A 72,089-nucleotide genomic window follows, 5' to 3' on the forward strand; every position below is an offset into this window, starting at 1 on the left:
AGCACCAACTCTCCATTCCACTGTTGACAATGCATATGAAATTGGTCTCTGCCCTGAGGAATTTATTTCAGAGCAATTCAAGCTGGTTAAATCAGTGTCAGGCTCTCAACTTTGAACAGACAGCTGTGGAGAGTAGATAAGCTTTGAAGATGCACCAGGAACGGTGTTTATAGAGGGAACAAAATTGGGAAAGACCGCAGGTAATCAAGAGAGGGATGGATTATACACACTTGCAAAGGGAAAGGTGGGGAGGAAAAAAACCAACACTTGAGGTACAGGGAGCTCAGGCCTGTTCAACTTTACCCTCTGAATTTTCAGATGTCATAGGGATTTAGATACCAGCTGGATTTCTTATCTGGCAGGTATGCCTCTTGAAGTTTATCTGGCTTTCCATCACATATGTGCTGTGTGCTGTGGTACTAAGTAGTTTCAGTGAGTTTCCCTTAGCCCTCGTGAACATGCTGTGGATAAGAATGATACCCACATGATTTTCCAACTCCGGTCATACTGGATCACAGGTTGAAAGAATAACACACAAAAGGTTGGAAGTCAAGGGTTCCCAAGGCACCTTTACCTTTGAAATAAACTTTTACAGCTAAACTCATTCTTACCTGGTAATCATAAGTTACACATGAAAGTTACTTTGTGTTATAACAAATGAGATGTCCAGGAAAGTGTGATACCTTCCAGATAGGCCTTGCAGGTAGACACATGCCCAGTGATTTGATGGAAGGTCCAGGCAGGTACAAAATCCCTCTTGCTGCTGCGGACTGTCCTGTGCTGCAGTAGCTGATCTTATCAGTCTCTTTGGCAGTCTCTATAGTAAGCAGTTATTCAAATCTCCCCATGGCTACTGCCCGACTGTCCCTCACACACTGAGTTCAGGTTAGTGATGATCATTTGTAGATGTCAAAGACCCCAATGAGTTAATGGCATTGGGGAGATCCTGGTTGATCCCATAGACAGTGTGACTCAGCTGAAAGCTTTTGAGAAGAAACAGCCTGCTTTCTTCGGAAGAAGGCACTTGACCCTGTGGCAGATAATCTTCTCCTGTGTGTTCCTGGATCCTTGAAGCCTGCAGGGTAGGAACTTAAACCTGCAACTCCTCAGTGGTGTGAATTGTGCCTTGCAGGATTTCCCTCTGAATACTTCTACTATTTATGCTTCTCCAACTGATCCTTGATGGACCCATTGTTCTGCCTCTGTTCACATGTGACACTAAGGGTTCTCCCCTAGCTTTAGCTCCCCTTTGCTAGACTTTTCCTTCTACTGCCACAGCCAAGGAATATGTGTGGACCTGAGCTTAGACACTTGGCAACTCTAGCTTTTTTCCTGTAGGGAGTAAGGTATGAAGCCATGGGAACATACAAGCATACAGAAAACTCAAAAACTGTGAAGTCTGTTTCATTCCAGTAGACCTGTTTTAAAGGACCCTGGAATATTTCCTTCTGTCATTGTTTCTGATCTACTTCTATCTCAGCTATTGTGTTATTTCAATCAATTCTTTTTTTCTATTGCTTTACCACAAGAAAATAAAAAATGACTGCCACATCAATTTTGTTGCTTGCAACAACAAAGCCATAACTGTATAGTTGCTGAGGGCCTGAAATGAAAATTAGACCCCATTCAAAACCCATCTTTCAGAGTATGTCCAAACAGAATACCCTGGAAAGGCCTATGTTCCTATGTACTCACTCACTAGCATCAAGACCCATGGTAAGAGTCTGTAAGAATGTCATGATTTTCTGACTGGAACAGTGTATTGCATCATGGACCATCTAATTCTTACTGGCGAATACACTGACCAAGGCATATATGGAAATTCAAATGAATGAGGAAGGCAAGGTGAAACTGAGATGCAATTGCTGATAAACATAAAGTACCACAACAAGAAACAGAACATGGAATGTGTTCAAGGTGGATCCTAGTGGAGCATAAGAATAGGGATGCAGGAAGTCTGTGGAATAGGGAGAAGAGGCCAGCAGAAGGCTAGGTGGTTTTCTTAGACTGCTGTGGTGAATAGCCATACTCACCCCATAGAGTGAAGGATTAGGTTCCCCAGAGACGTTCATATTCAATTCCCCTCTGGTAAGATATATTGCCTTACATAGTGTGACGGAATACATTTCAGAAGGAGGAGAGTGCTAATCAGATGCAACTGAGATTACACAGGTGGACTCAAAGGAGCTAAATGGATCTTCCTACGAGGAAGAGAGGGTCCCAAAAGTTAACAGCACCCAAGGGATAAAATTTGAAGAGACTCTAATAGCCATTGCTGCTTTTAAAATGGGAGGAGATGATAAGCTCAGAAATGCATGTGGCCTCAGGAAAATAAGTTTCCCATGAAATTTACCAAATGAAGAAGGCCACTGGGATTGCACCTAAGTTCTCATGTATAGGAATTATAACAGAAGTTTAATTTATATTGTGTTGAGCTGATAAAGCATGTGGACAGCTCATGGTAGCTACAAAAATGATTAATTCCTTCAACTTAGGAATACAGAGGAACCAATAAAGGAGCTTGTTTGTTAGACCAGGAGTTGGATGAAAAGAAGGTGACATTTGGCAATCTTTCTCAAAATACATGCACATAAAACATGTAGCCTCATGCCACCTTTACCTCAGTGTATATGTAAACTTTTATACCTATAAAGAAAAACAATACCTTTTGGCAGTTATTTTCTCTCAATATTGTTCCCTTACTCTCAAATAACTACCATTCTGCCTCTCATTTTTATAGATTTAACTGTTAGACATCTCATGCAAGTTGCTTCCTTCACTCTAGATAATGTCTCCAAAGTCTATTCATGCTGAAGCATGTATTATTGTTCCATTCTTTTTTATTGCCAATAACATCTTTATGCTGTAGATATAACACATTTTATTTCTCCGTTTTTTTAATGTATGTTTTCATTATGCCAGTAGTGAACTTATCATAGCTTCATTTTCCACCTTGATGCATTGTCATTTGACCATTTTTAAAGATTCTGCAACAGTTTACATTCTGGCCAGCAGTACATAAAAATAGAGGTTTCCATTCTTGCCACATAGTTGCAGACATTTATTATTCGTGTTTTCACATCTGCTCTAGTGAGTATGAAGTGACATCTCATTATTGTTTTGATTTCCATTTAACTGATGGATAATGACATTGGCTATTTTTTTTCTGTGCCTGATAGGCATTTATCTTCTTTGGAGACATACTCATTCACATTCTTGATCCTTTATAATGTGTTTGATTTTTATTGATTATTTGATGATTATATTATGCTGAAAGTTTTTATGGCTTCTTGGTAAATTCTAATTGGATATTGAATTCTCATGCATTACCCTGAATACCTTTCATTTTTGGCTGCTATAGCAGGTGGTAGAGACTGTGAGCCTGAAGCTGCAGCTTCTTATTTTCACGGTTCCAGAGGTGGGAAGTGCAGGATCAAGGTGCTAGGAGATGCTTTTCTGGAGGGTATGTATCCTGTTTCTGGGATGAAGAGAGATGTCCTCCTGCTGTGGACTCACATATATCTGCATCCTGTCACTTCCCATCAGGGTATCAAACCTGGTTAAACTAACTACTTTCCCAAAGCCCCATCTCTATCACTTTGGATTAAGGATCCAAACAGCATTTCCTTTCTTTATATTTTTTTAATCTTTGTGTCATTATTTTTATGTTTTGAAATTAAGACAATTGTCTTAAGGCATACCAATTTGCTAGCCCTCTTCCATCAGATGTGAAATTATGTTCAAGTGCATCCATGTTACAGACTATTAAAGTCTTTTTTAAACATCTCTACCATTCCAACTTGCCATTTTATATTTTATTTCATGATTTTTAGAGGTTACTTCTTTTTACTTTCTTTTTCTTTTGAGCATAGATTCTCCTCTCACATAATACATTATGACTGTGACCCACCACTCCCTCAACTCCTCCAAGCACCCTGTACCTCATCTCTCCCCTTTTATACTCCTTAGTCTTACTTCAGAAAACATCAGGCCTCCAAGAAACAACAACCAAACATGACCAAACAAAATACAGTAAGTCAACATAAACACCCTCACATGGAGGCTGGATACGGTAACCCAACAGGAGGAAAGAGTCCCAAGATCAGGTAAACAGGTCAAATACATACTCACTCCCACACATAGGAATTCCACAAAAACACCAAGCTAACAGCCACAACATGTACTGAGATGACCTGGTACAAATCTCTGCAGCCCCTGTGCTTGCCACATTAGTCTCTGTGAGCCCATTTGCACTCTGTTTAGGTTGATTCAGTAAGCCACATTCTCCTGGTGTCCTCCATGCCCCCTGACTCTTACATTCTTTGCTACTCATCTTTTATGGGGTTCCATGATTTCTGATGGGGAGGAACCTGATGGAGACATCCAATTTCGATTAATTATCTGAATAGTGTCTGGCCATGGATCTCTGTTCCTGCTGACATGTGCTACCAGAGGAAGCCCCTCTGATGAAGACTGGACAATGCACTGATTTATGAGTATAGCAGAATATCATTTAGGAATCCTCTCCATTTCCTTATCTGTCTGTCTGTCTGTCTGTCTGTCTGTCTAGTCATGTTTGATTCTACCCTAGGTCTCTGGACTCCTAGCAAGCAATGTTGGACATGGGCTCCCTCGTTGAGTGGGCCTTAAGTAAAATCAGGCATTTGTTGGCCACTACCACAAGTTTTACATTACCATTGCCCAAGCATATCTTGCAGATAGGACAGATTGTAGGTCCAAAGATTTGTGGCTGGGTTGGTGTCTATATTTCTTTTTAGGTAACCTTCCATACTGCAGATATCAGAATGTAGGCACCAGCTTGACCTCACCACATTGAATGAGCTATGTGGATATTGTGCTTCACAATGGGCCCTATTGTCAGATATTGGAAAGCAACCCTCTGTCCTAGCATTAACCTGGGTTGATCAGGGATCCTCTATTGGACCCTCTTGGCCAGCAACTCAACTGAATGCAACCTAATCCCACCAATGGGAGTCTTGCCTGGCTACAAGAGATGGCCACTTCAGACTCTGTGCTCCCCATTGCTAATAGGACCACCCTCATAGATTCCAGGAAGTGTCCACTCCGACTAGGTTTCCACATGCACCGCTTGTTGTTCTTTTGCTGCAGTTAATGCCTATAAAACACAAACACGAGACTCAGAGCACATGTGGAGTTTATTGAGAGCGGGGAAAGAAGAGGGGGTAGCTGGTGGCCAATCAAAAGCAGGAGAGAGAGAAAGAAAGAGCAAGGGGTCAGAGAGAGAGAGAGAGAGAGAGAGAGAGAGAGAGAGAGAGAGAGAGAGAGAGAGAGAGGCGCTCGGCGCACTTGCTTTAAAAGGGGGCCTTGAGCATGCATAACTGAGTCCTCTGGCAGCCAGGTAAAGCTTGATGTAGTGATGACATGGCCATGAACATCCTGCCCATTGTCGGGCGAGGTCAGCTGGCTGCTAGTTCCTAACACTGCCCCTCAGATCCAGCCATCTCCCCTAGCACTGTCTCTGCTACCTCTACCTGATTCCTTTGGCCCCCATTCCTATCTGTCCCTCTCCCTCAGCTCACCTGCAAAATCTAGTCTATTTTCCTTTTCCTTGGAGATTTATGTGTTTCCCCCTAGAGCATTCCTCTTTACTTAACCTTTCTGGCTTTACAAATTATAGCTTTATTATCATGTACTTAACAGTTAATGTCCATTTATGTTTGCTTACATACCATATTTGTCTTTCTGTGTCTCAATTACCCAACTCAGAATTATTTGTCTAGTTCTATTTATTTGCCTGCAAATTTCAGGATGTTATATATTTTTTGAACCACTGAGTATATTCCAATGTGTAAATGCACTACATATTCTTTATCCAGTCTTCAGATGAGGAACAACAAGGTTGTTTCCAGTTTCTGGCTATTATGAACAGAGCTGCAATGAACATAATTGAGTAAGTGTTCTTGTGATAGGATGAAGTGTCCATTGGGGGTATGCCCAATGTAGAATAGCTGGGTCTTAAGGTAGATTGATTCTGAAGTTTCTGAGGAGCTGCTATATTGATTTCCAGTAGTGGCTGTATAAGTTTATAATCCTGCAACAAATGGAGGCATTTTTCCCCTGCTCCACATTCTCAACATCATGAGCTGCCACTTGTGCTATTGATATTAGCCATTCTGACAGGTATACCATTTCTTAAATTTTTAAATATATTTTGGATACTAGTCCTCTATTGGATGTGGAGTTGATAAAAAAAATCTGTTCCTATTCTGTAGGCTGGTACTTTAATCGATGGTATACTTTGCCCTACTGAAGCTTTTCAGTTTCATGAGGTCCCATTTATCGTTGATCTTAGTGCTTGCCCTATCTGTGTTCTGTTCAGAAAGTCTTTTCCTGTGCCAGTACATTCAAGGCTATTTCCTACTTTCTCTTTTATCAATCTGATTCAGTGCATCTGGTTTTTATTTGGGTCTTTGATCCCCTTGGACTTGAGTTTTGTGCAGGGGAATAAGTATAGCTCTATTTGTATTGTTCTACATAGGGACATTTGTTTGACCAGCACAATTTGTTGAAGATACTATCTTTCCTTTTCCAGAGTGCATTTCTGGTGTCCAGAGGTACAAGCATAGCATTTTCAACTGCTCTCAAGCTCTTTGACTTCAATAAGTGTACCTATGTTACGAGCAGGTTTTCCCACAGCCTGGTCCCAGAGCCGCACCAGCACAAATAACACACAGAGATGTTGTATTGGATATAATGTTGTTGGCCTGTTACAAATATTACTTATTGGCTAGCTCTGTCTTAAATATTAACCCACTTCTACTAATCTAAGTATTTCCATGTGGTCTTATCTTATTGGAGAGAGGGCTTGGAGTTTTTTTCTCAGTCCTACATTTTGAATCTCCTTCCTACTTCCTCTCTCCTCCTTGTCTCCTACAAACACTTACTTTTATTTTAGATAGAAGAGAGGAGATGATGGGAGATGTCATTCTGAAAATATGTTTCTCCTATTGGTTAATGAATAAAGCCCTGTTGGCCAATAGAAAAGCAAGATAGGTGGGACTAGGAGAGAAGGAGGATTCAGGGAAGGTAGGAGAGGAGAGTCAACATGTAAGACCAAGAGAACAGAGGTCCAGATCCTCTCTCCCATAAGATGAGACCATGTGGAAATACTTAGATTAATAGAAATGGGTTAATATTTAAGACAGAGCTAGCCAATAAGAAACTAGTAACTGGCTAACAACATATATCTAATACAGCGCCTCTGTGTGTTATTTGGGGCTGGTGTGGCTCTGGGATCATGCTGGCAGGAAAACATGCTTGCAACATACCTACTGAAACTCAAACAATTTTGAATTTTTTTTTGTTGTTGTTGAGAATTTCAAAAGTCTTTTGATCAAATCCAGCCCCCCATAATCTTCCCTGTAATTCCTCCCTTGTCCCCCCCCTCCCTACTAATTTTCTCCTCCTACTTCATGTGCTCATTAAAAAAATTTTTTTTTTAACTGATTGAGTCCATTTAGTGCTGCCTGTATGTGCGCATAGAGGTACAGCCACTTGGTTGTTCTATACAACCTGATGGTGAGGCCCTATTGCTGAAGACAGCATTTATTTATGTTATTTAACAAGAAGTCAAGCTGGTGCTCAGCTGGAAGCTTCACCTACTGCCTAGCATCCATGTTGCTGGAGGAGAAAGGTCATCAGTGATGTCATCCAGCTACAAACCCTGTGACCTACAATAGCAACCTGCCTGCATAATATACTGCTGGTAACATGACAAAAATGTGATAGGGACTGGTTTTAAGCCCATTTCATGAGCAGGAAACTGATAAAGTGGCCAAGAACCTGAGACTAGATAGATCATGAGCCTAAGGGAAAAATGATTATTCTACTAATGTGATATAAATAAAATTACTCCTAATGACATACTGCTGTATCATAGCAAGGGCCTTGGAAATAGACTGTGATGCTTGCAGGTTGTGGTGGTGGTAATTTCCGTTGAGCCAGTGATTCAACAAGAGAGAATATATTCCTTGCACTGATGGGCTTACTTGGTGGCATAAGGTGGCATAAAGGGCATTTAATGTTAGTTGTCCCTCTTCATATACCTTCATATACCTTTTTACCCTGTCCTCTAATCTTCCTCTCTATTTAATTGTCCTATGGTGGTTTCCCCTTCATCTCACCATAGGCCTATATTTTATTTCCCCTTCCTTGAGAGATCCTTTCTTGATCCTGGCCCTTTACTTTGGATTGTAGTACACAAACAATGAAAGCTTAAAATCTGTCATATACTTAGAAAACACTTAATATCTGCCTTTTGAAGTCCCAATTACAAGGGAACAATATTCCACTATGAAAATGAACCACATTTTCCTTATCCACCCTCTAGTATGTGGGTATTGGGCTATTTCCAATTTCTCTCTATTATGCATAGAGCTGCAATGAATATGGATTAGCAAGCATCTCTTTGGAAAGACATAGCGTATTTCATTCTGGCAAAGCACCAGCCTACAAAATGTGAAGAGGTCTTTACCAATTATACTTCCAACATAGGGTTATTATCTAGAATATATGAAGAACTAAAAAACCTGAACATCAAGAAAAAATAAATTTAAAATTGTATGCACACCTAAGCAGAGAGTTCTCAAAAGGTGGAAAACAAATGCCCATTACTAGGCATCAGGGAAATACAAACCAAAATGACTTTGAGATTTTATCTCACAGTAAGAAAGATCAGCAAAACTTCCAGAGAGCAGTGGGCCACCTGAAGATACTCAAGGGTGGATCTTGTTTTTTTTTTTTTTTTTTTTTTTTTTAACCAATCAGAATGCTTACTCTTATTGACCTAATTAAGCAACATCAATGTCGTGATTCATTTTATTAGATTTACTCTTGCTGATTTCCTTTTCTCCTTCGAACGTCTTATACATTATGTGATTCTCTGATTTTTTTATGTACATCCTTCTTTTGGGATCAGATGTGCTTCCATTTCACCATGAGGTTACTATATCCTTCATTTGAATTTACTGTTCAATGGCATTTCATTTCCCTTTAATAAATCTCTAATTATACTTTGTGAATGATTTTCACTGTGGTTGTACTTCATAAGACACAGGCTAACTATTACTTTTTATTTAAGATTAATGTAGATGTGGTTCTATATAAATATAGAAACTTGGCTTTCATAAAGCTCCGTCATCTTCACTCTTGCTGTTCTACTAAAATGTGATGATATATTTCTTTAAGAATTATTTTGTTCTTTTCACTTTCTGGTCCTACATACAAACACATCTTGATTTATATTGATGACATCTATTATTTATTTGGGACTATTCTGTTAGTCTTATCCTGATTTCTTTGTATTCTTCAGACCCTGTGCACCTTCAAGTACAGTGATTTTTCCCCCCCACAATTAATGGGAACAAAAAAATCAACCTCTTCCTATCATATTTCTTTTGAAATTAAGTATTCCTTTCAAAAGTAAAATATGATTAAATAATTTTTCCCTTCTCTTTCTTCTCTCAAATCTTCCCTTACCATATGCCATTTACTTCCTCTCAAAGTCATGGCCTCTTTTTTTAACTTATTTTTATTACATACATTCATAAATATATAAATACAATCTTCTGAGTTCAAGTAGTGTTGCTTGTATGTGCATGGCATCAGGAGTGACCATTTGGTATTGAATAAACAGTTGAGGAGCTCATTCCTATAGAAGACTAATTCTCAGTGTTTCTGATTTGCTTATAGTTCTTTGCTAGGCCTGGGCCTCATGAGCTTCCCTCTTACCTTCGATTATCTATTGATGTTTTTTTCATACTCAGGCAGCTATATTGTTGTGGTGGCATTGGTGTGGAATACTTTTCCTATTGTTTCTCAGAGATACAAACTCACAACACATACACTGCTCCTCTGGCTTTTACAATCTTTCTGCCCCTCTTCTGCAGTGTTCCATGAACAGAATATATTGGAGTTGGGTTTAGTTGCATCTGTTGAAGCCCAATCAGTTGGCTTCTGTGTTTTGGCTAATTTTACTTTCTGTAATGGTCTCTGTCTACTGAGGTAAGAAGTTTCTTGGATTAAAGGTGAGAGCTCCACTTCTCTGGGCTATAAGGATAGGTATTTAGAACACAGTGAGGACTTATACTAGTAGAGTGGTGTTAGTTAGTAGGTTCTCCTTTATGATTTGACTGCACTAGCCCTGGATAGTTGGCTAGGTTTCCAGTGCGAGGCATCATTTCCCTCTAATTGATTGGGCCTTAAGTCCAAATTGATATCTGTTGGTTGCAGCCAAGTTGCAAGTACCAGTGTTGCATCTTTAGAATTATCTTTCAGGTCTAGTCATTGTTGTGGTTTATAGACATCACAGGGTAGGATTATTGACTGCTTCCCACCCTTGGAAGGTTGTAAATCACATGTTTGTTACTGTAAATGCTATTCAAGGGGGAGGATTACAAGCCAGATCCAGTTTGAATCTCTTTTGTCCTACATCCAAGGTATGTGTTATCTTAAGCAAAAGGGATTTACCTTTAACCTCTGGAAGGAACCAAGGGCAACAGCAATGTCCTATATTGTTTTTAGAGCCTCTTACACTTCCCTGATCAACAACTCCAAAGGAGATTTTCTTTCTTTCTTTCTTTTTTCTTTTTTTTTTGTTAGTTGATGACTGATGACTCTCAGAGGAAGCATAATGTTGACCCCAGTGGCATCACTTCATTTAAAATGTAAGTAATTTTAGAAAAAAAAATAACGTTATTCCTTAAGGCTTCTTCAAACATCTATGTTGCTAGTTATCCTTCAGTGTGGTTCTTTACAATACATTTTATATTTACAGTTTGTTTATTTAATGAGATGCAGTGAGATGTTTTCACTTAAGCACTGTTTACTTATTTATATATCCTTAATATGCCTTTTTAAAAGTCACCATCAGACTTCTTCAAAAGCAGTTTTCTTGCCTGATTCTTCCTTGTGTTATAGTTTTCTGTTTCTATGTAAATTTCTCAGTGTTTTGGTTGGAAAGTAGACAATTTACATAATACATCGCCTGGGTTCTAGACACTAATCCCCTGCCTTGTTTTTGATAGTCTGTCACTTGTTTAGTTATTTGGTTGAACTAATTCATTTTCTTCTTGGGTCCTACCTGCAGTAGAGGTCTAGGGAAGGGCCTCTAAGAGAACTGGAGGGAAGGCATGCAACAGATGGGCATGACTTAAATGCCACAGACTGTTACCATTTTTTATTTTCATGATTGACTGCGCTCCATTTGATTTATTCCTCAAAGTAGTTGGCAGAGAGTCAAGCTGAAGTTTTACAAATATTACTTGTTTGTTTTAAGATAAAATCTTTTTATTACTCAGATTGCTTCAAACTCATTCACTGTGACATAGTTTCTTTAAGTGTTGTTTGTGATATAATTGAACGTGAAAGTCACATAAAATTTGACAGTGGTAAAAGGCTTCTGAATACACAATGGACAAAAATTAAAATTCCACCTCTAATGAATCTAAGGTGTTTCTGGAAGTAGCCTGTGTTACATCACATAACTTCAGTATAGCTTTTGTCATGAACATACAGCGAGCACACTTTGCCCTGGACATGCCGTGAAGCCACACAATGGAAGTGAATTTTGCCAGAAAATCCTCAGCTTAGATTTGATATTAGTATTTATGCTATGAACTACAGTGTTTATGCTGCTATGAACTACAGTGTTTGTGCTGTACATACAGAGTTTTACTTCTCACAGAGAGGCAAAATGGTCTAATTATGCCACACAAAGGCCTTTAATATTTTCCTGCCATCCTTCTTCATTGTGTATCTAATTAGTATATTTTATGATTGCATTGTGTTAGAATGTTTGATTTTATTTATTATTTATTCATCTGTGTGTGTGTTGTGAGTGTATATACACATTTGTATGCAGTTCTGTATGTTCCTGTAGTTACAAGTAGAGACAAGAGGAGGAGATTAAATGTTCTATCATTCCCACACTTTTTTAAAGATAAGGTCACTCATTGCTAACTAAAAGCCCTTATTTCAGTGAAGCTGGCAGGCCAGCAAGCTTTGGAATTCACCTGTAGTACTGTGTTTTCAGGCTCAGCTGGACATGCCTGTCTTTTATGTGAGCACAAGTAATTTGAATTCTGATTCTCTTGATTTCACAGCAAGGGCTCTTATTTACTGAGCCACCTTCCCACCCAGAACTTTTGATACTGAAATTGCTGTTTGATTACTAACCTGAATCTTATTAAAATTAGCAAAGACTTTTGGTTTGAGATTAGGACAGAAATTACAACAAAATTTCTGAAATGTCCCTGAACATATTTCTGCCATTCTTTTACTATGTGTTTATGTGAGAAGTAATGTTCTCAGTCAGTATTGATGATTGTAAAATATTAACCAACTCTGAAAAATGTCAAAAATATGCTCTGTGCCTGCTCCACATTGTCAAATGTTCAGCTAATATGTAGTTCTTCATGTACAAATAGCTACACCCATTTCATTGGTGTGAAAATTTGCTTTCATCATTACTAGATGATAAAATCATATGATGATAAGACTTGTTCCAAATACTTTGTTCATTATTTATTATCAGTAAATGTTTTATTTGTATACCTATTCTTTCTCTCTCTCTCTCTCTCTCTCTCTCTCTCTCTCTCTCTCTCTGTCTCACACACACACACACACACTTAGTATTATGTAAAATTTCCTGGAGGAAAAGAGATTGTGGTGAATATATTTTTAAGATGCCCTGCACTGTACAGTGAGTTAGCCTTCAGTTCAGGCTCTCGGGCCTATGCTTAGTGAGCAGTGGGATTACAGACATATGTTACTACATTTGGCTTCAGTAAAATTGTTTGCCTGGGAGCCTCCATAAACTTCCTCATTCTGCTCTCCTGAAAATCCCTACTCTCTGCTTTAATATTTTTTTTATCCCATAATTAATTTGGAAACATCCCATTTCCTTTCAGTAAATAAGTAAAAATTATTTCTATGCTCCATCTCAACATCAGCTTTAATAACCAAGGATTTCTGAAATCTGCCAAACATGGGGTTGGGAATCATTCACAATGAGCTAATTTATCTTCAGCAAGAGTGCACATCTGTGAAGCAGCGGTGAGGAAGCTGCCTTACAGATGAGGCCCTGGCTTCAAGGGTGATGGATTGTGGCGTCTGTTTGGATATCTTTGGACAAGTCTGACTGCAGAGCTCGAGATACAGAAGGTCAGGTCTCCCAGAGGTATCTGTGGGCACTTAGTAGAATTGCTTTTCATCTAGTAGAAAAAAGATGATAAATGAGCTAACAAATTGAACCTTCAGATTTAAAGTAAAAAGCTTAAATGTCAACTGAAGAAAGAGATAAAGATCAGAACAGTATTGTGGTAAATAGTATATGTTAGTATTGTGGGAGAAGAAAGAACAAAGCTTGAGTACTCTGAAGGAGAGGAAGGAAAAGAATCAGAGTGATAAAAGAATGATTTTAACCATTATTTTGTCAATGTATGTGAAAGACAGAAGAAAGGAATGGGGAGAAGAATGGAGAAAGAAAGACAGAGAGAAAGAAGAGAAGGGGGATGGAGGAAGAGAGGGAGAGAGGAAGAAAGAGAGAGAGACAGAGACAGAGACAGAGAGAGAGAGGAGGCACTCAGGCTAGGCTGCTGGGAGAATGGGAGAACTTCTGGTTCATTTCTCATCTGTATCTTTGTTCACAGTGACCATACTGTTACACACATAAATAAATGCACACACAGACACAGACACAGACACACACACACACACACACACACACACACACACATACACTCACACACACACATGTCTTCTATTTACACAATAGTGTAAGATGATTGATTTTGTTAGAATTCAACTATGAAGTCACAGGGTATGTCTATTATTTTAATGAAAAAAAATCAATGGAAAAATCTGATGAAGGATTAAGAGAAGTGGATGAACAAAGAGGTACATGCCACTTAATTATGCCCTGGGAACCTCTACACGATGAGGGTTTCTCTGTGCAGGTTCTCAGTGTCTAGAGGGAATCACTACCTAGCTGGTCCTGGTGTCTGGAGGGCTTACAACAGAAGTAAACAGAAGGAGCTTGGGCAACTGTCTCATCCTTTCCAGTTACAGACACAGAAATCAAAGGAGGCATGTCCTGTGGAAATCTTTGTTGCATCATCACAACTGGATTCTTGGAAAAGATAGAGAAGTCGAATTTGAGAGACTTAAACTACATACTTTACATGCTAATCTTGTAAAGTGTGTGGGATTACATGCTAATCCTTTGAAGGATTTTCTCCAAGTGCAATGGCAAATGTCTTCTCTTTATGTCTTCAAAGAGTTTTCCAATTATGATTATATGATTTATTCTCTAACACTGGACTTGTATTAATGAGTATGTGTAGATTATTTATGTGTTTGTGTATTTAAACTAATGGGTGTTGTTATGGAAGACCACATAAAACAAACACTTTAAAGAACATGGTAATTTCTAGATTAAGCTCAGATGTCCCAGATAATGTATTCTATGAATAAAGACATCATTTAGGAGCCTCTCTGTGTAGCTGTCCTAAAAGAGACCTAGAGCTGTCAGACTTCCTGTTTCACACCGAGTTGCACATTGCAAGACACATGGCACCATGTCCTCTTATCCTCTTATACAGGTCCATGCACAGCCCTGTTTCACTCTATACTACTCCTCTTTAACATGTCTCACTGTAGTGTGTAGATGGTGCCCTCCTACCACATGTTGTTCATGTCCTAACACAAAACTGGGGGATGTTGTGTTTTTGTAGAAAGGCTTTTTTTAAATGCCATTGTGAGTTTGAGGATGGCATCATCCTAGTAGGCCTGTGCTTATGTAAGATGAGCACAGAGGAGATACATGTGGATGATGAAGATAAAGTTCTATAGATGGAGGCACAAACCAGAGCTGCTCATCCTCAGGCAGAAGAAGTGAGGAGGTGAGAAACCACATCCCCCATTCAGATTCCACAGGAAAAATGGTCTTATAGGTGCAGTGAGAGTTGAGAGAACAAATATTTGTGAATGTAAAGCCCCAGTGTGTGGCACGCCAAGGAAATATGTTTAAGTTCTTCTCATGTCCCAGTCTTAGTGCATTTAGTGTCTGGCTTTCTTGGAAAGCTATGCTTACCATTATGCTACCAAACCATCCCTAAGGATATCTTACTACCCCAGTGCTAATGTGATTGCTGTGGCTATGGTGTCTGCAACAAATGACCAGCATGCCAGTAATGAAGAGATTTTTAGTTTCACATAGTATGTCATATCTGTCCATATCTGTCCACATATCCACAACTACATCTACAACACATTTTCAGAGGAATGTAATATACAAAATGGTACAAAAGCCAAGCAACTGACTAAACAACCACACAAATAAATCTTGATTCTGTCAGACCACTGTTGTAGGACAGTGCCTCCACACAAAAATGACACTCCCAGGTTGGTGATAACCAGAATGTGCCTGTGTGGTTAACATGGTGGAATGGCTCCTCCTTGACTGAAGAGGACAACATCTTCACACTGGTATTGTTTGAGATGTCAGAAATGGGCTCAGTAGTTGACAGTAGAAATTTGGCTACATCAAGTTTGAGACATTAAAAGTAGTTTTTAAACTTTTTCTTTTTAATATAATGCTGTTGGCCAGGTACTAGTTTCTTATCGGCTAGCTCTGTCTTAAGTATTAACCCATTTCTGCTAATCTATATATTTCCACATGGTCTCCTTTTACCTTCGGAGAGCCGGCTGGCATCCAGCTCTCTCCAGACTCTCCAGCTTTTTTTTTTTTTTTTTTTTTTTTTAACAAAAAGAACTTTTATAAGATACATAGACACCTAAAATAAACCCCCAAACCAAATAGTTAACAGGTAAAAAGCAATGCAAACAAAAAATTTCTCAAACCAAAGACTGTGATGTTTGGTCAAATTGTAAATGAGTAGCTAAACAGAATGTGCACCATTAAATAATACTATAAATATATGTGTATAAATTTTTATTTACATATGCTAATGTACAAAATTTATTTAATGAAATATTACTTTGGTGTCTTGCTTTTAATTCAGTTTATTTGTTTGAAGGGTAAACTCATTCTACATGTTTGTCTTAAATATACAAATAAAAAAATTTCAGGAGCGGCAAATACAACTTAATAGCAGAATATATGCTTAGCATGTGTGAGACTTTAATTCAGTCCCTAGCAGACTGACAAATAAAATCTTTCAATGGTTTATTTCTAGTTTATGATGTTGATATCTGATATGCAATTGAGTGTGGATTATAAATTTTGTTCTCAGAAGTAGTACTTTTTCATTTTTATATTCATAAAAGTTATACATAAAAGATTTGCTCATCATACCTGTTAGTCACATAGTGACACATATTATTAAAGTTGATATAACTATTGAAATCTGTAGCTGTTATTTAAGATTTTCAAGTGAAGTTGTTATTTTAACAATTGGAGTCTTACAACACATTCTATATATTTTATATTAATGTGATAATAAAATTCTTTATATAAAAAATTAAATAAATTTTTATTTAATAATCACTTTTGAGTGGCATGAACACCGGATGACTAACAAAACCCAGAACTTACAGAAGCTGAAAATACAATTAATATTTTCTTCTTTGACAGAAAACAATCTCAATAGTAACACCTACTGAGCCTAATAGTCATTTCCAAGAGAAAGGGTATGCATATGTGTGTGTACGTATATGTTGTGTGTGTGTTGCATGTGTGGATGTGGTATAGGTGTGAACATGTTATAGGTGAAGATGGGTGTTACGGGTGTTATAGGTGTGGATATGGGTTGTGTGTGTGGTATGGGTGTGTGTTGTGAATGTAAAGATGTGGGAATTTGTTGTGTGTATGTTTTATAAATGTGGATGTGTGTTGTGGATATAGGTATGGGTGTGTTAATGTGGGTATGTATTGTGGGTATGTCTTGTTGTGATGTGTCTGTTGTGGATAAAGGAGTAGGAATGTAGTATAGATCTGTGCTTTCATGAGTATGGTAGTGTGTTGTGGGAGTGGGATTGTGTTTTAGGTATGGTTATGTTTTGTGTGTTTCTGAATAGGAGTATGTTGTGTGCTTAAGTGTGGGTGTGTGCTATGGGTATAGGTGTGTGTGTGTGGTAGGTGACATGCAATAAGTGTTTTTAATTTAAATAAAAATTAATACAAATCACTAGTCATGTTGTCAGAAAAGAAAAACAACCTTGTTTCTCATGAGTGCTTCTAATAATGGAAGAGTAAATCTTTAGTTTTGAAAAGATCTGGTTGTTTCTGTGCAATCCCACAAGGAGAAAAAGAATACAGCACTCCTTAATAATCCTGAGCTAACAGTAACCTGTTTAGACCTGGTCCTGTCCTAAGTACTTTAGGAACATAGTTTCATGTTCCTCTGAGAGATGAAAGCCCAGTAAAGTGCACCAGATCCAACACTCCATGGAGGAGGTCAGGCAACAGTCTGTTCCCCTGGATCTAAGTGAAGATAGATGGAATTAAAATGAATTTAGAAACTGCTGAGTAGGAGACGCAATCTGTAGTAGGAGAGAATACTGTATATCTTGGGATACAGCTTATGTAAGAACAATATTATGATCGTGCTTGTGTAAATAGAATCAAAGAAAGACATAGCAAATGTTAAGCTTTGCTATATTTGAGTACAGCCCCAGTATGAGCTACTTTTCATTGTGGTTAACCTCTTATAACAAATCTGCACAGTTTTGTGCCTCCTTATTTACTGATTGCTTATTCTGCAAGATATGTGCTATTTTTGATGATTACAGTTTGGATATTGGTTTTCTATACAATTAAGGATAAGGGAAAGACATTAAGAAAAGGGAAAAGCAATTTCAACCAGCATCTAAGTCCTGTCCATGATTATTTTGCTTTTCTCCACAAGCATGTCGATTTCCCAGGAGATTGGCCTTCTCATGACCAAAGCAAAAGCTCCCCATTTATTCTCAAACATCACAGCAGCCAAGTATAAATGCTGGCTCCCCATCATGCTACAGCCGGTCTTACAAAAGCCTGGCACCTTAATGCTTTGCTCCTTTCTGTTTTCCACTTTTACAAATGTATGCATTTCTATGTAATTATTTTTTATTAGCCCACAAAGAATTACCCTTCATTACAGCATTTCAGTCTGTTTATCTCTACGATGTGCTTCCCCCACCCCTTCATCTCCCTGGTGCCCTCCTCCCCACCCTCAGTACCTTCCTTTCTGTTGTCAGGTTGCATAATTTGTCCCTTCTTTTCCTTGTAACACCTCTTGAATTTCCCTCTCCTGATCTCCTAAGTTGTTTCATAGTCTGTGCCCACCCTCAAAAACCCACATTTAAGTGACACTCCATTAAACGTTAGCACTGCATGCGAGAGGGAAGATGGTGGTTTTGTCTCTCTGGCACTGGGTCACCTCGCTTAATTCAATCCTTTTCAGTTCCATCCAGTTTCCTGTAATTTTCATATTTTTGTTTTTCATAAGTGCTGAGTAAGATGCTATTGTGTTTTATACACAGTCTTCATTTCCTTGCTCTTGTGAATAAAGTGGAGGGAAGGAGATGAGCTTGACAGTGCTCAGCCTCACACTGAAACAGCTGGAAAAGCCTTTGCTCTGCTCTGTGAACTGCGGGGATGCATGTTCTGTGAGGGGACAGGTGTGTGTACAAAGCGACAAAAGATGCTCTGTGAACAGAGACTCTTCTCTGGGAAACCGATTCACCTTTCAGAAGTGTATAGATCTGTGGATGGTAACTTTTCCAGAAAAGCTCACTGTGTCCTGGAACCTTGAATTTCACCACGTGGATCTCAAGACAAAATGATTACAGATTATCCAGTTTAGTGCTAATACCAGTAACATGCATTTTTACAAAGGACACACATAGGGAAGAAGGCACATCGAGAAGACTGTTGGAATATGTAAACCTATATAGGACTGATGCTGTCAAAATCCAAGAAACATCTGGAGCCCCCAGAAACTGGAAGTGGTAGAGAAATACTCCTTTTCAGGCTCCTCAGAGCCTTTGGAGGGAGTATGAACGAACTTACTAATATCTAACACGGTTAAATAAGGATCAGGATAAACAAATAGGCCGAATAGATGTTTATTCAGGGAGAAATAACTTACAACCTAGACAGATGAACACCAGGAAATTCAACCCGATCCTCCTGTCCGAGTCAAGCCAGAAAAAGAGCGCCTTTCCTGGCCCTCTCAGACCTCCTTCCTCAGGTCACTCCACCCATGGCTCCACCCCCCAATGGACGTGGTCAGTGCCACAGAACTATCTCACTACAAATACCTACCAATACCTAAGGTATCTAGAAACTCTAGACTTTTGGTTTCTAGACTACGAGGGGATTTGGTTTTTGTTGCAAACCATCAACTTTTGAGTACTCCCAGAATAAAAGGCTGAATATCAAAAAAAAAAAAAAAAAAAATCAGACATCTGCAGTGAATGACCAGGGAGCCAGTGGAGTTGGATTTAGAGACCACATAAGAACTGTCATGGGAGGGCCTCATCTAGAGAGAGGGAACATGTAAACTCAAGTGGGGGGGTATGGAGAGAGAGAGAGAGAGAAATAAATATATATATATATATTTGAGTAGGCAAACCCTAGGGATCCTACATTATTTGCCTCCCTTAGGATTTGGATTACAGGTGCATGCATCCCTGCCTGTATTTTTTAATAGATGCTGTGGATTCTAACTCATATCAGATTTTCTGTTCATTCTGAAGCCTATGACGATTTGTGTTTTTCTGAAATTATGTTCTTTTCATCCGAGCACCCTCATTTTGGTACAGGGTTACTTTTATAATGCATGCTTATAAATCTCTATGACCCTTATACTTTATGATGATTATACCCTATGATCTTTCTAAAATTTGAAATTTGTGTCATCGTTCTTTTCTTGTTTTGCTTTCTTAAAGCATTAATGATTTTGCTTTTCAGACAACCATGTTTGGTTTTGTTGCATATTTCATTCTCCATGAGAAAATCCCTGCACCAATTTGAAAGCAAAATAACAGAAAGGACATAATCCTACTTTGTTAAAAACCTGAATCACAGGAAAATTATAAGTAAACATATTTTTAAAACATATTTCTAAATTTAATAGGCTGCTTGTCACACATATCATGGGAAACTTCACCCTTGCAGAACAGAAAGTGTATTTAAAATGTTTGCAATTTAGCTGCTTAATGCAGTAATATTTACTTTATATATTTTCTCAGGGAAGGTTGAAATGTATTCCATTGTTGTCTATTTACTGTGCTATCTCTAGTCATTCAGTTAATATCTGGCTGTCAAGAAATCTGAATGTCATGAGACTTTCATCATCTCTATTTACTAGCCTGCTCTGCAAAACACACATCATTATTTTCCCCAAGGATTATCTTATCAAGATTCATGCTGACTGCATGGTAAGCAGTAGAAGTCATTATTTTACAACACGAAAACACCAGATACACAGAGATCTCCATCTCCCTTTCTGTAGTCATCTACCTCTCTGTTTCTATCTCTATTTTTATTAATGTTACTTCGTTTTCTAGGCGAGGAATAAGAATTAGACTATTCAAGATCTAGCCATCAACTGGATGAGGAAAAGTGAGGAGCAAAGACAGACAAGGAATGCTTTCAGGTTTCTCCCTTGTTCCTGTTATGTGGTGTCACACACACAAATATATGCTGCTCAGAAAGGGGGAAGACAACAAATTTAATTCTTATCTAAGTGAGGCTAGCAGGAGAGGCCCAAACTGTTTCTGTCCATGGAGGATCAAGAATGACTCTTCCCATTTCCAAAGTCCATTAAGGGATGAACAGATGCTGAGAGGTGTGCTTTGTACTCACTTTGGGTGGAGAAGAGGACGAGAGAGACAGGGCCCATCAGAGCTGTCTCCTGTATTCTTGAACTGCTACTGGCACTGTGACTAGTCATAAGTGAACTTAGTATAAATAAAAATTTAATTACTGTTCCCTCTTTAACTTTCAAGTATTTATAAACATAATTAAAACTATAAAAGTATCATATAACAGCAAAATATACTGACTATAATTCATAACCTTCTGCCTTAAAATAGAATTAGAAAATCAGTATAATTTTGTGAAAGTGGTTTGAGGAATAGTCACCAAACTCCTACTGACTTGACTGTATCAGTTTTACCCCATTAATCCTAAGCATGACCGTGCAAGTTTAAAAAAAAAAAAAACAAACAAAACAAAAGAAAACAAACAAACAAACAAACAAAGCACAGCCTTGGGAACATTAAGAGTAACAATCTTAAATACCAAATGGTTAGTTTATCACTGCCTGGTACTCTCATACGCCTGTATGTCAGACCCTACTTTTTTATTTAGTTTTAACTCAACTTTCTAGTAAGTAATTTGATATATATGATTCATGTTTGACAAATGATAAACATACTCATTCTCACATTTGCTATCTAGACTTTCTTCCCAGGAAGAAACATGCAAAGCAATGGTGAAATTTTTGGTGCCTGGTATCTACCTACTGTGATGGCTAGTCTTGATTTTCACTTGGCTGAGTCTGCAGTCAACTGAAATGAAAACTGAGGGACACTTCTGTGAGGAATTTTCTTGACCATATTACTAGAGGTGGAAAGACCCACCCAAATGTTGTCAGGACTATCAGTATACATTTATGTTTGGGTGCTTAACATATATGGAACAGCCCAGATAAAAGGACACGGTATAGGGAATCTTTGCTTTTTCCTGCTTGCTTTCAGTTCTCCTGACAAAACTACCTATTCAGTTACTATGGATTTCTTTCTGCAAAATGAGAGCCAGATTCTTTGGACACCTAACAGATACAGGAGACAAGCAGCCTCCCACTGTCCTCCAACAGTCCTCTAAACTTTCATCAGCAGGTGGGGACTGCTGAGATAGCCAACCTCATGAGCTGAGCACCTCCTGGTATTCTTAGCCTCTGCTGTTGTTGTACCACCTAGACCATGTCTTGTAAGCCAAGCTAATATATGTATTCACCCTGCCAGTTCCGTTCCTTTGGAGAACCCTGACAAACACACCCACTAGTTTATAAATGAGACATAATCAGCTAGAATGTGGGTAAATACTGATACAACCAGGAATATAATTCATTGTGGATTTTACCTCTAAATGAGAGATTCTGTTGTGTTCTGTACTAGATATCAATGTATCTAAAATGTATCACTCAGCAAAAACTTATTGAACAGTTCAAAAATTAGAAGGATAAAGCACGACAAAGAAAATACCGCGTGCTTTTGTTAGAATGTATGAAGAGGTTGCTATGTTTGCAGAGGGTGGGTTCACTGCCCTGGACCTGTGGTGTGGCTGGAAGGATGAGTCATCTCACTGGACCAGTGGTGTGTTGGGGAAAGATGACAGAATTCTATTTTGGAAGTTGGTAAGGAGAGAAGTATGTGGAATACTAACAAAGGTTCAAAAGATGGAAGTGTAAGAAGCAGATTTATGCATCAATTTGTGATTTTATTTTATTTGCCTGAGAGAGATAAGTCTTTGAAAATTTTATTTATGTATATATGTTTGTGTCTTGGTGAGTGTGTGCATGCATGTGTGCGTGCATGCGTGTGTGTGTGTGTGTGTACATGCATATGAGTGCCCAGAGGAAGGTGTGAGATCCCTTGGAAGTAGAATAAACAATTATGTGCTGCCAAATATGGGTGTTTGGAACCAAATTTGGATCCTTTGCACAAGCATCAAATCCTCTTCACTGCTGAGCCATCTTTCCAGCTCCAAATGGAAATTTTCATGAAGGGATCCAAGAATTCCTACTTCCAAATGCTTCAGAATGTTCTTCAAAGCAATCTTCCTCCTGGGGTTCTATATAATATGTATATCTTATGCCATTGACACTTAAAAAAAGTTAAAAGAGCAGAGGTGCTGTGCCTCTGTGAATTCTCAGTGGTGTATAGAAGTTGATCTGGGAAAAAGCAGACTTGCAGTACACAGGAGCTGACTGCAGGATCAGCACCCTGGAAGCAGTTCAATATGAAACCTAATCATTTCAGTGACTGGTTTGAAATCCAGCCTGTTCATGCCTGTGACACTGAGTAATGCTGAAGGTCATGCTAACTGAATGCACAAGCAGTATTGGCAGCTGAGCCGTATAGAGTTTGCACAAAACACGAGAAAATCCACATATTTTTTTGTAGGTAGGGTGGAAGCCCAGATGGTTGACTTCTGGTGGAAACTGCACACGGATTCTTATTTGCACCAGAGTAGCCTTAAAGTGGCTGAGTAGTAACAGTACAACATACAGCTAACTAGGTATATGAAAACTACTTCACATTCATTGTGATGTCAGAGAGTAGATTAGCAGTATGAGAATTTTACAGCTAAAGAAGTCTGTACCCAATACTTATTTAGACCTCTTCTTTATTTCTGGCAAGAAATCCATAGCCTAGACTATTTTCTTCTTTTTTAAAGTTACAAGCTGGTTCTGGTCCACTTCAGGAATGTCATTTGACGTCAGGCAATTCCTCCACACTGGTCAATTTGATGGTGTAGAGCCATTTCTAGGCAGGATATCCACAAATGCAAAGATCAGTAGTGCTTTGTTAAAACAATACAGAGGAAATGAGAGTCTCGATGATCTGCATCATCAATATTTGTTTATAAAAATATTTGTTTTCAACACTCCACAGTGCAAAGAGAAAGAGACCTTCTTTTCAGTAGGTGGTTCTGAGGGGAGAAAGAAGAAATTTTCTTCAGGAGTGTAGCCCATGTTTCAGTAGATAGTACCCATGCACATACAATTAGCATTAATTGGACCTGGTCATATAAATACAAATATGGCCCCTTGATGACTATGGCATTGTCAGGTCAGTCTATATGTTGCTTATCTCTTGACTTATTTAAAACAAAACTAACAACAACAACAAGAAAATTTCTGAATTCTATAGGCCATTTTATTTTGTCTTTCTATTATTTCTCACCTCATCTGACTTTGTCTTTCTACCAGACATCTTCTAATTTTGTGCCTCTCTAATCAGGTGTGGGCCTTTAAAGGAAGTGCCTTTAAAGGAACCTGTCTTGCCTCTTCTGACAATTGAGGACACCAATAGAAGCCAAGAAACAGGCCCCAACCACATGCTACATATGGCAGCACCTCTAGAAACTGAGGGATACTAATCTTTGTTGTTGATAAATTATCAAGTTGTGGCACATTGTTATATTATTTAGAGTGGGTTGAATATAATTTTAAATACTTATGTGAAAAATAAATATTAAAAACATATGAAGGTGGGAGGGGGTTATGTAGTGTGTTCAGCAGGAGTTGAAAGACATTGTAAACACAGGGCATTACAAGGGATAAGCTTGAAAAATGCTTCTGTTTTGCTGAGTAGATTTACTAGTTTGACTTACACTGTATTGCTAATAAGTGAACTCTAACATTTTCTCAACAACATTAGTATATTTTTCCTTTTATTAAAAACCCCCCTTTTCTTTATAATGTGTTCTGACTATGGTTTTCCCTGCTTGTACTTCTACCTGTTCTCCTTCAACTCTGCTCCTATCTGCATCTACCTACTTTCTGTCTCATTAGAAAACAAGCAGGGTTCTTGTAAAACAAAAACTGATACATCAGAATAGGAGAAAACAACCAGAAAAAAATTTCAAGAAAAGGCACAAGAAAATGATTTAGAAAAAAAAAACCCACTCATTCAAAATGAGGAATTCTGTAAAAACACTAAATTGTATGCTATAATATATGCCCCAAACAAATTCTATTTCCACTTCTACAGTACTCTCTGCATCCTGAGGGGAGAGATTTGATGTAGACATCCTGTTTAAGGCTGAGTGTTCCCAGGTTTCTCATTCTCTGTATAATATCTGTATATGTTCCCAACTGCTAAAGGAGAAAGCTTCTCTGATGTTGCAAAGCAAAGACCTGATCTATAAGTATAGCAGACTTTATTAGGGGTCATTATATTGCTGGTTTGTTTTTGTTTTAGTTTTTTTTTAGAACACTATTATTTGGTTTTACCCTAGATCCCTGGGCTATCCAGTCTCAGGTTCTTAGACACCCAAGTTGTTCTTGTTATGGTTTCCAACTCATGGAATAGGCTTTAAATCAAATTGGATATTGGTTGGCTCCTCCCACTAGCTTTGTACTACCATTGAACTAATATATCTTGCAGGCAGGACACCATTATAGATTAAAGGGTTTGTGGCTGGGTTGGTTTATCTTTCTCCTTTGTTAGAATGAAGACTACCTTCCTGCACAGAAGGTGCTAGAATGTAGGGGTGAAGGTTCTCTGTAGGCACTAGCCTGACTTCTCCATGTTCTCCATGTGAAGGTGTTGTTCTCAGAAATGTGACCTTGATGTCTGTTTTTAAAGAACAACCTATACTCTTGGCAAAATCCTAGGTTCTTTGGGGATTTCCATGGGATCCCTTTGGCTAAAACTCAGTTAGATGTATCTTAATTGTGGTACTAGAATCTTCATTTGATGATAAGAGATGTCCAGTTAGGGATCTATCTCATCCATTATTTGGATATTTCATTTAGAATGCCTTCATATATGCATATATTTTTAGGAAATTTCTACTGTTTATGTTTCCATACTACCCCTCAAATGGTCCTTAAAAGTTACCTGTCTCTCTTCATAGTCCTCCCTTGATCCTCCCATTCCATTACCCCCACATTCAACTATAACTGTCTCTTCTATTTCCATTTCAAAAAAGAGAACCATTTTCCCTTCTAGTCCCTTACTCTATACCCTTCCTCTGTGGGTTTGTGAATTGTAGCTTAGTATCATTGACTTAAAGCTAATATCCACATATATGTGAATACATACCATATTTATCTCCCTGAGTCTGGGTTACCTCACTAAGGATGCTTTTTTTTTTCTGGTCCCATTTATTTACCTGAAAACTTGCTGATTTCAACTTTTAAACTACTGAGTAACATTTTAGTGTGTAAATGTACCACATTGTCTTTATCTACTCATCTCTTGAGGATACTTAGTTATTTTTCCAATTTCTGGCTGTTATGAATAGAGCAGCAATGAACATGGTTGAGTATCTCTTTGGTAGGGTGAAGTGTCCTTTTATCATAAGTCTAAGACTGGTACAGCTGGATCTTGAGATAGATCAATTCACATATTTTTGAGGAACTGACATACTGATTTCCAATTTAACTATACATGTTTGCACTCCCAGCAACGTGGTGGATGAGTGTTCCCTTTACTCTACACCCTTGACGGCATGAAATAACATTTCCTGAATTGATCTTAGCTATTATAACTGGTATAAGATGAAATCTCAAAATAGTTTGGATTTGTATTTCCTTGATGGCTAAAAATATTGAACATTTCTTTTACGTGTTTCTAAGTCTTTTGAAATTCCTCTTGATAATTCTTTATTTAGATCTCTATCCCATTTTTAATTGGGTTATTTTTTCCTTGTTATCTAGCTTTTTTTAGTTATTTATACATTTTGAATATTAGCCCTCTGTTGTATGTGTAGTTGTTAAATGTGTTTTTCAATTCTGCAGGCTGTCTGAATGACAGTGTCTTTTGTCATGCAGAAACTTTTCATTTTCATGTGGTCTCATTTATTGTTTATCTTAGTTCCTGCACTAATGGTATTTTGTTCAGAAAGTTGTTTTTTTTTTTTTCCCTGTGACAATGGGTTCAAGGGTATTCCCTACTTTCACTTCTATCTGGTTCAGTGTATCTGATTTTATGTTGAAGTCTTTAATCCATTAAGAACTGAGTATTGTGCAGGGTGATAATATTTGTATTCTTTTACATGTAGCTATGCAGTTTGAGCGGGATCATTTGGTGAAGTTGCTGTCTTTTTTCAGGATTGTATTTCTCTTATATATTTATAAACATCAGGTATTCATGGGTATGTGGATTTATATTTTCATAAAAGCATTTTCAAAGCTCAATTTTATTGATGAACATAACTTTGTATCAATACTGTACTGCTTTTAATACTGTAGCACTGTAGTACAAATCAAGACTGGGGATAGTGATGTCTCTACCAGGTCTTTTATTATCCATGACTGTCATATGAAGCTAAAAATTGTTCTTTCAAAATCTGTGAAGAATTTTGATTTTGATGGGGATTGCATTGAATCTACAAATTATTTTTATTAAGATGGCCATTTTTACTATATTCATCCTACCAATATTTCCATTGAAGATTTTTTCCATCCTCTGATATCCTCTTCAAATTCTTTCTTCAACATCTTAAACTTTTCATTATAGAGAAAATCCATATTAACCAAATTATTGACAAAAGGGGGTTATAACACAGACACCAAGGAATTCCTGAGAATCATAAGGACATACTCCACCAAATTAGAAAATCTAAAAGAAATGAATAAATTTCTTAATATGTACCAGTTACCAAAGTTAAATAAATATCAGATAATCAATTTAAACAGAACTATAACCCTTAATTAAATAGTTGTCACTAAAAGTCTATCAAGAAAAGAAAAAAAAAAAAAAAAAAAAAGACCAAGACTGAAGGTTTTAGCGTAGAATTCTGCTAGATCTTCAAAGGAATGTTAATGCGAATACTCCATACATCATTCCACAAAATAAAAACAGAAGGAATATTTCACAATTTATTTTATGAAGCCACATACCTGATACATGAAGTCCTGATACCAAAACAACATAAAGGCCCAAAATAGAAAGGGAATTACAGATCAATTTCCCTTAGGTTCAATTTCCCATTGGTGCAAAAATTATCAATAAATACTTGCAAATCTAATCCTTGAATACATTAAAATCCAAATAAAAAATAGGCTTCATTTCAGAGATGCAGGGATGCTTCTGCATACATGAACTGATGAATGTAATCCACCATATAAACAAACTGAAAGACAAAATCCAGATCATTTCATTAGAGGCAGAAAAGGCACTTGACAAAATCCAACACTCCTTCATGATTAAAAATCCTGGAGAAATGAGGATTAAAATAGATGTAACCTAAACATAATAAAGGACGTTTACATCATGCCCATTGCCAACATCAATTTAAATGGGCAGAAATTCAAAACAATACAACTGAAACCAGGAATATGACAAGATTGTCCACTTTCTTCATGAGTATACAATATAGTACTTGAAGTTTTAGTTAGAACAAGAAGAACTCAAGGAAGGAAGAAGTCAAAGTATCTTTATTTATAGATGGTGTTATAGTATAAGTAAGACACCCTGAAACTTTCATTGGGAAACCTCTATAGCTGATAAACACTTTCATTAATGTAGTTGGACACAATATTAACTCATAAAAATCAGTAGCCTTCCTATATGACAAATGGACTGAGAGAAAAATCAGGGAAACAACACATTTCAAAATAACTTCAAATAATATGAAATATCTTGGGTAACTCTGACCAATAAGATGACAATATTTTAAAAGAGATGGTTTGAAAAGAAACATAGGGTGTGCTGCAGGGATGGCTCTTGCAGAGGACTCGAGTTCAGTTACCAGCATCCATGTTTGGTGGGTACCTCATAACTACCTATAACATTAGCTGGAAAGGATTTGATATCTCTTCTGACCTCCATGAGCACCTTTACACACACACACACACACACTTAAAATTCATAAAACTGTTATGGAATTAATGATTACTCCATATCTAGGTCTCAATCAGCACCATGCTATTTTTTGTTCCTTCTTGAATCTATTCTTCAACTTCAACAAAAGCAAGGAACTACCATACATATTATACAGAATAGCATCCTGAGCTTGGGTGAACACCGTTTCCTACTGAGATTAAAGGGGTGTTTCCATCCAACTGTACCATTCACTATACCAGCAGCAGTTTACTATTACCAGCAGCACTATACTAACACCCCGAAGTATGCAAACAATGCAAATATTCAATTCATTCCATTAGATCATAGCTATTTCCTCAGTAACATATGCATAGCTAACCATTATTTTCAATGCCAGATTTTCTTACTTCACATGTGACAAAAATTTCCTTCACACTTTTATGTTCAATTTGGAAGGCAACTTGAAAACTTATCATTAGAGCCATCTTTTGGTTCCTGCAGTTTTATACAGAATATGGTTTTTACTTTATGCTGATGCAGTGGTGCAAGGATTTGAGCTTAAAACAGTGTGTGTTCATCTTTCCTAGGGATGGATGCTCAACACCACTAAAGCCACCACTTCCCATAATGATTTTCTATGTGAGTGCTGAAAGTCTTCTGTATAATGGCACATGCAGGTGGCAGTGCTGATGTCACAATCACAGGGGTCATTATGATACTTGTATTACATTTTCTGTCACTTGTTACAGATTTTCTGAGGCAGTCCTACTGATTGTACTCACTACTCATGTTGTATTTATGGGAATACATAATCCAAAACAGTCTTGCTCTTTGAAAATAAGGCAGTTGCTGGATTGGGGTTATGGTTCAGTGGCAAAACTTTCTCTTTGCTGGGTTCAATCCTCAGCAACACAGAAATAAATAAGTGGTAAGTAGTAAAGCAATAGCTTAAGCACCACCAGTACTCATACAATGTTTCAAAGATCTCAATTTTGATTTGGTAGAGATTACTAATACTAAGGCTATGTGCAACAGCCATACAAAAACTTACTATTTTGATATATATGTACATATATGTATACATACACATTTACATATACACACATATATGTATATTTGTGTATTTATATATTTAAGCATTCATATGTATGTATGCATGTACTCATATAAGAGTTTAATTGGAGTTAAAACACAAAAGTGATTGATTATTCTCTTCCCTGAAGTTGTAAGTTGCCAAATACTAAGCCCAGTGTTAGGTTTGGGATACCTCCCCTGAAATTGTTACTTAGAGATGCTTGGGGAACTCTCCCCAAATACAAGCTTGTGCTAGACTGTCCACCAGAGTTTCATGGTAAGTCACTCTTGCTGACATATTGGTCATGTGACTTGGAGAAATCGTTACTGACTGTGAAGATTATTCTCTGCTCCTTAGCTTTCATAGTACAGGAATGTGTTATGCAGGTTGTTAGCCTCGCCAAAACTCAGGCCATCTAAGAAGTGGCAGAAAGACTGTAAGAGATAGAGGTAAATATCTTGCTTTTAATGAGGTTGCAATACAACCCCAAGATTGGCACTACCAAAAGAAAATATTATATGTCTATAATTTGGAGTACTCTAAAGATGATTAGCTTGGGAATATAATGAAAGCATTGTTCCTAAAATATAGACCTTTTATTTTATTTCAAGATTCAGGAGAACCATAAATAACCATTGTCAAAATATATCACCATATTTCTGAGATGTTATGCTTCTTGCCTTTCAGCAATAAAAACTGCATATATTTTCTTCCACAAAATATATTGCTTGATCACAAAAATATGCAATTCAATATTTCACAGAACTGTTAATGGTCCATTTTAGAGTTATGTAGATTTAGGTGCATAATACCCAATAAAAGCTTTTTATTTTCTTAGTCATAGAACTGGTAAATTACTTCCTATTCTGTGCTTTCCAGTGTAGTTTCTTTTGAAATGATAACTTTTTTCAAGGTTCTCTGTGAAAATAAAGTTGTAATTCAAAATGGCTCATACAAATTAATTTACTTATTTTGCATTCTCTGAGTTATGACAGAAACAATCTTATATTATTCTCTTATATTCTTTTAAAAGTAGAATCAACCATAATAATTGTCACAATTCAAATGATGATAGCTATTGAATGTAATCCCTGTTCCCATATGAACTATGACTACTTTGTATCAAATAGATTTCCTTTCTTGTACCATAAATGAACTAAATACACTTTAGAAAGTTTTGGTATTAAAGCATGATAATTAAAGCATTATACCTCCTAGAGGGATGATTCTAGCAGCTGCATGTCATATAGTAAAGAAATGAATATCAAACAGTCAATCAAATGAAAACTTGGAATAGACTGTAAGATTTAAGTAACAAAATAATAAAGCTTATTTGTAGTGTTGGCACTACCCTGGAGGCTGAGGCAGAAGGATCAAGACCAATCTGGTCTACAGAATGACTTTATTACCAGCTTAGAAAATTCAGTGTCTCAAATTATAAGAAAAACTGTGCTGTAGGGTGAAGATGCAGGCCAGGCTACCATGTTATGAGGCTTTGTTTTCCAATAACAGAACTACAGAATGAATAAATTAATTAAAACCAAACAAATAAATTAGAGAGTCAAAAGTGATGCTCAAAATGTACTCAGTTCTACCTAGTGCAGGTTATAACAGTTGAAAAAACAGTACATATTTTTCTTTAAACACACAGACACATATATATCACCACCACCACCAGCAGCAGCAGCAACAACAGCAGCAAGAAGGAGAAGGAGAAAGAGAAGGAGAAGGAGGAGGAGAAGGAGGAGGAGGAGAAGGAGAAGGAGAAGGAGAAGGAGAAGGAGAAGGAGAAGAAGACGAAGAAGAAGAAGAAGAAGAAGAAGAAGAAGAAGAAGAAGAAGAAGAAGAAGAAGAAGAAGAAGAAGAAGAAGTTTTGTTTCTGGTAATAGCAATTTTAAAACAAAAGTATTTAAGTAACAAACCAAATGTCTGAGAGTTGAATTCTTAAGCATACTTCTCTCTTAGTGTGTCTGATGGTGACAATCAGTGGAGCTCACCACCCTGTGTGATCTTCCAGCCATTAGCTTTGATAGCTGGGAGCTGGCTGGTCCTATAGACTGTGAGTTATAGCTCACATATCCTGAGTCACAATCTGCATTTATTTACCACTTAGAGATAGAGTCTCATGTAGCCCAAGCTGGTATCAAACTCTTTATTCAGCCAAGGATGACCTTGAAATGCTGATCCTAATGCTAAGCTTATTGATGTGTTACCATGATTGGCTTATGCAGGTGCTGGGAATCTGACCCAGCCAAGCTACAGCATCCAAAATTTACCCCCCCCCCCCCGCCCAACTAGATTTACATTAATGCTAAGAAATGCAGCCCTTCAACATTTGCTCAAAGTGTGATTTTCAGGCATTCTCTACCTAGTCATGCATAATGTGGTTTTTGCAAACAAGCTTTTGAGCATCACTGGTTTATTAAATCATAGAACATGTGTGCAAAACACTAAACCAGCAAAATTAGGACTGTGCTGTTCTAAATAGTGATTCCACATATTTATTTCTTCTAATGCAATGAAAAGAAATACATACTATATATATTTACAGGTCCCTAATTTATGATTGGAGCATGAGATATTTCCAAAGCACAAATCTATGATTAAAGGATATGCCCCTTTACAAAACTTCAGCACACTTTGACAGAGGCTTTCTAACACTGTATGCTGTTACTCGAAGCATGATTCATTATTGTAGGATGATGTGTTCTGTTTGATGTTATGAAGTATAGCATCCTACCAGGTGTATAAAGATGGGCAAATAGATGATATTTATGATTATTTTATGTGTACATGGGGAATGTGCATATAATGTTATATCCCTTTGTTCATATTTGCAAACAAAAATGCATGAATAAATGTTATGAGTATAGACCAATACAAATCAAGTTACTATATTATATTAGCAAAATCCTTGAATGATGGATTGACTATAATTTTAGCATTTTTTTTTACAGGCACATCATGATATTCATTGTGGTTTCAGTTTGCAATTTTCCAGTGACACATGACATAAAGAACCTTCAAATGTCCATTTGCCATCTCTCGTCCTTAAAAAAAAATGTTTATTTAGATATTTTTCCCTACTTAAATTTTTTTGTGCATGTGCTGGGGAATCAATGGATGTTATGTACTTTTTTCAAAATTAAAATTTATTTATTCCTCCATGGGGGATGTGTCCGCAAGGTCCTTTTTTGCACCAGGAATACATCCTGGTTCCACTGTCTGAGGTCCCTTAGACTGCTCAGTCCTTCTGGCTGAGACCCATACTTAGGGGGGCCTGAGTCAATCCCATGCTGGATTCCCAGCTATCAGTCTGGGGACCCATTAGTTCCTCCTTGTTCAGGTAAGCTGTCTCTATGTGTTTCTGCAACCTGGTTTTGTCCTCTCCCTCTGCATCTGGATTCTAGTTCGACTCAGTGTTTAGGTATGGGTGTTTGCTTCTGTTTCCAACAGGTACTAGATGAGGGCTCCATGATGGTGGATAGGTTAGTTGTTGATCTCACTATCCAGGAAGGGCATTTATGGTAGCCTTTCCATGGTTGCTCAAATTGTCAGTTGGCGGCAGTCTTGTAGGTCTCTAGACCTTTCTTTAGGTTCAGTTTTCTCTTCAAACCAATAATGGTTCCCTCATTTATGTTCTCTCTCTCTCTCTCTCTCTCTCTCTCTCTCTCTCCTCTCTCTCTCTCTATCTATCTCTCTTTCTCTTCTGTCTTTTATTTGTACCCTGACTCAGTCTTCACATGTGTTTTCCTCTCCTCCCCTTCTCTTTCTCCTACTTCTCTCTCCATTCACTGCCCCCCCCCATGTGCTCTGGGGGACTTGTCCCTTCCCCCTTCTGTGAGGGACTTTATATGAATCTCTTAGAATACACCTTGTATTCTAGTTCCTCTGGTGGTGTGAATTATAGTCTGGTGATCCTTTGCTCTAGGTCTAAAATCTATATATGCGCAAATACAACCTATAGACAAGAGAGAAGTCCTAGTCCCTACTTCAAATGACTTGACAGATTTACATGACCCCACCTGGATAGCATAGTCCTACATGTGGAATTGGCATGGGGGGATGAGAAGGGAGGGTGGTCAGGATGCATGTGATGGGGCAGAGAGGGTAAAATGGAGGGAGAGGCAACTGGAATCGACATGTAAAATAAAAAATAAATACATAAAAAATATTCCAATAAAATGTATTTATTTTGTATCTGACAGTTTTCCTGCCCTCTTTCTTCCCATGCACTCCCTCTACCTCTCCTCCTCCCTCCCCCAATCCACTCCTCCTCTGCTTCTGTTCAGAATGAGGGGGAATCCTATGGTAATCAACAGAGCATGGTGTATGAAGTTTCAGTAATGCTAAGCACCTCCCCTTATATTAAGGCTGAGCAAGGCAATCCAGTATGTGGAGCAGGATCTCAAGAGTCAGTCAAAGTATTAGGGACAGCTCCTGATCTCATTGTTTAGAGTCCTACAAGTGGAACAAGCTACACAAACTGTCACATGTATGTGGATGACTTAGTCGGATCCATGCATTGTTCCCTGGTTGTTGGTTCAACACTGTGTTCCTATAAGCCAGGTCAACTGTTTTTGTGGGCTTTCTTGTGCTATCCTTGACATCTCTGGTTCCCACAATGCTTCTATTTCTTCAGCAGGATTCTTCAAACTCAGCCTAATGTTTGGCTGTGGGTCTCTGCATATGTTTCCATCAGCCCATTTCCTTTCTCCTCCCCATGGAGGGTGAGGCCTTCAATTGGGAGTCTTCAAAATCTGTCATATCATTATGGGCAGGGCCTAGGCCCTCCCCATGTGTCTTGGCTGAGAAAATATCCCTCTATGTGGAGTGGACTCCCAAAGTCCATTCATATACTAGGGATAAATACTGATCCATTATTAGAGTCTTCATAGACTGCTCTTACAAGTGAGTAATACACCACATTTGTCTTTTTTGGGTGTGGGTTTCCTCGTTTGGGATGACTTTTTTTTTCCTAGTTCCATCCATTTGCCTTCAAATATACTGATGTCATTGTTTTTTTAATAGATAAGTAATTCTCTATTGTGTAAATGTACCACATTTAGTTTATCCATTCTTTGGTTGAGGTGCATCTAAATTGTTTTCGGTTCTGGTTACTATGAATGCTATGAATATCTGATTGAGCTTACTTTGGGTATATGACCAAGAGTGGTATAGCTGGATCTTGAGGTAGATTGATTCCCAATTTTCTGAAACACCACCAAACTGATTTCCAAAGTGGCCGTACAACTTTGGACTCCCACCAGCAGTGGAGGAGTGTTCCCCTTACTCATTATCTTCACCCAGCATAAGCTGTCATTTATGTTTTTGATATTAACTATTCTGACAGTGTAAGATGGACTCTCAGAGTCATTTTGATTTGCATTTTCCGGATGGCTGAGAACGTTGAACATTTTCTAAGTGTTTCCCTGCCATTTGCAATTCTTTTGTTGAGAATTCTCTTTTTAGGTCTGTACCCCATTTTTAAATTGGATCATTTGTGTTGTTGTGTGTGTGTATAGTTTCTTGAGTTCCTTATATATTTTGGAGATCAACCCTCAATCACAGGTGGAGTTGAAGACTTTTTTATCATTCTGTAGGCTGCAATTTTGTTTATTGACAGTGTCCTTTATCTTACAGAAACTTTTCAGTTTCATAATGTGCCATTTATTAATTGTCAGCCTTAGTTTCTGTGCTACTGGTGTTCTATTCAGGAAGGTGTCTCCTGTGCCAGTGCATTCAAGGCTATTTCCCACTTTCTTTTCTATCAGGTTCAGTGTAACTAGACTTATGTTGAAGTCTGTGATCCTCTTGGACTTGCGTTTTGTGCAGGGTGATAGATATGAATCTATTTGCATTCTTTGACATGCTGGTGTCCAGTTGTGCCAGCATCATCTGTTGAAGATGTATTTTTTTTCATGCTATAGTTTTGGCTTCTTTGTCAAAAATCAGGTGTCCATATGTATGTGAGTTTATGTTTGGGTATTTATTTTGATTCCATTGATCCACCTGTTTTTGTGCCAATACCATGCTGTTTTTATTATTATAGCTCTGTAGTTAAGCTTGATATCAGGTAGAATGATACCTTCAGATATTATTTATGTATAGACTATTTCTGGGGACTTTTTGGACATAAATCTGTCAGGAGATATACAGAGAGGCTAATTAAGTCAAAACTGACATTTAAAATCTAACTGAGCAGGGCACTGGTGGCTCATGACTTTAACTCCAGCACTTGGGAGGCAGAGGCAGGCAGACCTCTGTGAGTTCCAGGACAGGCAATATAATACAAAGCAATACAGAGAAACCCTGTCTCAAACAAACAAAAATATAACTAATAAAGGAGTGCCTTATTGCATCATAAATCTTATAGAGAAGAATAGAATAATGGGCATCAGAAAAAGCATGATTTGGCAATTATTTATGGAGGAAATCTTACCATAATTACAGTTTTAGAGTTTTCTTTGGCTAATAGTTTTTAATTATTCATGCCTTTGCCACCCCCACCCTCCCAGGTGACATTTAAAGTAAAATGAAGACAATAAAAAACTTTAAATAAAAAACCCATATCCTCATGGAAAACAACCACAGTCCAAAGTAGTGGAGAGCACTTTGTTCGCGATAGCTTCAACTGTCAACATGACACATAGTAGTATCATCTGAGAGAGAAGCCTCCACTGAGGAATTGCCTAGATCAGACTGGTGTATGGTCATGTCTAAGGGGCACTGTCTGGATTTCTAACTGATGCAGGAAGCTCCAACCCCTTGGGAGTGATACTATCTCTAGCAACCTGTCTTGTGCCTTGAAGAAATCTAGCTAAGCATAAGCCAGTGAGTGACTGAGCCAAGAAGCACAACATTCTACCATGGTTTCTGACTCAAGTTCCTGTCCTCTATTCTCTCGAAGATAGACCTTAAACTGGAAATTGTAAGACAACCTTTACCTCTCCTAAGTTGGTTTTAGTTAGGGATGTTTTGTCAAAGCAGCCAAAAGGAAATCAAAATGTATACTGACTTTGAAACCTATCTGTTTTTTTCCCACAAGGAAATCACCTTCTTTGAGCCTTAGTTACTTAATGTTTAATAAAATCTAAGGTTACAGTGAGGCTAAACATTTTACATTCATATAAATGTGATTTAGTAACAAATATTTTAATATGTTTTATTTCTATCCATATTCTGCATCTTCTTAAATCTTAAAAAATAAGACTAAGGCAACAAAAATACCTTCTGGCATAAATTGTTTCTAAACTATGACCTAGAAAATGGATCATACTACAAAATGATTAGGCAAATCAATGGTTAAGTTTAAAAAAAATAGATCAAAGCATGAGTTTTCACAATAAGAAATCTGGGAGAGACATGAGCACAACATTTTCCACCTAAGAGTCAGATGAAATCATCCCAAAATGTGGAAACAAAATAGAGAAGGATGGTATATTGTCATAGCTAGCTTCTGTTGGCTATCTGACACATTTGGGAAGAGGAAACTTCAAATGAGGAATTGCCTCCATAGGACTTGCCCATGGGTAGGTCTGTTGAACATTTTCCTTGTTGCTAATTAATGTGAAGGGGCACAGACCACTATGGGTGATGACACCCTGGGCAAGGAGACCTCGGCTAAGTAATAAAAGTAGCTGAGAAATCCAGAAAAAGCAAGCCAGTAAGAAGAGTTATTTTGTCATAACTGTTGTTTCAGTTTATGCTTCCAGGTTCCTGCCTTGGTTTCCCTTGATGATGGATTATAAAGTATAAGATGAAATTAACACTTAACTTTCCAAGTTTCTTTTGGTCAAGGTATCTATTACAGTAATGGATCTAAACTAGAACATATATGTTCTTAGTGTCATAACTGAGACTGAGACGATTTAATTTTGTAGGTGAAGGTTTCTTTGTTTTAGTACTATTGATTGTGGGCCAGACTCTGTGAACTTGTAGACTTTTTAAATTAGAGAGAAGTATCTATCAAAGATGTCAATGGGCAGGTAACCAAGTAAGTAGATAATGTAATAAGTAGATAACCCAGCAGATAGGTAACCCAGAGAATAGGTAAGTCATTGAATAGGTAACCCAGTGAAGAACTAAATTAATAAATACACAGTGAATAGGTAACCCAGTAGCACATAGCACATAGGTAATCCAGTGAACCGTTATCCTGTGAACAGTTACCCAGTGAACAGGTAACCAAGGAGATAAGCAAATCAGTAGATAGGTATCCAGTGTATAGGTAACCCAGTGTATAGGTACCAAATGAATAGATAACCCAGTGGAGAGGTACCCAGTGAAGGGGTAACCCATTGGAGAGATATGCAGTGGATAGGTACCCAGTGGACAGGTAAGCCAGTAGAGAGGTACCCAGTGAAGAGGTAACCCATTGGAGAGATATGCAGTGGATAGGTACCCAATGGACAGGTAAGACAGTAGAGAGGTACCCAGTGAAGGGGTAACCCATTGGAGAGATATGCAGTGGATAGGTACCCAGTGGACAGGTAAGCCAGTAGAGAGGTACCCAGTGAAGAGGTAACCAAGTGGATAGGTATGTAGAGAATAGGTAACCCAATGCAAAGGTGCCTAGTGTATAAGTAACCCAGGAGTGCATAGCAAATAGGTAACCCAGTGGATAGGTAACCCAGTGGTACCTAGTAGATAAGACACCCTATGGCTTCAGTCTCATTACTCTGTGAAGTATGCACACACTTGTCCCTGGCATTGGAAGATTATTTCAGCATGTCATCTCTGGAAGGCTATTTTCATCTCATTCTCAAGGGCTTCCCTCAGCTTTGCCATCCTGTACTTCCCTTATTTGTGGAAATAAATGAGCAACTCATGGATACCTACACAGTACTCTGTAGACTGCTTTTAGCTACTTAAATTTATTTGGAAAAGTTTAAAGACATTTTACATGAAGCTGAGGTTGCCAGGGATGGTATAGGAATACCAGACTAGCTTTATTCACAATGTCAAAAGGAAGTTTGTCTTCATGAAATGAGTGTAGACACAGGAAGCTTTCCTCTATTAGGGAAGCTTTTTTGTCCTTGCAAACTCAGGGGACAGATGAAATAAAATTATATATTAAAAAGAAATGATAACAAGCCAGTGACCTTGAGGTAACAGTATGAGCTCAACAAATTGACAAATTGAGATATAAGAATTGTTGCTTAGGACACCACAACTGTCCTGTACTCCTGTAGTAGGTACACTCTGGAGATTTCAACTGACACCACTAATTAATTGCCTTTTATATTTATCTTTACTCTGCTTTTCCTTTTCTTGGGAAATAGCTACATAAAAATCCTTTCTGAAGGGAATCAGAGGATCCTGGGTTGTAGAACGTCTTGGATTTCATTTGGTTTCCTGTGATCTGGAGGGTGGGAAAAGTGCTTCTTGGTGTGGGGAAGGGACAACAATCCAATACTGTGCATATACTTAGTCTAAAAGACTGAGTCTAGGAGGTGACTGGGAGGACAAAGCAGTGTGTGGTTCTGGGTTCTCATTTGTGGTGATATTACTACTTAACTCACTCTGAGCACAAATTCAGCGGCCAGTGTCCACAGCACAGCAGATGGCCTGTGGTGACAGTGTGGATGTCTTTCCGAGTATTCCTTTGGTTAACATGGATGCCTTCCTGTGTGGGTCCTCAGCCTAAGAACACTGGTTCTCACACAACCATAGACACCCAGACCAGGCACCGCTCTGCAGAGAGCATGTCTCCTTTGTTTGCCCAGAATTTGCTTATTAAATCGGCATTCTTTAGGGTGGGAAAAGGGGAAGAAGTCAGAGCCATGCTCTCAGATCAGAGCTAGAGAGACATCAGCAAGAGTCTGGGGACACTAGAAAAATGCTGTTGCTAAATATGTTTTGAAAGAGCTGAAGATACTGCGGAGGAGTGGAAACTTTGAGATAACAAAGTTTGTCTTTATAGGTCTAGTTTACCTAACTCAGGATGATTTTTTTTCAGATTCTATCCATTTGCCTGAAACTCCTGTGAGGTCATTGTGTAAATGTACCACATTTTCTTTATTCATTTTTCAGATGTGGAACATCTAGGTTGTTTCTAGTTTCTGGCTATTACAAATAAATCTGTTATGGATATAGTTGAGCAAGTGTCCTTGTGTTATGATTGAGCATCTTTTGGTATAAGCCAAGAGTGATGCAGCTGGCTCTTGAGGTAGATCAATTCCCAATTTTTTTGAGAAACTGCCACATTGATTTTCAAAGTGGCTCTGTTCAAGTATATGTACTCACATAGAAGTGGATATTAGCTTTAAGGTAAAGAATAACCCTGCTACAACCCACAGACCCAGAGAAGCTAAGTAGCAAGGAGGGCTTGAGGGAGACACTCTGATCTCCCTGAGAAGGGGAAATAGAAGAGATTTCTTGGATGGACTGAAGGGTGGGGAAGGGAACATGAGGGATCAGGTCGGGGATGGTGGTGGTGGAGAGTACTGAAATAGCAGGCTGGAAAGGAGGTCATTTCAGGGTCAGGGAGAAACCTGGTGCAAGGGAAACTCCCAGGAATATACAAGGATGATACCAGCTAAGACTTCTAGCAAAAGGGGATATGTCACCTGAACTGGCCATCTCCAGTGACCAGTCAAGACTACTAATAGAGGGGTTGGGATACCAACCCTGCCATATAACCTTTGACATACAGTTTGTCAGGCCTCTGTGATGTGCTGAGGTAGGTAAGGGTGGCACAGAGATTGTGTGAGTGGGTAACCAATGAGTGGTCCAGCTTGAAACTCATGCCAAGATAGTGAGACCATCCCTGACACTGCCTGGAGTATCAGAACACAAAAGTTGGATGGCCCAGAGACCTAGGACAAAACCAAACATTACTGAAGAAAAGATATCAATGCCATAAAGCCTGATGATATTCTGCTATACTCATAGATTGGTGGTTCACACAATAGTCATCAGAGAGACTTCATCCAGAAAGTGGTGAAAACAGATGCAGATTCCCACAACCAAACATTAGTTTGTAGCTTAGGGAATCCTACTGATTCAGAATGGTTGAGGACATCAGAAGAAAACCAGTAGAATCAACTAACCTGGGCTCACTGGGCTCACAAAGACTGAACTAACAACCTGGGATCCTGAATGGGATTGACCTAGCCATTCAGCATACATGTGACAGTTGTGTAGATTGGTCCTTTTATGGGACTACTAACAGTGGAAGTCGTGGAGGTCTCTGACTCTGTTGCAAGCCTTTGGAACCCCATTCCTCATACTAGGTTTTCTTGTCCAGCCTTAATAAAAGGGGAGTTATTTAGTCTTACTACAAGTTGATATGCCCCATTTTGTGAATATACATGGGAGGCCTGCCCTTTTCTGAACAGAAACAGAGGAAGAATGGATGGGGCAGAGGAGGCAGATGGCAGCTAGGGGAGGGACTGGGAAGAGATGAGGAAGGGGAAACTGATGTGACATAAAATAAAAAGGATAATAAAGTTTATTCAAGAAATTAATGATTTGAAAATGTGTGTGTGTAGAGGTAGATTTCCAGTAAAACAATATCAAATATCAAATAGAGTAAAGACTACTCAAATGATGCATTTTATTTTTATGAAAAGAACACAGAAAGTGTTAGTTGATTTTAAAGGAAGAACAGAGTCTTTTAACTTTAAAATCTCAGGAAAATATTAGGCATATGTATCTTGTCATTGACACTTAAGGACTAGCCAGGCAACTCTGCACAGCACAAATTTATCTTGTATTTGGGATTTAAATTTTGAAATTCAGCTCAGTAAAAATCAACATTTGGTCAAGGTTACATCCACTCTGAAAGATCTGAAAAAAAAAATAATCCATTTGGAAACCTCAGCTCTTTTGGCTGGTAAGGACTAAAAACATTCCTTCAGTGTGTGTGTGTGTGTGTGTGTGTGTGTGTGTGTGTGTGTGTGTGTCCATCTTCAAAACTGTCACTGGCTGACCTACTCTTTCCCTAGATGCATCACTCTAACCCTGGTTTCCTGTCTCCCATTCCCACATTTAAAAGACCCTTGTGATTACACAGGGTTTCCCAGGATATTTCAGGTTAATATCTTTATATTAGGATCTGCCTATTTGCAATTCTCATTCCAGTGTATTCCTAATTATTTTTTTTTGCCTTGTAAAGTAATATAATATCTTCTGAGGATTCAGATACCGATGATGTCTATGGTGCCATTATTCTCATTACATATGGAAAAAACAAAGGAAGACAAGAAAAATAGGGACTATATATCATTGGGTCACAAGATTGTATGTAAATACTTCTTGTTTTATCTACTGATGTTTTTAGTTGTGAATTAAAAAGATTTCAAGTTACTACTGGGATTTTCAGGGCAAATTCCTTGTAGTTGTTGTAATGTATTAATTTGGGATAAGTAAATTAATCATAATCATTTGATTTTTACAGACTAATGTAACTTTATTGTTCTTTTATCCATTACAAAACACAGCCTGCTCTTTACATAAATTACAACAACAACAACAACAAAAAGAAATAGATAACAAAGGGCTGTATGAGAAAGAGAGGAAACTCAAGAGCATCTATGGAGAGACCACTAAACAAGCATGCCCAATCTGTGGCTCATGAGCTGTACATTATGAATGCATCCCAACGTAGAACTGTGAACTTATTCAAAACATCATGATAATTTTTACAAGTATTTTTGTAATTTGGTTGCACAGTTCTGAAGTGTGAACTTTGTAGATAACACCACCACATCATGTTGAAAGGTTAGATAGATAGATAAAGTCTGTCTTAACATTTCCTGTCAGGTAGGTAAACAGGATGAAAAATATATAATAGTATCTATTTGTAGGAGTAAATGGAATCATCCTTTGTCCATACCAATAAATACAAGTCTAGTTAAGATTTTTAGCTATGTCTTAGAACCCTTTTATTCAATGTATCATTACATAAATACTTATGGATAGATATTTTAATATAATCCTCATTTTATTCTTTAAAAATTGTTACTAAAATCAGCAACATTATTAACATTCTTGTAAATTCTTATTTAATATAATTCATGTTTATTTTGAATGGTAACTTCTACAAATAGGTTACAAGGTAACAGATATCAATTTGTATTTATTTTATCCTTAGGGATATAAATGAAAAAAAAAACACCTATAATCTTAGAAAATAGAATCTTACTTTCAATAACACTAGACAATTTAAAATGAGATATATTATGTGGTAGTGACTTTAATACAAAAAGTTTGAATATTTTTATTAACATATCCTACTTTGTTGCAAGTTGATGTTTGTGAAAACATGTTAATATCATTTTCCTTCTTTCCTGGGGGTTAACAGGAAGAGATACTATACAGGAGATGAAGATGCAGGGGTGGGGAGAAGACAGGCAGGTAGGGGCTCTCTGTGTCTGGGGTAACTCAGACCTCTCCTGGCCCCATGGTCAAATGATGGGGGTGTAGACATGATTGATTTCCCCTGGTTCCCACAGCCCTCTATTCCTTGCTTCTCGGCACTAAATAAAATGGTACTTTGATGTTGAAAATGCTAGTTTACATTACTTATTTATGTCTGCTCTTTACTTCCAAAAGGCCTAACAGCTTACAATAAAAGCTTGAATATAAGAGGGCCAAGAATAACTATGTCATAAAAGTTCGATTACTCAAACTCTGTGAATCTGCTTTATTGGTCAAAAGGGAGTCTGTGCAAGTTAGTGTATTACACAGCTGTCAAGTAGATTATGCTACCGAATGTGCATAGAATCCCAGCACAGGTCTTAGTCCTTATTGCTCTCTTTCTAGGTAAACGATGGAAAGCAGGCAACTTCTGTAGCAGAACTCAGTGGTGCTTACTCTGCATAAAGCTGTCTCATGAGTCCTAGCATTAGAATGAAGCAAGAAAACTGATGGGTGGATGAAACTGATGTTGGTAGGTATCGAAGCTGAATAAGAAACGGGTATTTTTCTGAGTGTACCCTATCCCAAAGATGTTTTTAAGTATTTTTTCATTACCTACTGCAAATTTCTAATAATTGTATAAAAATATTTTGTTCTAGGATAGAGAGGTGGCTCAGCAGTTAAGAGCACTCACTGGCTGCTCATCCAGAGGATCCAGGTTCAATTCCCAGCACACATGTGGCAGCTCACAACTGTATCTCTCGTTCCAGGGGATCTGACTCTCTCACACAGATAACAGACAAGTGAGACACCTATGCACATAACATAAAAATAAATCTTTTTGGGGGTTCTATATAAAGGATTGAGTGTAAATTTTAAAATTTATTACATAGTATCATATAGTCTGAAGATGCCAGGAAATAGAGCACTTAGCTAATATTTTAAAGCCAACCGTGCATGCCTTGCTCAGCCTTAATGTGGGGATGGGGTGCAGATGGGGCTTGGTCCTGCCTCAACTGAATGGGCCAGGCTTTGTTGATATATATATCAACTCCCCATGGGAGACCTTACTTTTTCTGAGGAGTAGGTGTAGGTGGATTGAAGGTAGGGGACCAGGAGAGGAGGGGAAGGAGGGGGGGAACTGTGGTTATTATGTAAAATGAATGAACTATAAAATGCATTCATATCAGTGAGTCTTTACAAAGTTCTATACAATAGCCATTAATGTGTCTTAGGATTTTTCATGAGTAAACAACATAGAACATGTTGATACATTTTGATCTGCTAAAAACTTGATGACAGTTAAACTCCTCAAAACCAAGTTTGATCAAATATAAAGTTCAGGGATGTAAGGTAGTGACATACCTACTGCAGCCTGCCAGTTGTTTATTGTTGACATGGGACCTTGTTATATATTTATTACAGCTAGCCTGTTTCTTGTAGTCCTTCTGTCTCAGCCTCCCAAATTATGGTATTGTAGATATAACCTACCATGTCCATTAGTATTTTATTTTACTTGTTTAAGGTCTCAATTTTTATTTCATATGTATTCATGTTTTGCCCACCTGTATGTATGTGCACCACATTGTGCAATGCCCACAAAAGGCAGAAGAACACACCAGGTTCCCTGGAAGTGAGTTTATAGGCAAATATAAGTCACAATGTTGGTATCAGGAATCAAACCCAATTCCTATGAAGGATCAACAAGTGCTCTTAACTACTGGGACATCTCTCCAGCCCTGGTATTCACTTAAATAAGCATAAAGACATAGCTTAGTCAAATGAAAGTTTAATAATGGGTACTAGATAAATCCTGATATCTATGCCTATGTCTCTATCTGACACAATAAAAAATAAAATTATGGTAAAACACAAAAGCAAATATTTCTGTCTCTGTCATTTCACATGGTTGTTCAACTAATACTTAGACTCTTTATTAAATACTTGACATTCTATTCTAGATTTCTTCTCTATTTGTCTTTCTCCTTCCTTTGGTTGTTGCCATCATAGTCTGCATCTGGCTGTTCTAGACATTACATGGCAGTGAAATCATGTGCTACAGTGGTTGGTTTCCTGACTTTTACTCCTGACTTCTTTAATATTCACCCATATGACAGCATGTGGCAGCACTTATGTTTATCTTAAGATGGTGCAGCATATTATATCTATCAAAGACACTTGCTGCTTTTACCCTGAGACTGTGAATATAAGTGCAAAGATCTTTCTAGATATTGCTTTCAGTTCCTTCAGGTATATGCATGCACATATATATATATATATGGAAGAAAACACATTTGGCAGTAATTCTATTGCATTTTTTAGTTCATACTCCCACAAATTGTTTTTTTAATTTATTTTATATAATTAAATCCATTTAAATGAAAACAAACATTTATAGACAATATTTGGGAATTTGGGCGTCGTTCTTTCCAAACTACTTCCTGCTGGTAAGGGGCGCTGTCATGGGGGATTCTAAGAAGATACAGAAATCCTGGCTGTAGTCTGTAAGGCTGCTTTGTCCAGCTGTTTTGAATGTAGGATCACCTGGTACTCTGTTTCAGGGGGTCTGGCTTGATCAAACCACATTAGTCTGGAAGGAATCCACGGCTTTTCATTTTCTGTGGAAACAAAAATAGAAATCCTTTTCCCCAGTAACTTGTCCTTGAACTTAAATTTTGGAGTCAAAGCATTTTTTTAATTTAATTTATTATTTTACATGTCGATCCCAGTTCCCTCTCCTTCCCTCCCTCCTGCCCTTCCTCCATCCCTCCCTTTTACTCTCTCAGCCCTCTCACATGCACCCTAACCACCCTCCCCTCCCATCCCCCTCCCCAATTCCATATGTAGGGGAATGCCATCCAGTTGGGGACATGTAGGTCTGACAGGTCATGTGAAGTAGGGACTAGGGCTTTTCTGCTGTCTCTAGATTAAGGCAGTTGTCCCTCCATGGGGGATGTGTCTGCAAGATCCTTTTGTGCACCAGGGATACATCCTGGCTCCACTGTCTAAGGTCCCTTAGACTGCTCAGTCCTTCTGGCTGAGGACCATATTCAAGGGGGGCCTGAGTTAGTCCCATGCTAGCTTTACAGCTATCAGTCTGGTGGCTTGTTAGCTCTTCCTTGTTCAGGTAAGCTGTCTCTATGTGTTTCTGCCACCTTGTCTTGTCCTCTCCATCTTCATCTGGGTTCTAGTTCGACACAGTGTTTATGTATGGGTGTTTGCTACTGTTTCCAACAGGTATGACATGAGGGCTCCATGGAGAAGTTAGTTGTTGATCTCACTATCCGGGAAGGGCATTTATGGTAGCCTTTCCACGGAAGCTCAAATTGTTAGTTGGCAGCAGTCTTGTAGTTCTCTAGACATTTCTTTGTGTTCAATTTTATCTTCAAACCAATATTGGCTCCCTCTTTTATATTCTCTCTCTCTCTCTCTCTCTCTCTCTCTCTCTCTCCTGTCTTCTATTCCTAACCATGTTCAATCTTCCTAGTCGCACATGTTTTCCTTTCCTCCCCCATGTTTTCTCTTACTTCTCTCTCCATTCGCTGCCCCCCCACTTCCCCTGTGCTGTGGGGGACTTGTCCCTTCCCAGTTCTGTGAGGGACTTTATATGAATCTCTTAGAATACACCTTGTATCCTAGTTCCTCTGATGGTGTGAATTATAGGCTGGTGATCCTTTGATCTAGGTCTAAAATCCATATATGAGTGAGTACATACTATGTTCCTCTTTTTGTGACTGGGTTACCTCATTCAGGTTTCTTCAAGTGCCATTCACTTGCCTGCGAATTTCAAGATACCATTATTTTTTTCTGCAGAGTAGTATTCCATTGTGTAGATGTGCCACATCTTCATTATCCATTCTTCAATTGAGGGGCATCTAGGTTGCTTCCATGTTCTTGCTATAACAAATAATGCTGCTATGAACATAGTTGAACAGATGTCTTTGTTGCATGGATGTGGATCATTTTGGTATATGCCTAAGAGGGGGATTGCCGGGTTCTGTAGTAAACTAACTCCCATTTTCCCGAGGAACCGCCATACTGATCTCCAAAATGGCTGTATGAGTTTGTACTCCCACCAGCAGTGGAGGAGTGTTCCCCTTTCTCCACATCCTCTCCAGCATGAGTCATTGGTGTTTCTAATTTTAGCCATTCTGGCAGGAGTAGATGATATCTGAAAGTTGTTTTGATTTGCATTTCCCTGATAGCTAAGGATGTGGAGCATTTTCTTAAGTGTCTTTCAGCCTTTTTGATTTCCTCCATTGAGAATTCTTTCTTCAGTTATGTACCCCATTTTTTAATAGGGTTATTTGGTGTTTTGTTGACTAGTTTCTTGAGTTCTTTGTATATTTTGGAGATCAGCCCTTTGTCGGATATAGGATTGGTGAAAATCGTTTCCCAGTCTGTGGGCTGCTGTTTGGTCTTGTCCACTGTGTCCTTTGTCTTACAGAAGCTTCTAAGTTTGAAGAGGTCCCATTTATTAATTGTTGATCTCAGTGTTTGTGCCCCTGGAGTTATGTTCAGGAAGCGGTCTCCTATACCAATTTGTTCAAGGGTACCTCCTACTTTCTCTTCTAAGAGGTTCAATGTGGCTGGATTGATGTTGAGGTCTTTGATCCATTTGGACTTGAGTTTTGTGCATGGTGACAGACATGGGTCTATCTGCAGTCTTCTACACACCCTCATCCAATTGTGCCAGTACCATTTGTTGAAGATGCTGTCCTTGCCCCATTGTATAATTTTCGCTGTTTTGTCGAAAATTAGGTGTTCATAGGTGCGTGGGTTAATATCCAGATTTTCAATTTGATTCCATTGGTCTACCTGTCTATTTTTGTGCCAATACTATGTGGTTTTCAGAACTATAGCTCTGTAGTAGAGCTTAAAGTCAGGAATGGTGATTCCTCCTGAAGTTCTTTTATTGTATAGTGTCCACAAATTGTTTTATATTATTTGTGATGGTCGTGCTTCTAGGCCATAATAGGGGATAACTTCAACAACAAAAAAGCAATTCACTATGACTGGTCATTTTTCTAAAGATATATAGTGTTTATCATATTTTCAGAGACTTGTTGGCCATTTGTTAATGTTCTTTGAAAAATATCAAGATTATGTCAGGAGACAAATAGGTGAGAGAGAGGGAGAGAGATAGAGAGAGAAAGAGAGAGATAGAAGTTACCATGTCAGAGGGAGCCATTATAGGTTTGAAGAGAAAACTGACTCTAGAGAAATGTCTATAGACCTACAAGGTTAACCTCAACTAACAATCTGAACAACAGTGGAAAGTCTACATTAAATACCCTTCCCTGACAATGAGATTGATATGCTATCATAGAGCCCTCATCTACTAGCTGATGGAAACAGAAGCAGGCACCCACAGCTAAACACTGAGCCAAACTCCTGGAATCTAGTTGCAGAGAGGGAGGAGTGATAAATAAGAAAAGGTGTCAAGACCAGACTACAGAAATCCACAGAGACAGCTGACCTAAAGAAGCGGGATCCCATGGAACCACCCCCACATACTGATAGCTGGAAAACTGGCATTGGACTTACTCATGGGTCCCTGAACATGGGTCTCATTTAGAAGGCCTGGGCAGCCTAAGGGCCCTCTGACAGTGAAACCAGGATGTATCCCTGATCCATGAAAGGACCTTGGGGGGCACATTTCCCATGGAAAAATACTCGCTTATCCTAGAGGCAAGAGTGAGGGTCTAGTCCCTACTCGAAACAACTTGACAGATTTTGATGATCCCTCCTGGAAGGCATCACCCTCCCTGTGGAGTTGCAGGAGGTGTGGTATTGGAGGGGTGTTGGGGGCCATGGGAGGGAGGGAGAGTGAACTGGGATCAATACATCAAATAGAAAAAACTAAGAAATATAAAAAAATTTAAAAAAGAAAAATACAATTCAAATATTTCAACTAATTTAAAATTTTTTACCTTTTATTCAAAATAGATTTTTTTCTCATATAATATGTCCTGGTTAGGGTTTCCCCTCTCTTTAATCCTCCTAGATACTCTTTACCTCCCCTTCCATAGGGATCCACTCTGTCTGTCATTAGAAAACAAACAGGTTTCTGAGGGATAATAGTAAAATATAACAAACTAAAATATAATAAGATCACATATGAGTTTGGCAAGACAAAGAAACAGAAGGAATTGGGGTGGGAGAGTGGGAAGGGAGGGTGGTCAGGGGGCATGTGAGGCGGCAGAGAGGGTAAAAGGCAGGCAGGGAGGGAGGGAGGGAGGGAGAGGGAACTGGGATCAACATGTAAAATAATTAATTAAATAAACATTAAATTAAAAAAAGAAAGAAACAGAGAGGCACAAGAAACAGAGACTCATGCCCACACTCAGCAATCTCATGAAAACATTAAGCTGGAAGCCATAATACATACACGGAAGACATTACAAACATGTGTTGGCCCTGTGCAGCTGACCCAGTCTCTGTTCATTCATATGAGCTTTGATAATGTTTATTTAGAGGATCTTTTTTATTGGTGTCCTTCATCCCATCTGGCTTATATCATCTTTGTGCCTCCTTTACTATGGGTTTTCCTAAGTCCTGAGAGAAGGAATTTGATAGAGGCATCCCATTTAGGGATGAGTGTTGTAAGGTCTTTCACTATCTGCTATCTGTCTGTTATCTGGCTGTGGCTCTTTATATTTGTTCCCATTTGCTATAGGAAAGAACTTCTCCATCTTCATTCAATTTTTAAAGAACTTTACTTTGTGTTATTGAATTGCGGTTACTCTTTATTATTTGGTTATTTACAAGTGCATGATGTCCAAATAGTTTTCCTATTTTATATTGCAGGGAAGCCTGAAGGTGGCCTGGCTTAGCTGCCTTGAGAGGCTTGCACTTCCCTAGGCAGTGAATCATTAAGGCTGCTTTCTGTTTCTCTGTATGTTCCCTTGGAAGTCAAGGAAGCATGGAAGCTTGACAGGACAATTGGTCTTAGACATTAGTCTTCTGTACCCTATAAAGTTTGCAAAAGTCATTGTAGCCTGGAAACTACAACTGTATTGTTTCTGACAGGTGCCACTATATTATGTTTCTGATAAAGGTATAAAAAATATGACTGGCTTCTCTGAAGAGATGTAGCAAGCAAAGGAGCTGCAGCACTGGCATTCCTGGTAAGCCAATACCATGTGGAAATACATGGATTAGTAGTATGGGTTAATAATAAAGTCAGAGCTGGCCAGTAAGAAACCATAGCCAATGCCCAACAGCTTTATAACTAATATAGTGTTTGTGTGCTTCTTTTGGGCAGAGAAGGGCCATGGGACCTAGCTGGGCCAAGAAAACCTTCCTTACAAGATGGTGCTAGCAATATACAGCATGAATATCTATGTAGAATGACAAAAGCTTAAAAGACATTTTAGAAACAAAAGAACCGAGATAGCATCATTTTTTTTGGGGGGGGGGGAATGGGCTCTGTTTTGCTAGAGAAAGCAGAGACTCGAGTAGCTCCTTTAATGTGAGGTTTTCTGACAAGAATAAGTGGAAAAAAACTTCAAGGAATGTTTAAGTGTCCCTGACAATTGGCACTTACCACATCTCCTAGGCAGCAGCATGATGCTTGATGGTGGCATAGGCCAAGGTGGTGTGACGGGAGATGTCATTCTGTAAATATGTTTCTCATATTGGTTAATGAATAAAACACTGTTGACCAATAGGAAAGCAAAATAGGCAGGTCTAGGAGAGAAGGGTGATTTAGGGAGAGGTAGGAGGAGATTCAACATGTAGGACAGGAGGGCAGAATTCCAGTCCCTCTCTCTGGTAAGATAAGACCACGTGGAAACACTTAGATTAATAGAAATGGGTTAATATTTAAGACAGAGCTAGCCAATAAGTAATGTCAATAACAGGCTAACAGCATCTCTGTGTGTTATTTGGGACTGTTGAGGCTATGAGAGCAGGCTGGGGGTAAATCCTACTCCTAACAGTGGTGAGCACAGCTCTCAGTGCTGCTGGTAAATGTATACCTGCCATATTGGAAAGCCAGTGGCTAAAACAGCCTCCACTTTAATTTTAGCAGTGCTGTTTAGCAGATAATAGACTCATGGTTATAAAAAAGGTAGAGATATATATTAAAGATAGATTCAGATTAATTAAAACTTAAAGGGTTTTTAAAGTGTGTTTAAAAATATATGTAGGCTTGGGAGAGAAAAATAAAACAGCGTAAAATAATAAAAGAAAAAAAAAAAAGAAATAGAGTCACTTGGCTGTGGTGGCACACACCTTTAATCCCAGCACTCAGGGCAGAGATAAACAGATTTCTGTGATTTTAAGTTCAGCCTGGTGTGTAGAGTGAGTTCAAGGGCAGCCAAAGTTACATAGAGAAACACTGTCTGAAAACAGGAGAAAGTAAAATAAATAAAATTACGATAATAAATAAATAAATAACCATGTGAAGATGGAAACTACACAGAGAGTCTGGATACTGTGTGCCATTGTGTTGTCATTGACTTGTTCAATTGCAAAGGAGCGTACAACAACTGCTAAAACACACTTGATTATCAATGCTGCGGAATTCATCCAACTTACATATTTTAAAATGTCTTGGACTTCAAAATTTAGGTGTAAGGCTATGTTACTTTGGACAAGAGATTTTATTTGTGTTTCCACAGAAAATAAAAAGCTATGGATTCCTTCCAGACTATTATGGTTTGATGAAGCAAGATACCTTGAAGCAATGGCCAGGTGACACAACATTGGAAACACCTGGGATGATGTAGCTTCAGACTATTAGAACCAAAACTTGGCCAGGTTTTCATATTTTGTCATTATACATGACAGAAACAGTGCCCCCAAACATTAGGAAGCAGTTTGTAAGTAATGACACCCAAATTCCCAAATATTGTTTATAAAAGTTTGTTTTTTTGTAAGGAGTAAGGTTTTTCCTCCTGCTGCTGCTCTGGTCTCACCACCGTGCCAGCCCCAATTAACACACTGAGACTCTGTATTTGATATAATGCTGTTGGCTAGTTTCTTATCGGCTAGCTTTGTCTTAATTATTAACCCATTCTTATTAATCTATGTATTTCCACATGGTCTCATCTTACTGAGAGCTGGTGTCCTGCTCTCTCCAGACTCTCCATGTTGACTCCTCCTTACTCCTTCCTCTTTCCTCCTTGTCTCCTAGTCCCTCCTATCTTCCTTTCCTATTGGCCAACAGTGCTTTATTCAATAACCAGTATGAAAAACATATATACAGAATGACATCTCCCATCAGTTTTTATTTAAATGGGGTGGTTATAAATGATCACAGTCAATCTCTTTTTAAAGGAAAAATCAGAATATAATACAAAAATGAATGCTTTGTAGTGGAATGGATTTTCATTTATTGATACAAATTTAAGGTCAAGGAGACTTGGACCCTGTTTCAGAGTGCCAAGCCTCTGAGCCTTTCAACCATCAAAGCCAGCACCATATGGAATGTATTCCCCCACGCTCCACCTCCCCACAGACCTTGGAAATAGTTTCTGTGTGTTGATTCTGGGAAAATAACTTCCCAGAAGATTTCAGCCAATTGGTGTTGGTCTCTTATTAATTATAGCTGGTTCTTGAGCCTCAGCTAACCTTTCTTTCATTCCAGTGCTGCAAAGGTTTCACTTCCAAAGATTCTTGATCCAAAATACCACATAAGAGGCCCTGATAGATTCTGTGAGGAGCTTTCAGACTTTCCTCTGAAACTTCACAGGCCAGGGTTCCATCATCCAAATTTCTCTCAACATTTTTGTTCCAGATCCCCACACAGAACAACCCTTAAAACTCTTGAGCAGTCAATGGCTTTTCCAGCCCAAAGTTCTAAACACTTAAACAACCCAACTCCAAAACAACCTACATGTACATCACACCCCATTTCCTGGTACCAATTTCTATCTAGTTTGCTTCTGTTACCATGATAAAGAGCAACTTCAGGTAGAGATGACGGGATCACAGGGCAAGCACCAAGGACAATGGCAGGGGTGGAGTAGAGCCATCTTGAACCTATGAGACAAGCTGTGTGTGTTATGGATAGCAGAGCTGAACAGGTTGGGCTGTCCAGGCCCTTTGAAGCCCAGAAGATCATGAGTGAATCCTGGACGTAGGCACTGATCTAGAGACACCAAAGGATCTTGGTTTTGCTTTTCTCTGATTGTAACTGTGCCCTGGTTTCTCCCTCTTGGAATATGAAAGTATATTATTTGGTTTTTTTCCCCCTTCTAACAGTAGGTCACAGTTAAGAGAATTTGAATGATTTTTAAAGATTTTTATCATTTTAAGTTATATGTACTTATACATGCCTACACATGAATGCAGTTGGCCTTGAAAGCCAGAGGAGACCTTGGATTCCCTTAGAGCTGGACTTATAGAAGGTTGTAAACCACATGACCTGGATCCTGGGAACTTAACTTGGGTCCTCTGGAAGGGTAGCAACTACTCTTAACTGCCGAAACTTTGGAGTTTTACATTGTTGGAAGTTATTAAAGACTGTGGGACTTTTAAAGTTATATTATATTAACATAGGATTTTGAGAATAAGCAAGAAAGATTATGATTTAAAGAGATGTGTGTGTGTGTGTGTGTGTGTGTGTTAAAGTGGATAAAAGGTAAAATGTCATAGTTAGCTTCAGCTGCTAACATGACACCACCTAGAATCACCTGAGAATCGGAACCTCAACTACTGTATTTCCTCTGTCACATTGGCTTGTGGATATGTCCCAGAAGCCTTGATTGCTAATTGATGTAGGAGGATCTCCCTCGTCTCTCACAAGGCAAGTGTGCTAGACTGTAGAAGGAAGGCATGGGAATGAGTCAGTAAGCGGTTTCCTTTCTGTAGTTTCTGCTTCAATCTCCTGCATTGAATTTCCTGGATTTCTATTTTTTTTTTAAATCTCTAAGCTTAATAAGCAAATAAATCCTCTTCTCCCTGGGGGAAAAAAACAAATTTAAGATATATATATATATATATATATATATATATATATATATATTTCTCCTTTTGTTTAGGTATTGTGTTTTTACAGTTCTTTAAAAGTTTCTAATTAAACACAGATTGTAGTCACCCATAATAGTCAAAACTTAAAGTTAGTTTAGTTATATTTGCTAGATATGCAGAGATGTTTTTGAGATGGATAGTCTTCAAACCTTTCAAAGACCTACAGATTATGACATTTAAAATGGTTTAGGTTATTTTCTTGACAATGAGACACAACTGTTCCTGGTACCACCAGTTACTTCAGAGAGGATGATGGGCATTGAAGAAACTCATTATGGAGTTTGCCTAAGACATGGCAGAAAGTGTTCTTTCCTGGACTGGTTCAAACTGGACATGCAGGACCCACAAGAAAGTGACTGCTGAACTTGCAAAACAAGATGGGCAGTCCTGAAGGGTTCCTGATTCATGTAAGAGTCTGGAAGACATTATTCAGGACACAGAAAAAATGAATGACAAACTGCCACTGCAGGCAGAAAGTTTAAAATTTCCTGCTTTGCTGAGAAGTCTGCCAGACATACTGTGACCTATGGGCTGATGATGGATGCTCTAACATTAGAGAAGAACTTAAGGTGACTGTCCAGGTAGTAAATGTCTCTGTCAATTCTAGAGTTTATATACTACCCTTCTGTGGTCTTTGATGGAGTTGAAGGTATTTATTGTTATTGGTTTCCGTAGGTATGATAAAACATAAGTTACATATAAGACTTTAGACTCACAAAGATAGGATAGATGATGGAATATTTTCTTTAAATCTTGCTAAATGTTAATAACCTAAATATTGTAATTATATTTCTTGCTTAATAATTTTTTATATGTAATTTTACTATGTTAATGTTAAAACCCTTCTTTTTATTTAGATAAAAAGGAGGAGATGATGGGGAATGTTCTTCTGTATATGTTTCTCTTTTTGGTTGATGAATAAAGTACTATTAGCCAATAGGAAAGCAAGATAGGTGGGACTAGGATATGAGCAGGATTCTGGGAAATACAGGCAGAGAAGACTTGTCATAAGATCCCAGGAAGTGACTTAGCTGGACAGAAACTGTCACTAGATAACCACAGAGGTCTAGAGATCTGTAAAGACAGGCAGGGCATGATGTAGCTGGACAGAAAGAATATAAGCAGAAACAAACAGAAAATCACTCTTTTCTCTGCAGAGATGTAGTAGGCACAGGAACTTCAGGTTTGTCATTCAAGGTAAGCCAATACCACTTGGAAAAACATGGATTAGTAGTATGGGTTTATAGCTAAGTCAAGTCAGAGCTAGACAATAAGAAACCATAGCCAACATCCAACAGGTACATAACAACAACAACAACAACAAAAGTATGGTTTGCTCAGTTACACTGTCACGGCCCCAGTCTTGTTGTGACCTCTCCAACTGACCTTATTTAAATTCCCAAGGTCATAGTGGGTGACCTCAGCCCAGTAAGTAATTGTGGATGCTTATACTATGTATGTTGTTTTTTATTTTATGTAATTAAATTTACATATTTCTAATTTTGGTGGTGCCAAATTTGATTTACGTATTCACTGGAATGAGATCACTGGAATGATAGGACCTAAGTTTGATCAGGTCAAGTGAAGAAAATTAGGAAAGAACTGAACAAAACAAGTTTCTTGTGTGAAATGTTTAAAGCTATTGTGTAGTTTTAAGTCACGCAATTATAAACCACTTTTAATAAAACAAGGCAATTCTATATGTACATTTTTATTACATGATGCATTTAGTTTCCCATAACAAATGTCTTAGTTATTTTAGAAGAAAGTCAGACAGTTTTTTATTTTATTTTTTTTGCCTTTTAAAGTGTGTTTTAAGTGTATACTACCAAGCATTTAAATTATATGGCATATTTGGATAATGCTATCCAATTTTTTTTGTATGTTTCTATATCAGTCATATGAGGCTTTTAAAAATACTAGCATTCTCTTTTAAAAGTAACTACTTCTAACTTGTTACCACTTAAGTAGGTTTCTTCTTAGGCTACTGTTTATGTATAATTCTTATCGGCTTTGTATTTATAATGTATAAAAATTTAAGCACTTTTTACATTGTGGGATGCTGAACCCATTCAAATCTCCCTGAATTCATTTCCTTATTTGCTCTGCTGTTGGCTTTGAAGTGGTTGATGTGGACAGAAGGGGAAGAACCGACACCTTTTCTGTATTTCTGGAGCTTGTGTTCTGTCAAAAAGTATCAGTAATATTCAGGGAAATGCATAAACAAGGGAGACAACATCAGAGAAGGGAGGTTTTCATGAATGCAATCAAATGGAAATTGCAGCCAAGCCCAGGGGAGCTGTCTGTTCTCTCTAAAACCACTATCGCTTGTTACTGATATTTGCAGCCAGAGAAACTTTGAGATGCATTATTATAGATTGTAGTTTTCAATTATTAGTTTTTTTCATGTCCTCAACAACTACTTGTGTCTTTATTTCAATAATAATTTCAGTGCTAATAAGTCAAACCATGTAAGAATGTTTAGCCTTAGAACAATGAGGCCATCTATGATGGTGCTGCTTGCTTCTGTGTGTGGTGCAAAACTTTCAAGATGCTCAGTAAATGGCCCAAATTTTCCACAAGTTCCTTTGTGACTAGACTGTGGTAAAACCAAAGCCAGCTGCCTGGTTCAGTTATAGGCTCTGTGCTGTCACTGGCACTTGACATGACTTTAAAAATATGTTTGGAACACAAGTGTATGAAAGACATCAGTAGATTCTGGAAAAATGGAATGAAAATCTCCTAGTTGTACAGATGGTGCCTCAGCTGATTGCACTGTTCTAGCATTGTTTGCTTAAACATTGTGAGACAGACGATGGGACAATTTAGTCTCTACAGAAAAGTAGACTCTATTTTTGTTGATTGAAATCATGAGGCACGCATTTTCCAAATAAAAATTCTTGACTTCATTGTTTTAATTGTAATTTTATGAACCATGCACTTTTTTTTCTTTGCAAATTTCAAGTACCGGTAAGGACAAGAGAATTAAAAAAGCTACAAAAATAGAAGGCAATTATAAAGTGTTTGTTTTCAATGTGCAAATGGGTTGCAGGTATTTCAGTCTCTCATTATAGAATGTCAACTTAAGCAGAAACATGTTTAAATGTATTTTAAAGAGAATTCAATATAATGTGATTTAAGCTTTATGTTAAGAAAAAGTCTGCACAAATAACAAAATATTTACCACCTGATGTTCTCAGGAGGCAGTAAGAAGTGCTTGTTTTAGTTTCCTGCATATTGTTCTTGTCCCTACAGGAAATCTCCTGATTAAGAGTAAGTGTCATATATTCAGATTAGGATGGAGGGCATTACACTATGGAAGCAGTATGTTACCTAGGAAACAAGGAAGAAGGAAAAGGGATGGAATTCTATTTAGTCTTCTTCAAATTGAGGCTTACTGATTCATGTTTCATCCTCAGTGAATAGGGAGAAAGCATTAAGTGCCCAGTCATACTTTTCTGCCAGTCACAATGACCAAAGCAACTCAAAGCCAAAGCTAACTTAAACTAAATCCAAACCATCCTTAAGAACCATAAGCCAAATGTACTTGTATTGTTTAGAAATCCCCATCCTATTGCGTTTTATAATAGCAACAGAAAATGTCCCAAGACAGAGTCTTGCATAAGTAAACCAAAGAAGCAAAGAATAAACCATTCATGTTTACATTGTATGTGTACTTTTATTTCATCACAGTGAATCTTCATAGAAAAAGAATGGCAGTCTCTTGTGTTTGGAGGAACTTAAAGGTGAAACATAGACACAGTGCAAACCATGATTGGAACTCAGGTGCAGAAAGTAATAGACTTTTCCTTGTTTTCTGCCCCTAGTTAGTTGGTCAAGGCTAATACTGTAGGGCTCTGTATAGACATGTTCCAGAGGCTATGGTGTGATAACATACAGCCATCATTAAATCACTACTACCCTGCCACCCACATCAGTTATTTACTTAGGTACCTAGTTATGTAGTTGTGATCCAAGGAGTGTGAGCAGATAGCAAAAGATGAATATCCAAACAACTCACATGATCTTGAACCTGGCTGTCATGACCTCTAACTGACCAGTTCTTCCTAGTCCTCAGGCTCACACACTGTATTCTGTGAAAAGCAGAATGTTTTCTGGGCTCTGTGCACCATCTTGGGTGAATGTACCAGTCATGTTACCAGATCTCATGAGGTTAGAGGAGGTAATAAAATATGTTTGAAGTTATCCCTTCTGAGTTTGAGAGAAATTCAGAACAAATAGGCAATGAGAAAACTTTCTGCAGAGATTTTAGAGCCAAGGAATAGTCAGATGAAGTGTGAAGAGAAAGCCTGCCAGGCTGAAGGAGGAGTAAGGGGTGTCACTTAGGACAGGAGTATACTTGGGGTGTTGGAGTTGTGGATGGGCAATTGTAAGGAAGAGAGTAGGATGAATGTAGAGGGTTTGGTAAGCTGAGCTGAAGAGGATTCATGAGGGATCTATGCTGGCCCAAAGCTGGGGAGCTTAAGCAGGAGAGAAGATAAGTGATTTGTTCTAGAAATCTAAGGCCTGATTTGAATGTAATTGTAGTCTACATTTATAATATGTGTAAAGGAAACAAGATCAAATGAACAGGTCCCTTGTAGTGATAATTAATTTTCTGACATAGGGAAAAGTTAATAAGTAGAGACAGGGTACTGAGTTGGGGAGGGACTTGTGAGAGCATCTTCTTACATAGAAGTTTCCTTTGAATTGAAACATTCCTATCAGGATAGAGCAAGGATGCTTGAGACTGTGGAGGTAAACAAACTACAACAGAATCGGTCGCCATCCGGAAAGGGAAAGGATGACCAGATGAGATGCGGAGAGGAGATTCTTGGAAGGTGGAGCTGCCTGTGAGTTGTGCAGAGAACTGCAGGGTTGCAGCTTTCGTGAGTCTTTAGTCCATGTTAAGGTGGGTTTTTCTGTGACTCAACTTCATCAAGTTCCTCTGTGCTCCAGTTAGTAACCCCACTCAAACTTACCGGTTCAGAAAGTCGGACTGTGGTGTAATCTTTACTTTGTCCTGGGTTCCCTTTCTGTGGTGTATTAAGGCTTTCCAGGAGAAGTTTCTGTCTCTCCAGCCTGGAGAAATTCATGACAGTGACAGGTGTGCATAGAATACCTATGGGATTAATGCTAGTCAGGAACATATACTATATGATTTCCATGTGTGTGGTACTAAGCATAGAATGTATGGATGCCTGTGTGCTTGGTCAGCCATCTTAAGATTTTTAAAAGCTTTGCCAAACATACCCCCATTCCCACGTTTATATGTTAGTTTTTCTCCTAGAAGGTAGCATTACCAAAAACTTGCCTTTTAAATATAAAATTAATAATATTTATTATTTACCTTTTTTATATTTTACATATACACATTGTTTCCATACTGTAATTTGCTATATATTGTACTTCAGGCCTTTTACAAAATGAAAAATGACAAAAGCAGCCTTCAGGGAGTAATTCTTTCAAAACTGGTCTCCTTTCTGCCTTCTTGTTACTTTCAATCCCCAGGCACCAGACACATTCTTAGCAGTTCCTCACACAGAAACCCTTACTTGCTCATTATCTCTTTGACTGTTTTACAGGATTTTGATGAGGGTGTTTACATTGTGTTTTTTTTTTTTTTTGCCTGACTCAGTGTAGAAGAGCTGTTCTGGATTTCTATATAGGGCTAGCCTTCTACTTGTCTGACAAGAGTGCTTGCTCCATTGACTAGCTGTCATGGCCTGTCCTGGGCTAAGATGTACATTTAATGGTGAAATTTAAACATGTATAGAGACATTGCCCTAAGCAGTCCTAATGGCTTTATCATCTGTGTCTGATGCATTTCAATAGCTCCTCCTGCCCAAAGTCTGATTTCCAACCAATCCTTATTAAAACACTGGCTTGTGTATTCCCTAGTTTAAGAACTTCCTAGATTCTGATTTTTGTTGTTGTTTTGGTTTGTTTTGTTTGCTACAGAACAAGTACTGACCATGACTATGACTACTGCCACATCGGCTCATCCCCCACACTGGGCTACCTGACACACTATGCAGAGTTTGCTCTTACACATCTGTGTCCTTTGCTTACCGAGCCATTTAGCCGACACCTCTCTGTGTGCATTTATAGCTGTTTAGCTGTTTCTTTTCTCTGCTTCTCAGTATTAAAATTGTTGTCTCCTTCAGGCATCACTGCCAAGCCATTCTTAAGCTTCAAGACATTTGTGGACCTGTGCTGCTGCTGTGTTTCTCACTCTCCCTTAATTAGCTGCACATCTGCACTTTCCCTTGGTGTCTGAGCTCATCATTGCATCATTAGAATCATGAACATCATTAGGATCAGTGCATGACTGATTAACTGTTCGGGCAAAATTCATGAATAGAGGATGCCCCAGTGTGTCATCATGTGCATAAGCATAGGTGAAACTGTACACCTGTAAATATTCTCCATGCTGGCAAAACCTTGATGGATTGTCCAGTATTCCACGACTGTCAAGCTTGAGGCAATCACCAAGTTGAGCTGCTTTGAAATTCCCATTGGTTTGCTTCTGGAGTTAGACCTCTTATTCCTTTTCTGGAATGATGCCTATTTTCAAGTACATGCATTTTTTAATTGTACTTAAATAAGCTTCATTATTGAAATATATCACAAATCGATAAAAATTTGCAGGTTTTAAGTGAGTGGCCATAGGAATCTTCACAGGTCTATGTCAGTCAGTCAGGCAGGCAGAACAAAGGCCACTAGGAAGTTGTTCCACTGTGGGGCTCCTTAGCATAGTTGCACTCACTTGCATGTCAGGAAGATGGTACCTTGGATACTGGTGCTTCCCTGATGTCATGGAAACTATGTGAGGGAGACAGGAAAAAATTAACACTTACAGGGCACTGCTCAAACACATTGTGGGAATTTGGTTATAGATGCCACAACCTCTCCATACAGGAGTTCCAATACTCATTCCACATGGTCTCCAGGGAGTTCCCCAAAGTAGGTTTGAGGCCTCACCACCAATTATGGGCTTTGCCCATCAAGGCAAGTGTCCCTAACTTTTCCTTCTTCCAATTTTGACTTGCTCTTGAGCTGGTAAATGATCAGATGTACTTTTGCATTCAGGTCTTTGTTTCAGGCTTTAATCTTGAGAGTAAAACTAAAGAAGATACTAAAGCAAGACTGTGGTCACCACCTCAGAAGCTTGGCTGTAACCCTTCCTAGTTAGTGACTCCAGGGTAAGCACAATTCTAATCTCCAACACTGTGTCTTGTTTCAAATTTATATAAATGAAATTTCTCAGAATTTTTTGTCCTGATTTATTTCATTGCATTCCTTTCCCCAAAAATTCATCTACATTTTCTTTTTCCAGATATATTGTATTGCATTGTGTAAAGGATGCATAAGTTTCTGTTTATTTTTTTAAGACTTATATCTCACTTATTAATTTAGTGTGTGGGTGCATGAATTCCTCAGTAGATATGCAGAAATCAGAGGAAACTTTGCAGGAGTTGGTTCTCCCCTTCAACTTCGTGGATCCCAGGGATCCAACTCAGGTGGTTAGGCATGTCAACAGGTGCCTTAACCTTTGAGACATCTTACCAGTACCACCTGCCATACATTTTTCGTATTGACTGATGAGTATATAATTCCAGAGTAAGCATTCACACACGCGCGCGTGTGTGCTTTTGTGTGCATGTACACACACACACACACACACACACACACACCTACCTACCTATATGTGACGTGAACTAGATCATAAGACATTTTTTTGATTCACATTCTGTTTTATTTTCAAATTATATATTTGAAAACTACTAATAGTAAATTTAATACAATTTTCAATTAAAATATTTTTTGATTTTACTAGAAACACAGATTCTTTATTCTTTATTAATCTTTTCCCCATCTACCTAAAAGTTCAAGAAAATATTTCAAAGCCCTTAAATCTATCATAATTTAAATTATATGCATCTGAGATGGCATTACAATGCTTGATTTTCATCATAAGACATTTTAATAATGTTCAATATCCATATAAACGAACAGGGTATGCTAGGGTTTTTTTTTTTAAAGTCTTAATTACATTTATTTGCATTAGTTATTTGTTTATCTGTATATGTGTACCCATGGGTACTTCCCATGACTTGTTTGGAAGTCAGATGAAATTTGGGGGAGTTAGTTCTCTCCTTCCACTATGAGAGTTTTGAGAACTCAGGTATTCGGATTTAAGGCAATCATATATGCCTGCTGAGCTCTCACACTAACCTATTTGCACCAGTTGATGTATTTCCACCAGAAATAACTTTTGAGTCTTGAAGTTTTAAACATTTAGAGATTCATAGAAATGTATTTGGGCTTGGACTTAGAAAGTCTTAATTATAAATGATGTTGGCACTTTTTAATATGTACAATACACACTGGGTTGGAAGTGTTAAGGACTTGTAACACTTTTTCACTTATTTTTAAATTGGCTTAACTATGATTTTATTCATGTCAGGATTTCCTTGACTGTTTAGTATATACTCTTTTTAGTATGTTGATCATAGTTACCTTCTTTCACACTGCTGGACTCTCTTTGCTATATTAATGTTGCCTTTTACAGTGATCAGTGATTCTTAACTTTTCATAAAGTTCGAGTCAAAGTCACTGATTTTCTTTAATGTTGTTCATTATTTTTTAATCACATTTAAGATATGGAGTTATTTAGCCTTTTTTCTTCCAGTCAATTTGAAACGATACAATGTTAATCTAGATATGTTTGCAGTGTACTTACGTTGAGGCCTGTGTGTGCTGCTGTGTCTGTGCATGCATGCATGTGTGGGGGTAGCCTTATCACGGCAGTGTAGCTTATCACTGTCAAGTTTTATGATAACTTGACAGAAGCCAGAGTCATCTGAAAGGAGAGAACCTCAACTGAGAATGTCTCCATAAGATCCAGTTGTAGAGCATTTTCTTAATTAGTGATTGATGGGAGGACTAATCCCATTGTGAGTGGTACCTACCATTCCTGGGCTGGTGGTCTTGGGTTCTATAGGAAAGCAGCTGAAAAAGGTCATGAGGAACCAGCCAGTAAGCAGCACTCCTCCATGACCACTGCTTCAGTTTCTGTCTCCAGGCACCTGTCCTGTTTGAGTTCCTGTCCTGAATACTTTCCATGATGAACATCTATATGGAATTGTAAGCCAAATAAGTGCTTTTTTACCCTGGCTTGATTTTTGTCATGGTGTTTTATCACAGCAACAGAAACACTGACTAAGAAAAGGGGATATGTAGATATCTGTGTGCATGTGTGCATTGTTCTGATATCCAGAGAGCAGGCAACTTTGCCTTTTTTTCTGAACTGTGGCCACTTATTCGGCCCATAGCCAAGTAAGTGGACTAACCTGGTGAGATTATGTCAATTAACTTGTATCAGTTACATCCAAATATCTGCCTGTTTCTGCCTACCCAGTGCTTGTTTACAAGCATACACCTTTATACTTGACATTTTTACCTAAGCTCTGAGGATCAAACTCTGGTCCACCTGGTTGTGTGACAAGCATTTCATCAACCTATCTCCCCACCTCCTCCATTTATTTTGATTTTAAGAAACATTTACCCATATTTTATGTATGTGTATAGGTGTTTCTGTATTTGCATTGTCCCTGGAGGCCAGAAAAGGATCTTGGATGCCCTAGACCTGGAGTTGTGTGATGGCCAGTGTAATTGCTGAAAACTAAACACATCATTTTAAATGCTTACATAGAAATGATAGGCAATGCTCTGTGAAGTCATGATCTGCTGTGAGTGTTTTCTAGGCAGTGGAAGTGAGGGCTGCTTTTCTGAATGTCCACTGACATCAATATGTGTCTCTTTACATTTCCCAAACATGTTCCTCTGTTATGCTTGGAATATAAGACATGTTTGTTCTCACATAGAATGAATAGGGTACTGAGTTACCTGGATACAAATGAAGTTTTACTCTTTATAAATGTAAAAAAGACACTGTGTTGGGAAGGACATATATTATTTGATGTTTGAATATTTAATTGCATGATACAGGTAAATGAGAAAATATTAGTGTGTTAAATGGCATCTTTGTATCTCTATGCAATGCATGTCATGAGATTTGCTTCCAGATATTATCAGTGTCAAATATAGAGCATCTTAATGTAAAATGCATAATTTCATGTATAAAAACAAAGAAAGCTTTAGGTAAGAATTTAGAAAGTCAAGTATTTATAATCAGTAAATAAATACAGTCAGTAAATAAATTGATACATAACATTTAAAGTTGGGAGTTTAAAAAACACAAATCTCAAATATTAAGTACAATGAAAACCAAACACATAAAAGAGATAAGGTGTGACACTACATATATTTACTTATGCATGCTGAACTTTCCCAGCATCTCAGGGATGAAGCTGAGTTTATCTTGGTGGATTATCTTTTTAATGTGTTCTGGAATTTGGTCTGCACGTACTTTACTGCAAATTTTATGTCTATGTTCAACCCACCCCAAAAGATAAAACTCATAACTTAAAGAAAATTGGAACTTTTGCCCTTACAGTAGTAGGCCTGATAAGTTGATAATGTTTCAGTGGAAAGCCTCACATTCAAGAATATTTGGTTTATCTCAAGATCCAGTAATTACACTTGTAGGCATATACCCAAAAGATGCACATTCATGCGACAAGGACATCTGTTCAACTATGTTCATAATAGCATTATGTTTAATAGCCAGAACCTTGAAGCAACCTAGATGCCCCTAAAATGAAGAATGAATAAAGAAAATGTGGTACATTTACACAATGAGTACTAAACAGCAGAAGAAGAAAAAAAAAAAAAAAAAGGAATCTTGAAATTAGCAGGCAAATGGGTGGAACTAGAAGAAATCATCCTGATGAGGTAACTCAGTGATAAAAAGACAAAGACAGTATGTACTCACTCATATATGGATTTTAGACATAAAGCAAAGGATTACCAGCCTATAATCCACACCATCAAAAAAGTTAGGAAACAAGAAGGAACCTAAGAGAGACATATATGGTCCCCTGGTGAACAGTAAGGGAACAAGATGTTCCAAGCATATTGGGAGCATGGGAGGAAGGAAGAGGGAGTTAGAAGGAAGAGGAGGGGAGAAGTGGGTATGAGGGAGCAAGAAGCTTGAGTCAGGGAAAAAATAGAGGAGAGCAAGAAGAGAGATATCATAATAGAGGGAGCCGTTATACACTTTAAGAGAAATTTGGCACTAGGGAAATGTCCAGAGATCCCAACTAACAATCTAAGCAATAGTGGAGAGGCTATCTTAAATCCCCTTCCTCTATAATGAGATTGATGGCTACCATAAATGCCATCCTAGAGCCTTCGTCCTGTAACTGAAGGAAGCAGAAGCATACACCCACAGCTAAACACTAAGCTGAACTCCAGAATCCAGTTGCAGAGAGGGAAGAGTGATTTGCAAAGGGGTCAAGACTAGGCTGGAGACTCCCACAGAAACTGCTGACCTGAACAAGGGGGAGCTCATGGACTCCAGTCTGATAGCTGGGAAACCAGCATAGGAATGACCTAGACTCCCTGAATGTGGATATTAGTAAGGAGTCCTAGGTAGTCTATGGAGCTTCTGATAATGGATGAGTATTTATCCCTAGTATATGAATGGACTCTGGGAGTCCATTCCACATAGAAGAATATTCCCTCAGCCTACACAGATGGGGGAGGGCCTAGGCCCTGCTCCAAATGATTTGCCTGACTTTGAAGACTCTGCCTAGAAGGCCTCACTCTGCCTGGGGTGCAGAAAGGGGATGGGATAGGGGTTGATGAGGGGACAGGGGATGGGGATGAGACTGGGTTTGAGATATAAAAGAAGCTTGTTTGAAATTTAAATAAAAATATATCAATGGTAATAATAATAATAATAAAGTAGTTAACAGAAACTGGATTTAATGTACTTTTATACAAAGGACATAAAGTTAGGGGAATAGAGAAAGATAGTATATCTGGGGGGAGTTGGAAGGATTGAAATATTCAAAATACATTGTACGATATTCCCAAAGAATGTGTGTGTGTGTATGTGTTTATGTGTGTGTGTGTGTATATTACATGTATAAATGTATATATATATATATGTGTGTATGTATATATATATATATTGTGTATATATTTGAAATACTAGACAGAATTTGAATATAAAGTACAAATGTTTATATGGTTTAGTTCTCTTAGAAACATGTAAAGCAAGAAGAAATAGATAGCAACATTTTTAAGTTTTAACATAATGAAACCACAAAACTAATAAGCTTAAACCACTAAACATAAGTAAGATCTTTCATCAAGTTAGCTGACAATATATAATGCTTACATTATTTATTAAATTTGTATAAATTTATCTATGAGAATGCCAAAGTTCCATAGAATCACTATCCTATCAGTGATACTCTCTGGGATTAAGCTTACTAAATATAACCATAATGCCACATACAGAGAACTTCTTAGAGTGTGTGGGTCACTGTGGTCCTCAGTCACAAAGTCAGAGTGTTAGTTACTTCTTTTGTTATGTAATTACCTGATGAAAAGAACTTAAGGGAGGAAGGATCTATTGTGGTTTCAGGAAACAGTGCACCAGAGCTGCAGTGGCTGAATCTGCTGCAGATGAGGAAGCAAGTTCTATGGAACAGCATCAACAAGGTCAGTCCTCAATGCTTGCCTGCCTCTATGGTCTAAGTTCTCCATTTTAGAATTTACTTCCAACTATTTGCAAGTTTCTACAAACAGTACCATTGTCCAGAGCCCAACTGTACAGCACATGAGCCAGTAGGGAGATTTTACACAGAAACAATGATATTGGAGGACCTTGACAGAGATGTCTATTCTGCACAAACAAAGAATATTAAGCAGGGTTAATGAGCTTTCTAGTTCCACTATGTGTCTTCATGGAATAATAAGCTATTAAAATGTTTGTCAAATATATTCTGTTCTTTGGGGGATAAAAAATACTGTAGTATTAAATCCCAAGTAGGATTATACAGAGAAGGAAAATCTTAAGATAATGTGTTTATGAATATTTCTACACATAGCTAAAGTGAACTATAGATATTAAAATCTAACATGTAAAGCTCATTATCAGATAGGATTATTTTAACCATGAGAATTATCCATAGGAGAAGTCAATATAATTGATAAACTTATGTATGTTGAAGAAAATGTAGATATAGGAAAGAATCAACTGAATACATATAGAAAGCTTTAGATGAGATGGAATGCCGAACTTTAAATAACTTTTTGAACAGTGTGTAGAAGTTGCTTTCCTTAATCAGATGCATGATCTCAGCTACCAACATCATTGTAAGTGGTCTAGAAGATCAAATCAGAAACAATACAAGCAACGCAACACTACTTTGTATACTATAATAATTTAGTTTACAGGTATAATATACCTATAGAAAATATAAGAAAGAGAATGAAAATAGAAACAAGAAAAAGACTCTCAATAAGGAAGTAATATGAAGAATCAGCTTATAAAATAATTAGTTCTACATGTAGATAAGAAATGGCCAGGGTGTGATGGCACACACTGTTAATCCCAGCACTGGGAAAATGATGGAGGGAAAAGAGCTTGGTATTGGCACAAAAATAGACAGGTAGACCAATGGAATCAAATAGAAAATCCTCATGTTAAGCCACACAAATACAAAAACCTGATTTTTGACAAAAGAGCTAAAATTATACAATGGAAGGAGGAAAGCATCTTCAACAAATGGTGCTGGCAAAACTGGATGCTGTTGTGTTGAAGACTGGAGATGCCACTCTATCTATATCCATACACACAACTTAAGTCCAAATGGATCAGAGACCTCAACATAAATCCAGCCACACTGAACCTCTTAGAAAAGAAAGTGGGAAGTACCTTTGAAGAAATTGGTATAGAAGACTGCTTCCTGAATATAACACCAGTAGCACAGACACTGAGATCAACAATTAATAAATGGAACCTCCTCAAACTGAGAAGCTTCTGTAAGGCAAAGGCACAGTTGACAAGACCAAATGGCAGCCTACAGACTTGGAAAAATCTTCACCAATCCTGCATCTGACAGAGGGCTGATCTCCAAAATATACAAAGAAATCAAGAAACTAGTCACCAAAACACCAAATAACCCTATTAAAAAGTGGGGTAAAGACTGAATAGAGAATTCTCAACAGAGGAATACAAAAAGGCTGAAAGACACTTAAGAAAGTATTCAAAATCCTTAGCCATCAGAGAAATGCAAATCAAAACAACTCTGAGATACCATCTTACTCCCATCAGAATGGCTAAAATTAGAAACACCAATGACAGCTTATGCTGAAGAGGATGTGGAGAAAGGGGAACTGCTGGTGGGAGTGCAAACTTGTATAGCCATTTTGGAGATCAGTATGGTGGTTCCTTAGGAAAATGGGAAAGATTGTTTTATAATCTGAAACTTATATTTACAATTACTTAATGTTGAATAAGATCAGCATGAGGAATGTAAGAGGACCAAGGACATAGACTGCACAGCCTGCATTCCTGTAATTGATCCCCGGTGGGACATAAACTGGCATGATGGGGCACATCCATCATGTTGACACTCCAGAGATGGGGCAGCAGGATAAAATATTGAAGGTCATCATTGGCTGCACTGAGAGTTCAAAGTCAGTTTGAGATATTTTTGAAACTTTGTCTCAAAACTAAAGTAAAAATGTTACAGGATGGACACATGGAATTCATTAGTAAAATAGACAATACCTAAGAAGAAGGAAACCAAAGGGGACATTTGTTTAAGTTAAGATTCATCCTTGTAGGCCATCAGAAATGGAAACTACAAAAGACAGAAGGCAACTGTCCTTCTGTGGAAATAAAGGCCTCTTTTTTTTTTTTTTTTTTTTTTTTTTTTAAGGAGCTGTCTTGTTATATCAAAGCAATGAAAACCCATTACTTCCACCAGAAGCATTGAGTACACAAAAGATTAGAGACTCCTGTCTTCTTCATAAGTATCTTTTTCCATTGTGATGTGAGACTGGCATTTGGAAATCAATCTTAGCTGCACTGACCAGTGCCTCTGTACGTTGAATCCCAAACCAGCCTCTATTCCATTAGGAGAAGAGTGAGGAGGCAGATTTGCTGCTTAGCTTAATGGCAGGTTTTGGCCTGTTTGTTTGTTTGTTTAATAGTTGTGAGGTGATTGAACATGCTAAGTAGTCTTAGAATGGATGGCTTCAATTCCCAATATCCTTAATAAAACATGTTGTTCCTGCAAGCTTCAAGAGTCAGGCCATCTCAGCATGACTGACTCTTAATATCTCTTTGCCTTTGGCTGTGTAACTAGCTGTATCTGTGGGTGACAGTACATTTAGTTTCAAGAGTAGACATCTTTATGTAATCAAACGCTTTGACAATAAAAAAAGGGGGGCACAAAAAATGACCAGATGATAAAACTCCATGTTTGGTCATAGATGGTGTTCTTACCAAAACTACCCAAAATATAAAACTAGCAATGCCATATAATCTGTTGATTACATTTCTGCTTATACAACCAAAGGAATCAGAACACCACAGAGAAATATGCTTACCCATGTTTATTGCAGCCCTATGTACAAGAACTAAGAAAAGGAACTGCCCAGACAACCATGAACAAAATGAACAAATAAATTGCAGTACACATAAAAAGGAAGTTTTACATAGTCATGAGGAAGAAAAGTGAAATCATAACCATTTACTTGAAGATGAATGTGTTATGGAAATATTTTTGGAATAAACACTCTAATACCAATCAAGTGTAAGAGAGGTGTCACTGGTAGGCTGAGGCCAGAACAGCTCCTGAAATGCCTTGATACTGGGTCCAGTTTGTATTCCCATTTTATACTCTAAAACAATATGGTGCAGTTGGTAAGCAAGCAAGATTTTACAGAAGCATAGGTGGCAGCCAGCAAGTTCTTAAAGGAAGCTATTTCTCCATGCCATTCTGTAACAGGTAACAAATGAAGTCACACTTGGCAAACAGACAGAACAATCAGTGCTTTAAGTAAATCAGTAAAGGAATCAATATGTATCAATTGGTCTGTTCTACTTTCTACTTTATTCTACTTCAGATGCAACTAGAGATTCCCATGTTCATTAAAATTAACAAACTCAGACAAATATGACATCTGTTGAATCTACATGGAAGATATAATTATTGGCTAGAAAAATGGTGGATTGGTATTTGTGCCCAAGCCTGACAATCAAAGTTCAGTACCTGTATCCCATATGCTACAAGGAAAGAAATGGATTCACCAAGTTGTCCTCTGATTTCCACACACATACAGTGTCATAATACCCAAACATATTTACATGTACTTATATTCACACATAAATAATGCTACATACATGTATAATGGTATCATATATATATATATATATATATATATATATATATATATTTGATCATAGAGAAGACCATTTGTGGAGAAGAAGACCACAATTAAGAGGAATGAGGGGGCAAGAGTGGGTAATGAGAATACAACAAACAAAAGGTAAGATATTTGTGTCTGATGATATAAAAATGAAACTCATTTTGTATGCTAAAAATAAAAGACAATAGATATTAAAGATGGAATAAGTATATGAGAGATTTCACACACAACTTTTGTTTGTAACTAGATGTGTCAGAGATATAAGTTTGCTTCAGAGTTTTAGGAGAATGGACTTTTGTTAGGATTTTTGAAGACTGCATTCTGCCTGGCCACCTTGCCTCCAGCTGTAAACAATGCCCACATGAAACACAGAAGAGTAAATGCAATTAAAACCCTAAGAGGAAGATCATGGTGTGACATAAGCTTTTGATTTATTCAAATTGCCTGACTTGTTTTTAGGAGATAGTAGTCAGTAGTTTTTCTATATATGATTAATATCTGAAAGTTCAAAGGTAAATAGCAATGGGAAGTGAAGCCGTAATACCAGACAAAAGCAAATACTTTGCCGTTATCTGTCAGACATGACAGAGTGTCTCAACTCGCCAGGGAATTATGAGGTCTCTGCATTTTGTGCTCCAAAATATGTTTCTAGTTCCTTTGCACTGATCATTGCTTGTGTTTGATTTCTTCCATCTTCACCATTGCATCTGCCAAGTAGATTAGAGATAGGAACATTTACTAGATAAAAGTGGTTGACTCAAGGCTACATATCCTAAAATAAAGTGTTCCTGGGTTGCACTGGAGCAGTTCAGACATGACTTCTTTTCTTATTTAAGGAGATAAATCTAGAGTTTAGTTATATATGATTTTTAAGACATGGTTGAAATTTCCATCCTCAATGTGATTTGTATGAACTTACCTGGTGGAAGTATTTATTAGTTTAGGTAATTTTCCTGTGCACATATGTGGCTCCATTGTCTTAACATGCTACCACTTCCCTTGAATTTATCTGCTGCAACCTTACCCATCAGTCTTATTAGGAAGTGGGAGCTTTGGGGACAAGGGCTAGGCAATACAAATGTGATCTTTATGAATTAGTGCTCTTGTAAAAGATTTGACACCCATTCTGCCATTTAGTGTTAAAAAACATGTGTGTGTGTGTGTGTGTGTGTGTGTGTGAGAGAGAGAGAGAGAGAGAGGGGGGGGACAGAAAGAGAGAGAGAGAGACAGACAGAGAGACACAGAGAGACAGAGAACTGGGTCCTCATGAGATACTAAGTAAACATACTATGTCTCAATCCCAGACTTCCTGGCCTCCAGAACTCTGGGAAATAAACTTGTGTTGTTTAATTGGCCATCCATCATGGTATTTTTATTATAGCTTATACAATGCCCAAGACAGTCTGATAGTCACAATCTTAGTTCAGGGGAACCATTCTTGGCTAAATATTATTCTTAATATTTGTTTTTAAGGAGCTTTGACATACTTTTGTGAAGTTTGTTATTACTGTGTTTTCTGAGCCTCAAAATATGGCATGGCAAGAACTCAACTCCAGCTGCTACTAAGGCATTATGGGGTTTGTCAAACATCAGCTAATGACCAGGAGATTAAAATCCTTACTTTAAAATGTTAAACCTTTCATTGTTTGTTTTCAGCACATGTGTTTAAGCAGCAGTGAAATGTGGGATTACTGCTGGTGCTCAGAGGAGTTTGCTTTTAGTATTTTTTTCATGTTTATAATTGCACTGAGCT

The sequence above is a fragment of the Phodopus roborovskii genome, unplaced genomic scaffold, assembly GCF_943737965.1.
Source record: "Phodopus roborovskii unplaced genomic scaffold, PHOROB, whole genome shotgun sequence".
Taxonomy (NCBI): domain Eukaryota; kingdom Metazoa; phylum Chordata; class Mammalia; order Rodentia; family Cricetidae; genus Phodopus; species Phodopus roborovskii.